The sequence below is a fragment of the Pleuronectes platessa genome, chromosome 1 (genome assembly GCF_947347685.1).
Source record: "Pleuronectes platessa chromosome 1, fPlePla1.1, whole genome shotgun sequence".
Classification (NCBI taxonomy): Eukaryota; Metazoa; Chordata; class Actinopteri; order Pleuronectiformes; family Pleuronectidae; genus Pleuronectes; species Pleuronectes platessa.
In genome coordinates, this window is record NC_070626.1 from 20,472,302 (window position 1) to 20,534,949 (window position 62,648).

Consider the following 62,648-nt stretch of genomic DNA (forward strand, 5'->3'; position numbering starts at 1 on the left):
TATCAGAATATTTGAGACAAGTTTTAAGTGAAGGACTGTTAACGTTAATCGCGCGTAGGTTGTAATTGACTTAAAATGTTTTTGAAGCATGATGAAGTCCTTAAAATCCATAAAGGTTACCAATTTGACGAAGCTGTGTGCCTCCACCATCTCGACACTGCAACTTGTGTTTCAGGAAGTGTTTTTTTTTTTTTTAAACAGAACATTCAAAAGGGAGAAATTATGAAAATAGAGCTTGTATAATATAAAGCTGCTCTCCTAATATTATCTGGAGGTGCATGGTATGGGAACGCAAATGTCAGAGTCAGTTGCTCTGAGTTTTTCTTGCCGGCCCCCCACGTAAAATCAAATGTCCGAGTGAACCCATGCAGCAGGATATCGTTAAGAAGTATATGATCTCTCCGGATGAACAAGAGGAGGCTTGCACGTAGAAGACACAGACCAAGACATCAACTTGGAAAGATGTGGTGATTTGAGAGGATTTGGAGATAAGGCCCAGCTGTGGTGTAGATGTGGTGTAAACAAAAACATGTGATTTTTCGTGCGTGGTCCAATCAGACGCCACCATCCCCTGAACACGCCAGAGAGTTTCCTGTTGTTGTCAACATGTCACACCCAGATAATCTCCTGCTGCGTTCTTCATATATAGAAGGCCAACTCTATATGTCCAGCTTAACACTCATTATGAGAAGTTTCTAATCATGCATTATCAACACGACTACTGTACATTACATTTTACACTCAACTGAGCATCCTATCACAAGTACCTGGGCGAATGATGGCAAAATAACCTGCTTCACAGCGTCTATAGGACACATGTCAAACAAATTGGTGAAAGCACAAAGATCTGGAGGAATCTCCTGACCTTGCCTTGCAGAGTGTGCATTGCTGTTGGGACACAAGACCCTGACGCCTGCCCAGAGACTGAGATACCGTCCACCTCTGACTCTTCAATGTGCTCCCACTGGCAGATATGCTCTTATCAGGACAGGCTGTAGCATACGTCTTCCCACTGCCACATAACACAGATATAAAACAGTGTGTGATAGGTGAAATTCTTAGCCTCAGCGATTGTCGTATATGAGCCACTATGAGGTACATTCAAGATCAGATGTATTGTTTGGCCAAATAAAAATTGCCCACTATGAAAATTGCCCACTATGACTCTATCACTTACATATCAGTTAATTTACAGAATAAACAATTTTGGTTAACATTTTATTTGAAAGAAATCTTTATTTTCTTGATTAAAAAAACTTTGGTTGTATTAGTGTTTTCTTTTCATTTACAGTTGTTCATAATAAAGTATATGGTCAAACTGTAAAATATCAAGCTTCAGTAACATTTCTCTGTCATAGGAGTTTGAAAACAACAGTTTAAGAATAAATATCAACTTTTAAGAAAAACATAATTATACATATGTATATACTGTATCGGAAAACAGCCCCCAAATGGATTTATCACTGAGTCAGTATCCATGATCATTTACAAATTTGACTGAGGTAGGATTTTAGCAGTAGTTTGAGATTTGAGGTCCGATTGGCTGATGTTGAAACGCAGCGTTTATTCATAAATCATGTTTGAGAACTCGACCAAATACTGTGGTTGTGCACCCTCATCATTTAATAGCATATGTTGGACCACCTGTTTGTTCATTTAGAAGCCGCGGGCGGAGGCGTCCTTCATCCGACGCCATCAGACTCTTCCTCAAAGAGTGTCGGCCAGCTGTTGTGACTGTCTTTACACCTCATCGCTTGTTAAAGAGCTTGAGGTGGTTTCTTCTGTTTAATCGAAGAAGAGTTGTCTATAGCCTATAGCACTTTAAGTGTCATTTGATATTTACATAATAGACTGTGGAAGACTGAGGAGAAGGTGAGGGCAAACTTATTCGAAACGCACACAAACCTGCACAAATGTGTCAGCAGTCCCCGGGTGTTGAACCGACAGTGACCAATGATAGACATTGCTCAAGTACGGTGGCAACGAGAGCTCAACACGCTAAAGTTTGTGTTGGTTGAGTGGATTTTGAGTATTTAGTTGTGTTATATTTTGTTAAGTTGTGGGGATTTGGTTGTGTTGTAAGTATTTGGTTGAGTTGTGGAGATTTTTTTGTGTTGTGGATATTTGGTTGTGTTATATTAGGATGTGTTGTGGGGATTTTGTTGTGTTGTAAGTATTTGGTTGCGTGTTTTCTATTTGCCTCGCATCTGTTGTCAAATTGATGACCATGTTTTCTTCATTTACGTGTGTAGTGATCATCTACGTGTGTTGTCTTAAATTGCGTTAAGCTCTCTGCAGGGCCACCGTACTCTATATTCATTTTACAAGCAAGAGACGTGTTGAGTTTGTCACCTGCGATTCCTTGACACTGGAATAGAACTTTGATTTTTTTATAGATTTCAGTCTATTAACATTCATTATGGTGAGTGAAGAATTACTTTGTGCATAATGTTAAAAAGTGAATTACATGTGGAAAGTACATAAATTATACTTGATTTGCATTTTGCTGGTTGCATTTGAGCTTGTTTAGTTGCTCCATTGGTGTTAGCTTAGTGTGGGTAAACATGGGAATGATTTGGAGCGTGTGCATGTGTGTGAGTGAGAGGGTAGAGTGTGAAAGAACAGGAAGTGGACTGATGTCGACTTAAAGACACGGCAATATACAGGAACACACACACACACTCGGACACTCAACACCCCCCTTCCCTGAGGGCCTAGAAGCTAATTAGCTCCTAAAGCATTTATTTATCACAGATAAACTGTCAAACAATCTCCCTGGCACATCCCCAATGGAAATAAGAACTACTCATTAGTTTGTTCAATTAAGCTTTCTTTTCCCACATCCCTCCGCACATCACCACCGCAACAAGAACACACTTTTTGGCACTGAAAAGTTGCTCTGCTTTTAACACATTTCTCTTGTATACACTAAAGTGAATGTGCCTGTGGCCTTTTAATATGTAACAACACAATTAGATTTACCTCCCTAACAAATCTGTATTTGTGCAGAGCGCTTAAAAAGAGAAGAATGATTTGTTATCCTCAAACAACCCAGGGAGATTAGTTCACAGTTTCCATTTGACTGTGACAACGCTCCGAGAAGCAGCATCTCCTGGTGCTGTTGAATAAACTCATGAGGTGAACTCCCTTCACATTGAGAAGTTTTCCACACGGAGGCCTGTTTGGGAATTTTCTGGGCTGAATGAAATTATATTGCTGATTCTGCTGCATTTCATTTACACAGCACGACAAGAAGCTGAGACCAAGTGGGTAAAACGTAGTGTCAACGGTTTGTCTGACAGGTTAAACATTGTGTGTATTATTTGCAAAAGAATATGTTTTTTATTTCAGGTTGGATCCATTGTGTTTAATATCTTTAAATGGAGCTGAGATAGACACCAATTGTATTTAATGTTTCATATATTCAATAGTGCTGCACAGTAGTTTTAGTAGTTGTTGCTACAGATTGACATCTTCCTCTTCCTCAACCTTCTTCTTGTTCTGACTCATTTCACTGAGTCATTCAGCATCGAGCACATTCAACCTTAAGAATCGCTGGCATTCGAGTGTCAGGGAGTTTGTTGAGGTAACACTAAACTTGTTAGGCTCCTATTGTTGAGGTCAAACCCTCATCACAACTAAAGGTTACAGATATTCCCATCTTTTCCATTTTTTTGTCATACTCCAAAATACTCAGTAGCACAGCAGTCATCAACATTGCATGGAGGCAAACTTCTCTGGCCTGCTGATGAGTGCGCTGAACTTGGAGAGGGGTTTTACTTTGCTCTGGCCTGAGTATCTATCCCCTCAAGACTGAATTTCCGAGACACCACGAAGGCAATATTTGGCCCATTCCATCACTCTAATTCACTCCCTGCACATCCATATTTCATTCGGCCTCGGCTTTAATGAAAGTCATGGCAACTTCACCACCACTGGAGTCTCTAAGCGCACACACTGAAAAGAAGAAAAAACATAAATAAGGACATTGGCCTTCATACAAAACAATATGAGAGGGAATGAGGCCCCTAAGTTGGTTGGAGAGAAGGGGGGGAGGGGGGGGAGGATTCAGCTGTGTTGCGGTTGGGGAGGACGTCTGGCTGGAAGAGCCTGGCTATCTCTGATCCCCAGTCCCCATTTTTCCTCCATCCAACATCCCCCTCCCTCCACTGCACAGCCAAGTGCCTGTTTATCCAATGCCCTTCAGAAGACATTAGCACAGGTCTCATGTGCAATCCTGTTATCTTCCACTGGCCTGAATATGCTCAGATTTTAAGTAGGGTTTGCTGTGTTGAGTTGGGCGTCTATATCCCCAGGAAGCAAACATGACATCCCCACTAAAAGGCTGCAGGGACCCGGGGCCGGGCGTTGCAGCTGCTACCTGCACATGTATCGCGTTTACACAGCATCTATGCGCATTAAATGGAAGAACACTGTGTCTTTTCTAAATTGTTTGGATATTGTTTACCTGAGAGTAATTCAGCCAAGCGTTTGAGCACTCCAATGTCAACCGGCAGCTTGACCAATTAATAACATTACAAAATGTGCTTTTTAACAAGCGATAATTAAAAACGATATTTGCAATAGTGTAGGGGTTAGCAACCTCTGGCATGCAAGATAATTTAATCTGGCCCACAAGAAAATTGAAAATTCAAAAAAGGGTGAACACAACTCTCATATTTCATCTCTGACAAGCGTCATGGCAACTCAAGGCAAGTGCATGCAGATTTTCACAGAGAAAGGGAAAAACAATTAGACAAGACAAGCCAGTGTGTGTAGTTTGTGGACTCAGTTCTGGGAATGAAGACAAAGTTGGGCAACATTGCAGCTGCAAATAGGCAGTAACACTCCATGAATTACAAATGATCCCGGATAAGCAGAGTTTTGGTGCCGAGCTTTCACAAGAACACCTTCTGCAAGAGATGATGTTACGCAGGCAGGTTTTGTGGTGGCGAGCTCATAGCTAAGAAGCTGAAACCTCCTTCACAAGGGGATTATTGAAAGTGCGCTTTGTTGCCGCTGCAGAGCTGCTGCAACCAGAGAAAGTACAATGTTTCCAAATTGTCGGTTTGTTTTGGAGAACAGAGCAGATTACAAATATGCCACAAGAAATGGAAAAATAACAGCGAGAAATTTCTATTTTCTCCCTCTGGCCAAATATAGCAAATACCACTAAACTAGCCATTTTTGTGTGAGCGACTCGAGTTGAGTTTGATAAGAGGGAAGAATTGGTGTCTTCGCAAGCCAGGCAGCGTTAGCAAAGGTGATCATCATCATCACTACCATCTGACATCAGCTCTTACCATAGAGAAGTAGTTGGCGCCAATGCTTGTGTCACTTTAATTGGTTCTTGAAAATATGAAGTTAGCAGTGAGTTAGCCTAACTTAGCTGAAGGGCTGTACACAATGGAAAACAGTTTACCTGACAAGGTTGTCTTCTCTCATCAAAAGAAAATAATGGCACTCAAAAAAAAAATTGTCAGTTCTCTATATTGCCCGTTTTATTATTTCATAAAGATTATTTCTAAAAATATCACAAAAACTGCAGAAAATTTGCTCTATCTTGCAATGTCAAGGAAACTGAAAAGTAAATCCTTGATCCGCCCCCTGATCCGGATTGCCACAGAAATTGAACAGGTTCTTTCCTGACCCATACCACATCCTTCCAGCAAGTTTCATGAAAACATGACCTCCTTGGCAGAGGTAACAAATGAAATACTAAGTGTAAATTGGAGAGTTTTAGAGGTGTTGGTAGGCAGAACAGATAAGTGGTAGCTGGCTCACAGAGATGTGAGTGGTATCGATCTTCTCATTTAACCCAAATGTATTACTATTCTATCACGATGGGCAAGCACAGACTTTACAAGCAACATGGATATGAATGTTGTACAGTAGATTCACCCTGAGACTGGATTTACTGCAGTAACTTTCTGCAGGAAGTTGCAAGTTCCTGCCCTGCCACTTCCTGCTGTCTAACCTCTGCTCTCCTGCACGATACAGCAGGTAGCAGCGCTCGCTCATTGGACATGCACCGTCCCAACTGTGGAGCTTAACTGATTAACACAGCCAGTCACCAGATTAATGAAAGCTGCAAATTATGCCATCATTACTCAATTCATTATTTCTAAATAATTGAACCAAACGCACAGGATGAGACGAATGCAGCTGCTGTATTTTGGGCACCGTCTCTTTTCCCCTTGCTTTTATGGAAAACAACAGATGGACAGACAGACAGAGAGTCACAATTATTAAACTCTTTTCACTATTTTCCCACAAATTCTAAGTCGATGTCGTGTTTCAGTACTGCTGGAGAACTGGGACATAAGGGCTTTTGAAAAACATTTTTTCAAATAGAAAAGCTTGTCACCCCCACCAATCATCACGTCTGTACATGAGCCTGTATATGGTTTAAATAAAGAACTGTTAGGTGGTAGACTTGGTCTTCTTGTCCAGGGAAAAACTGGATGCCATCTGAAACTAATCCAAACCACAGAGAGATGGAGGAACAGACTTTGAACACATGGTTTTTGTGCATGACTGGTTGTATTAATATTAATATTTACTCAGATTGTGGCGTTTGCATTTGAACATTTGTTTAACATGTGTTGAAATTGCTTCTTATACGTTTGTGGATTGGAACACGCATGTGTGAGCACTCACAATTATACACCCACAATTATTTGGTATTAAATAAAAGATAATATGTTTATCTCTTTGAATAAAATGTGATCTCGGGTATTCCATGTCTTAAAATAAAAGGTCAGCGTAAAACACCCTTCACCTGCATTTGCTGGAATACAGTAAATGTATCAACAAGGTTTCAAGTCAATGGACTAAAAACAAATACAGATGAGCCTATTATCCTATTACAGCCACTCAGAGAGGTATGATGCCGAGAGAGATAAAGAACAGGCCGAGCCCATCAGAGGACATTAAATGGGGCCAGCTCTCACTCTGTCCTCTCTGCTTTCACAGGGAGCCGGCAGAGCACAGGAGGGAGGGGGGGGGTTGCTTCAGTAGACGCAGGGCCGGGATCACGCAAGGCCTCCAGAATTATACAAATATGCTTCTGTGTGTATAATGTAACTGTGCTCAAATCAAACATAAACCAAGTCTGAGCAGGGATTAATAACTTTCTGGAAATAAAACAAAAACAGTTGATACGTGAACAAAACTTGACATTTCTATTTCCATACACCTCAACCCGTGTGAAGGGGCCTTTGTCATTCAAACCCGTGGGTTACAACCAGTCCTGTAAACATAAGTGCAGACAGCTGTTTCCTGCAGGTAAAGACTGGCATGTAATGTAAAGTGTTTTCATGTGAAGTGTGGCTGTTAAGTCACAAATGAAAATGAGTGTGGGGGTGGTCACATTGCAAAATATCCCCTGAAGCTGCCTCTGTAAAGAAGCAGGCTCAGCATAAGGTATTCACTTTGCAGATAAAGGCGTTCTTTTCCCACTCATAATCAACATATACAGTACAGTAATGCGTCGCTTTTTTTTCTTCTGCCAGATAGCAAAAGAAGAATTAGCTCAAATTATTTTAAGTTTTTGTTAATTACTTTCTGAGCCTGAAGCTGTTCAATGCGGCAGCTCGAGCCTCAGCACTGCTGCAAAGTTTACAGTCACTCGGTCACATTAGCTGACTGCAAGCACTTATCATCCAACTCTACAGCAGTGCTTTATGAAGCATCCCGGTCTTTATCTGTATGTACACCTCCAATGTGATCACATTGCTAAATGATATTTCTGCTAACACTCATCCCTTAAATTAAAAAAATCAGTGGGCGTGCATTTCTGTGGGAATAATCTAAGGCTCTTGATCTCAATGGGGCATTTATGGAGGGTTTTATAACTCTAATTATCTAAGCCCATTACAGTATATCAACTTTCAGTGGTTCATTGTATTCCCCAATATGCATCAGCTGGACAGATGCCTCTCTGCCAAATAATATTTATGTCAAATTAGAGGTTATGGAGTCAGAACTGTAGCTGGATGCAGAGCTTTATGCCTCCGCACTTACGAACATGGCACAAAGCTTTTTAGATGGAATGGCACAGATATTGTTATTGTGGCCCAATCTCTTTATTTTAAATCAATTACAGTGACACCGAGTAACATGTAAAAAATGTTTTCATTACATCATCAAGATCACCTAATAAATGATACTAATGATATTAACATGGTTATTGAAGAATATAAAAGACTACAAGGTTTGAGCAGAGTGTATAATGTTATCACTTTCTTTGTCCCCTGCATTATTCAAAATATGTAATCAGTGTACAAACACTTACAATGCAATAAATGGTTTACAAGACACTATAAAGTGGCTCTAGGCAGATAGAAAGACAACACTATGTCGTAATCATATTTAATGACACAGTGTCTTTTGAATCTGCCAATTATTGTATCTTACCATATTTGATTTCACACTGAGAATATCATTTAGTTAGCATGAAATGATACGTTATTACTGCTACCTTATAAAGTGTTATCAAAGTATGAATCATAATCATTCAAGCTTAGACATAATAGTTTCTCTGCAAGAAGACCAGTAATTGTGTTCAGATACATTACATTTACAGTTAAAATATATGCGTAAATCTGCATAATTGTGTGTTAAAAGTACTTCTCATAAACACTAAATAACAAGGGTAAAACATATAGCATTGCCTGGTATAATTAGGATGGAAAATTATCTGAAATGTTGTTTATGTTTGGGACTATTTTACATCAAGTTTCCCCTGAAACATTGTCCCCTCCACACCACAGCAGCCAGTAGCTCAGCCCCTGACAAAGCTGTTAATGTTTTGCAAAGAATGTGCAAATTGCAGAAACAAGTCCAAGTGTGGGCAGAAAACACTTCTGGTACTTAGAACCAGTGATGGAACAAATTTGGTCAAATTGGTAAAGTGCCCAAAGGGAGGAGGGAGATGTTCCACGGAAAACCAATTCCAAGCTTGGGTGAGCTCAGGATTGTTTGGAAACTCTCCAATCTGGGAGCCTGCATTGAATTGCATGTCAGGCAGAGACTGTTAAATAAGATTAGAATAAGGACCAAGAGAGCAGCACAGGTACCTCACAGGATGGCTGTGTAATGTCGAGCCACAGTTACTCTTTAACAGCCCTAAATCAGCTGAAGCACAATTGGAAAAAACGTTACATGAGATGACACGTACGCTCACTGGACAGACACTGGAAACACGAGACGTTTTTAGTGCATCATGAGCTCTTTTTGGAACAAGTCCTGTTTCCTGCTTTGATTTATTCCTCGTAGCACCAATTAGGCCTGGCCCACTCCTGGAGGAGTTGAAAAGCTGACGATGGATATGTCATGGGGATGGGGTATGATCAAAGCAGAAAGAGAAACTGAGAGAGAAAAGGCATCTCATTCAGTTTCATATTTATCAGGCCTTCAAGAAACGTGTATTACAGCTTGTAATTGCAGCCACTTCCAAGGAAAATGCAGCTGAAATCATAAAAAAGCAAAATGGAGACCTCAGATAGAAATGAACAGACACATTAACATCTTTTGATGAGCACTCCAGCGAGCTAATGTGACAGACAGATCTTGAAGCCTCCAAACACTGACTGATCTCTGGCTCCCTTCCTTTTAGTTCAGTTCATCAAGGGCAGGGAATCATTATGTGAGAAACATTTTAAAGAGGTTATATTTAATGTTAGCCTGTTTTACACTGGATGGCTTTTAAAATCAGCACAATGGCAGAAGGGGGGACAATTTGCTCTATTCACATCCTGTGATTCGGACTAAAATACTTACCAGATGCTGAGCTGAAATACATTTAATCAAACCGTACTGGACATGCATTTACAGTTATAATTGAAGTAGGAATAGTTCCGTCACAGTCTCAATATCATAAATTAGAAATGAAGAAAATGAATGCCTGGGGAATAAGACCCTGGTAAACAAGTTCTCCCCAGCCTATGTATGTGCAGGTGCGTATAGAGCATGTAAATACAAATACTATAATATTAAAATAAATAGAATTAACTGTGTGTCTGGTCATTTCCTGAAAGTTTAATATTTAACCTCCTTTTAGCTCTATATTTGGTCTCAACCAACACCTAGGGGAAATGTTGCTGAATATGAACGTTTGTCAATTGAAGCTACATAACCTCTGTTTATAATCAAAGCTGCTGCATTGGAGTGTTCTGAAATTATGTGAAGTCGTCATAGTTTCCTACATATTAAACAGTAGCAGGTCTAAGCTTGACCTTACACTGGACTGTTTTACAGGAAATTGTAGTAACTGCAACAAGCGCCCATAAAGGAAATGTGGTTTTGGCTCATATGAGGTGAGATTATTGTTAAATACCAGGATGTGGAATCAACAGGACGCCGTTCGTCCTTTCATCCCCATCTTAGTGCTATTTGACTGAGACAGATGGGGAAGGTAAATCAAGGCAGCTCAAAGGAGAGCACTGCTGTCAGCACATTAGAGCCTCTCTCAATGAACTGTCACAAGTGCACAGTGAAAGTAAAGTTTGATCATACGTGGCTGCTGTCCTGTCAGACATCCTTAAGAGCAAATGGGGCTTAAGTGCTGCGGAGCTCTGAATGAGGCAGAGATGACAGTCTTAGCTGGAGCAAAGAGAGGGCATCAGCACTCCATCCTCCATCCTGCAAGAGGACAATGAGGTGAGGAGGACCCTGGCAGCATTTCGCGCCCTGCACCCTCACCCTCCTGGTTAAAAGCATCTGACAAATTGTCAGTCTTCCACATCATCATTCGCATCATTATGGGCTGCAGCTAAACTTTTATGCTGCATGTGCAAAAAGGTCATAAATCTGTGGAAAGCTCTACAACTCCACTAAGTGGGCACATTTCCTTATTTAAATATAAGGCAGTTTTAGCATCAGTATTGGAGATGACAACCTTTAAAGGTTATTTTTATGTAAATCATTTGTTAACCAAACCTTCACTCTCTTCGTTTTGTCAACAAGGTTTAGAAAACAAACGTGTCTCCGAAACACACAAGATCACAACATTAACAAACAAATTAAGGATATTTAGCTAATATTATCAAGCCAAACTAATTTAGAATACTAAGCTAACAAGGCTACAAGGTGTGAGTATTTACCATTTTCCCAAAGCTCCTGTTATATATCCTTTGTGTTTAAGAAGAAGATGATTTCTTTCAAAATGCATCTTCCGATATTTTGAACATTCTTTCCTTTGTGTATTTATATGTTTGTGAGTCTCTGGTCTATACTGGGAGCAGTTGCTGTTAGGAATCCTTTAAAGTTCATAACGTAGAATAATGCACTAGGTAATAATATTCTGTAATTACTGGGTACAGGTCTGGAATTATTTTTGTCTTTTTTAATGTTAATAGAATAGAATAGAATTATATTTTGCAGGCCCTGAATCAAAACCTTGACTTTGTTTTTTGGGGCATCTGACATATTGTAAGCAAGATAAAAAAGATCAGGTTGAACCAATGGAGATGAATAGTTATTAAAAAATATGATTCATTGGTGAATAATGAGTAACACTCAGTAATTATTCATCATATTCATCTTTTTCTGAATAATTTCTCAATGCATGAGTTTGCCTAAAGGTTCTGATCAAATTTAAAAGAACAACATTACAAAACCACAAACTTGCCTCACTTAAATACCTGTGGTCCCTTAAAGTAAATTGGATTAGTTTCCTCCAGTGTAGGGCTCAAGAGACTGTCCATGCTGTTCGACTTAAATGGGCCTGGAAGACTGGGATACTTAAAAAATGCAGAAATGCAAAAAAATGTTGATGATTATGTCAGACATCATCATCCGACCTAGGATGTCAAATTATTGAATTTTAGAATAGAAAAAATCAGATACAAATAGAAGGCTTGATTATCATCTGTCTATACCTCTCATTGAATCAACATGCATTGTACCACTTTTGCCAAAATGCATAAACATAATGTACGAAACAACTTTTTCCCAAAACATGTTTTATATTAATGTTGTTTTTCACTTATCATTCCACAAAGCATTTTCAAAGTGCAGATGATTTGCAGATTAAGCTGATTAGATAAAGCTTGATTGTGGCTTTTGAAAAACCTAATCTATAATAACCAGAGCTTAATTTGTCTGATTGGAACGCAGACCAACTTAAATTAAAGAAAACACAATGGGACTGTTACTGTGGGAATAGGCAGAGGCCTGTGCTGATATATCTTTAATGAATAACTTACAGGCCCGTGGACCAGCAGTGAGTGGAGCCTTGTTTACCTCAGCCCAAACCTGCACTCCAACACCGTATGTTACTTCACTCTTCCATTAGTGTGTGTGTTGAGGCCTGTGCCTACTGTTTAGCCTGGCACAGAGGCACTTCTAGCTGTAGGAATTTGGTCTCCCACATATTCTAAAACTCACTCTCACTTGCCTCCCAGTTGGCCATCATACCCCTTATCCCTGATGCAAGAGAACACTTTCATAAGTGCCCTGCTGGCGAGGGAAAACATACAAACAAAGAAATATTCAGACACAGATTGAACTTTGTTGTTCTCGACCAATTTGTTTGGTAGGTGGTAGTCGGCAAATGGGTTGTTTTTCCATGCTCATAAAAAATTGAAGAGATGGGTGAGTAAAACATGTACATTGAACGTGGGATCATCATTATGACATTAAAAATGTAAACATTTCTCCAGGCCTTTCAGAGTCCCAGTGTGAGCGCAATCCTTCTACGCTGGTGCTTTCAAGTTGACCGTTTAACGGTGAAGTCATAACCGTCCTCCAGGGAGTTTTTCTTTAACAAAGAGGATAACCTACCTCAAAAACATTGAAGGAAGGACACAGGCAGAGCAGAAATGGTCCGTACGTCCGTGTCACTGTTGCTCAGTGCTTTTAACGTCAATGTTCCTGAGACAGACAGCACCTTGCGTCTTAAAGTGGGTCTGAACCAGGAGAAACAGCCATTAAGAGCAATTCAGCTGCATGAAAGTCATGTCTGACAGGTCCGCTCTCAGTGACAGATGCCATTATAACCTGTAAAATGTGATACTGGCACTTAAAGGTTGTGTCATTTTACCCTTCAACTCAGGCAACCCATCTGCTCAATTGTAAGGGCGCTCTTTTTTGTTTTAGGTCACATAGGCAATGTGTTCGACATCCGTTACTTCACCATGTCAAGGCAGGGCAGCTTTATTAATGTGTCGCCGACTCGTAACACAAGTTCTATTAAGCCTTTTCACATTGACCAGGTCCAAACTGCAGCCCACTATTTACAGTATTATTCAGAGACTCAACATTCCCCATTGAACCAGCACTGGGCAACAGTGTTGAAAAAAAACTCTCTTTTAGCAGGAAGAAACCTCAAGCAGAACCAAGTTGTGGGTGGGTGACCATCTGCCTCGGCCGGTTGAGATGAGAGAGAAAGATTAGGGCGAGAGACGTGCATGAGGTGCCTGAGGAACACTAATGTTTCTTAACACAGATTTGTAATATTTGTAATATAACTTCAACTTTGAGGAGAGATTTTAAGGAACATGTTTATGCTGTGACTCTGTTAACCAGCTCAAAGAGACTTTCTCTGTGTTACATGATATTTTTCAGACACGGTTAAAGGTCTTCTCACTACAAAGCCAAACATATATGACCCTGTCTCTGAGAGCAGCTTCTCCATCCTTGACTCCATTTCATGAACTGCAGCTCTCCGTCAAACAAGAAGCTATGGAAGAGATACTCAAATCTTCATCGTCACCACAGTTCAGATGACAATTACGACAGCCCAGGTTTAATCATAGAATCTGGTAGTTCATTTTCTCAATGTCAACATGAAACCTTGTCAAAAAATGAATTCTGTCTTTCTCTCGGGAGATAAGCAGGCTCTAGTGCACCAGGCTCATTCAGAGGAAAAAAAACTTGCAGGTCACAAGGCAGCGACTTGCATGTTTTCTTATTTTTTTTCACCCTCTCGCTCTATCCTCCCCCTCTCTTTTTTTTCTGAAAACCACCCAAGAAGAGATTAATCATGAAGGGAAAACTCAACTTCACCCTCTAGCTGCAGGTCACAGTTCTTATTTCGTGTGGAATTGGCTTTCGGAAAGCAGAAGGCCTGCCCGGGGGGCAGGGACCTGATATGAGAGGAATTTGAGAATGAAGCAGAGGGGATTGATTAGCCCACTTCATATCCCACACTCCGTAAGCACAGTCCAGCTGCAATCTAACACACCGCTGAGCTGAATAGACAAGAGAAATTGGATTCCTTCCTAATATTTAACCTTCAAGTCAGCTCTAACAGCTGTTGATGGGTTGCTCTCCCAGGTAGTTACAAGAGGACTTTTTACATGTTACACAGAGAGGGAATAGCAAAGTGGGAATGTGATGACTTTTCTGTAGGTTATTCAATTACAATGGTGCAAAGAGCAGCTAGGCCATTGAAGCACATCATCTGCATGCAACTGCACTGAGGGATTTAATTTTACACCTCTACAGGCTGTGTAAGTGAGTGTGGGCACACACCACTCGAATACACGGTGGAAAACGTGCACATGTGTACGTGTAGAGACAAGCGTACATGGGTATATACACATCAGGAGCAATTAATGTCACGAGCGTTGAGTGTGCGGCTAATGGAAGGATCATATACTGCCATAATGACACACTTTGATGTTGGATGTCAAAGGAGACCTATTTAGACCCTGAGCGAAAGCCGCTTGAACATATCCTGTAATGCTTCCATTCGTTTCATCTCTTTTCATGGGCAGATGTTAGAACAAAGAGCAATGCCATCACTTCCTTACCCTTAGATCTCAAGAGTGACTTCCATTTAGATTCTAGTCTCCTTGGTCTGCACTTCAATCCAGATCAACGTATAAGAATATGAAGGGTTGGCTGTCAAATGGTGCATCTCAGTGCATCCGTGACCACATTAGACACCAATGAATATTTAGCGGCTTCATTTATGGGCCAGTTTGATCATATCCAACCACAATCTCTGGTGCCAGTCTTTGGGAAGTGTTGATAAGCGAGCAGGATGTCATCAGGCTCTTTTCTCAAGTCATTAAGCCATACAGTTTATTCCAAGCAAAGTGTTGGACCATTTGAATGAGCACATTAACGTCTTATGATAATTAAGTGCTTGAGTTGCAGAATTGCAGAATCGGATTCATTAGTACAGTCACACGTTTTTTATTAGCACCTTATTCTGTTCCAGGGCTGTGGCAGTGTCTGACAACGCGCAGCTTCTCCCCTTCGCCACAATGAAGACTACAACTCCAGGCCCTGTACTTCCACGATTAGTGAGGACATGCTGCAAAACTTCACAGATTTGAAGTAAGTAAATTTAAAATGAGTTTAGCTGATTTTAATGTCCCCCCCATTAGAATTTAGGTCAGTTTGCTAAAGCATATTTCAGGCGCTGGAAAGCAATCCAATAAAGTAGTCTGGTACAAATCTATAGATAAATGGGGCTTCACATTCAATTACAATGAGGATTTTATCTTTACTTTTCAATGATTTTGTCAATTTCTCAACACAGTGTTTCTTAATTCATCAAGGACTCTGGGCCCAGTATTAGTCAGTGTGTTCGAATTTATTTGATTAGCAAAGGCAGGGGAAGAGAAGGAGAAACACATTAGATGACATGAATGTTTTCCCTTTTAAACAAATCCATTAGTAAGTGAACGATCCGCGTTCTACTGAGGACGTTTTTCTGTTATTGGCGAACGATCTCTGCTGCTTGAATTGGGTTTGATATCTAACAACAAGAAACGCTGGTAAACAGTCCCTTACTGCTTGAGTTTTGACATATTGACTAGCGAGCAAACACGCAGCACACCAAACCGATCCCCCGGGGGAGCCCATGCAGAGACCATGAAACTACACTCACAACACAAATTAATTGAAGAAAAAAACTAATTCTGACATTCCCCGAAGAGGGTCTTTTATCTTATAAATAGTGGCTGCAAACTTGAGTATTTTGCTTAAGCAACACAACACTGCAGATGATAGGATTCGTTTGGCTCAACCCCAGAGGGCCCAGCATGACAAAGAACACTTGTTTAGCAACTGCATAACCGGGTCCCAACATGGGCCTGTGACTGTGCCCGGCCTCGTCTGGAAACCTGCTCCATTTGCATTCTGCCTCTCCAGACACCAGGCAACACAGTCTAAGGGGATACAGTGTCCCGGGGATGGCATTTGGAAACTCACACATAAATTAGTCTTCATTCCTCCACCTCTCCTCCCTCTCTTCTCCCATCGCTGCGCCTCTTCTCTCCCTCGCATTTGTCCCATGGCTTCATCACATCACGGTTCACGCAAAGGAGAGAGTGGAATCCAACGATTAAACTTTCTCCATCTAATTACAATCTGTGTTTACTTTCCTGTGGCTGCTGTGTGGGCCAGCGTATCGGCTTTTCAAGTCTCCCAACCAATGTTTAATTCAACATTGAACATGACCTTTGGAATGACAAAACAAAAGTGTACTGTAAAACAAAGTTCATGCCAAATCCAAACCCACAAACGTGAATCCCATACTTGAAATGTATCAGGTTTGCAGCTTTAAAAAACGTATCACAATTGAAACTCTTGCATCACATGGTGGTGAAGATGTGAGGCATATACTTAACACAAACACACATATCCTGTTAATATCCATTTATCTCTTTTATCATAGAGTTTCAAAAGTGAAAATGGCATGATGTGAATTATCCTTCAAATGTTTTCTCATTGCACTTTCAATATAACCAATATCACTTCTTTAAAGTTAGTCTCCCAGAGGAGAAGTGATTATCTATCTGTCTGTCTGTCTGTCTGTCTGTCTGTCTGTCTGTCTGTCTGTCTGTCTATCTATCTATCTATCTATCTAACTAGTGAGAGTCAGAGCTAATTAAAATGCCTACCATTTGGCAAACAAAACAGGGACATGTACCATAAAGAGGACTTAAGTTTTGAGTGATGGTACTAGTGTTGCCAATTACAACACTAGCAATCCCAAACAGCGTTTCAAAAACCATCACAAGAAACAGCACAAGGATTTCAACAAGGCGAAGGGAGAAAATAATGTACTGCAGCAGCAAACTTGGGATTCCACATTCGAACGACGCAATCAATTCAATATAGACGGCTCCTTCAGCAGGAAAGATAACCCAAAAAATTGTTGAATTGTAGTTTTCCTGCTATGTGAATGTGTCTGATCCGAACAATCTGCTTCAGACTCTGAAAAATGTACGATCCCAATTTTCAGGAGTTCATGTCCGTCAATGGATTATGTTGGTTTTTCCTTTATTTGTCACCAATCTGTGGGTTTGTGCTATGCTAAGCTAGCCACCTTTACAGTGGTTGCACTGATGCATTAGCAGCTATAGTGAGGTGCTAACAGTGGCGGGCACACAGAGAAGAGAAACATGCCCTCCAATCTGTCTATCTAATAGGAAAACGGAAAGACAGAAGACCGCTGTGGTGTTGACTCCTTCAAACACAACCCCCACCCAATCCTTGCCTTTCCAGACAGTCTCACTCTTGGTTGGCACATCATTTGCAATTGCAGCAAATGTGATAATTAATTCAGCCTCCCCAGTAAAACTTCATATACCCATGACACATTTCTTTTTTGTCTAATTAAATATAATTTTGAAGCTCTTTAAACCCAACTTCATCCAAATGCACAATCTAATTTTTCATTTGCTTTTGTACATGATATAAGACATCAAGTCAATAATTTATTAAATTACTTTTCCCATTCATTTTCTTCTATCTATAATTGATCTCTCCAGTAGAAATTCTGTTGTTCCTCTTACTCAGCCAGTCTGCGGAGAGGCTGCGTGACATCACTGTGAACAGGGTTTGTAACTCCCCATGCCCTCACTGGAAAAAACACACACACACACACACACTGCTTGCAACATCCCATAATGCATGTATAGCTTATTACTACTGCTTTCTTCTAATGGCACATTTTCATTTATAAATATAATTATTATTTGATTTATTAAAGGATGGTTTCTGGATATGCGCTCATTAAAACCCAATGGTTAATAGATATGATGGAGTATTGTAAGACATTAGCCATGATTGGAGAAGCTCTCCATACTTCTGTTGAGAGGCAATCGGCCAATTCTTGGTTTAAGGTGTCAATAACATTAGTAGAATGCAGAGTTGGAGAACTGGAAGATTTAATTTTCTTTTCACGCATCAAAATAAACATCAAGTCCATTAGTATCATACTAACAGAGGTAGTTTTTCTACCATATTTTCTGTAGACATCACTGCACAGGGCAGAAAACATCAATGAAATGAGGAAATAGACCTTTAGGTGAAGGTCAACGTTTTGTTGTTTCCCAGCAATTACTGGTATTACTGATCATTTTTAGCGACCAATAGTAACAATACCTCAGATTTTGCCGTGGCAACAATTGGATACCTTTTTACATGACTAAATTGATGACAAATTAAAAATCTCAATGGTTATTATTTTATTATTTTTTAATGATCATCCCTTTGTTCCACAACGTCTTTGTCAGGGGTAAGCCACACGCCAACATGATAGATGAACGGAGCTGTCATGGCTAATCACTTCTGTTTCAGGGAGTTCCACATCATTTCAGTGTTAAAGGGAGTTCCTCGTGAAGTTAATGCTCCTCTCGCTGAAATTTACAATAGGTGCTGCTGCTCAAGAAAGTTATTTCAGCAGTTCCAGTGAAAAACGAGGAGAGCGGTGTGAAGTCTGGTTTTTATGAACAAAGGGCCAATCCAATCTGAATTTGCATCCAATTAATGTTTGCTAAGCATGTAGGCCTTTCTGCTCAGTGACATTAGGATGGCTTCAGTTGGTGGGCAGCGTGACGAGTGGTGGACTGACGTGGAGTTGATAGACAGTTGCATGAGATCAATGTCAACAGTGTGACCCCTCATTAGACACGTCCCTTTAACTTGCTAAGCTTTACACTCTGGAAGACGAGCGTTAGCAGGGTTAGCCTGTCCCTACGTGATTTTTGTTCCCTCTGTTGACACGTTTAGATTCAATTAAGCTAAGAGCATAGTAATACTAATACTTTGCTTTCGTGTACAACAACATGGGCCTACCAAAGCCCCTGCTTCTCTGTAACCAGCATCTTGATTTTATGTCACGCTGGTGTCACAGCAGTTCAAGAAGGTCATGTTTTACCCTATTAAGCCCACAGAGAGCCTGCTCATTGCAACTGTAGTTCAATGATGACAGGCAGGATGTTTGACTTGTCAGCACAAATCGTTGATTTGAAGCATTTCAAGTGGGATCCCTCCACCCCTTATACACGGTCAATAACAGGTTGCCTAAGAAAAAGCTATGCTCGTCTCGATTTGGCTAGCACTGTGTATACATACAATAGGCAAGGTTCCACAAAGAAAAGGTCCTGTTTAGGGTTCAGCATGGTCCCCTCTTCTGTGTCTCTGTGCACTGAGTCCACGATGGTTAAAGCTAGGATTAGTAATCCTGGGAAAGCTAGCAAGAGCAGGTCACAATTTGAAAATGCAACCATTACATCCCACTCCTCTCCCTTTGGCCCTCTTTTCAAAGCTATGCCCCCAAATCATACGGCCATGCACTGCTAGCAGCCAACATTTCCGTGACTCATTGGCTAACTTCTAGCTATCGTCTCTGCTTCAGCCCTGTATGTCTCTCCGCCTCTGTGGTCTGTGAAGACACCGGTAATGCACAGTGAGAGTTTTCTTTTTTTCTTTATTTATTGATGGCTTTTGGATGTGGAGAGGATTTTCAACAAATAAGCAGCATTTCTAAAATACATTTGCACTCTGTGAGTTCTTGACATGTGGAAGAGAAAGTGACCAACGAACCAATCATCAACAGAACATAACCTTGAATGGTGATAGCTAATCAGCTGTGTGCTGGTGCATTAACTTCAAAATGTATTCATGGATGGCTTCATAAAAATAAAAGCATAATAGCGTGAATAAATGCTTTTCAGTGATAAGTCAAGTGCACATCAAGTCAACGGTGGAGTGAGATGCTTTAGATAATTATCCCGGTCGTGACCAAAATAATTGTTGCATGTTTTCTACCTGAACCATTCAACAGCTCCGGTGCCGAGACGGACAAGGGTCAGCAAAGGAGACGGATGAGGAAAACGGGTCTATAATTAAATGTTTACATAATATCATGGTTCATTTTGAATCGTATTAAAATTCAAGTGCTTCACTGAAATAATTTCCTCTCCCTAATTACAATTTCCTTCTCGGCTGACATTTACAATGCAATCTTCAGATCTTTGGAAATGTGCTTCTTGATTTATTATTTCTGCCTTCATCACAGCAGTTAGTGACGAGAAATTAGCTTTTAAAATAAGAGCTCAAATTATCGGGCCCTTTGACCTGGACAGATGAGTCATAATTGTGTGTCAAAAGAAGCTGAATGTTTCTGACAACCATGTACAGTAGAAGGAGATCAGAGGGGGAAATGTGCATTTTGAAATGAACTGCAGGGACATCAAACATTCGTGGATGCAAAGCTTTCAGACGGAAGACAGACAAAATTATTTGATGTCATCTGAGGCCTACCAGTGCTGAGGATCACAATACAGCTGGTTGACACACTTGTGATTATTCATGACATTCATGCTTATTATCCTAGAGAGAAACAGCAATGGATTTCTGTTGCAGGAAGTGAACAGTTAGAACTTCCAACCTGTGCCAAAACAATCGTCCTGCGCATTTCTCTGAGCAGTGAGACAACGGCGGCCCAAGGGGATGCAGACATCTCCGTCTCCCTTCGGTGTAATCTGACTTAGATAAATATTTGCTGTGCAGTCTGAACATCACACAGGACCATTGTGGTGCTCCTGCGAAGCTCGCTGTGATTGCTTTACTCCACCGCCAAGATGGATCTTAGCCTTCAAGTGACTTTCACTTAAAATGGCCCTCCTTTGCTAAAATATCTACAACCAGGCATGATATGCGGCCGAAAGTGGAATGAAAATCAATTTAAAAATCAATGAAAAATAAAGGCAAGCCATCTTGAATAATTCCTCATACTCAGGATAGATGAACAAATGTAGATACTTTTTCCTGACATTAAAATATTCAAAAAACTTGGAGAGGATTTTTTTTTCTACTTTGTATGTTGGAGCTTAATTTCCTTTCAAAAACAAGGCAACAAACAGGTGGGCTGAGTATTGGCAGCGACACAAATGATATTGCTTTGTCTTTGAAGAGCACCGGTAAAGCTGTTCTCTGAATTTTCTGCTTACCCTAAAGCACACTGGCGCATGTAGCTCGTGTTTTACCATCACACACATCCATCACTGAGTCAAGAATCATATCAATACTTGCCCATTTCCCCATTTGGGGGATAGCTGAGTAGATCAATTCATTTAAAAGGAACCACAGCCAGACATGCGTTTTAGAGATTAGAGCATATATTGGCTGGTCATCTGATGGAGGGTTGAAGGTTCATTAAGTCAATGGAATCCTTAATCAATAAGCAAACTTTAAGTCCAGGCTTTTATGGCAGAATATCTACCGCATCTCCGGTTGCACGGTGAGACAAAAACCACTAAACAGCTTTAGGCTTATTTTCATGATGTTTATATTGTATTTTCAACCTTTTGTGTATTTAGAAAATAGCAAGTATGACTAAATGATATTTGTCACGAGATACTTGGAATGTATTTAGAAATGTGTGAGAAGGATAATTTGTTGTTTCATTGTGACAAAGTCACACAATGTGTAATCTTTCTTTGATGTCAAGCATCAAACGCCTGTTGTCATATCCTTACAGTAGTGTCCAGATGACAAAGGGCACAAACTCACCAGTCTTCAATCACCGGTTTTATGTAAATCCTACATCTCAAGTTTCTGTCTACAGTCCACCGGATCCCTCTCCAGCTAAATCATGGGGCATACTCTGGCTGTGATTCTTAAGTGTCACTTGTGTCCACCTGAATTATTGTTTGTGTGTAATGCAGGGGAAGAACCAGGACGCAATGAGAAGCGGTTGTGCCCTCTGATTGATTGTTAAGTGTTGTCCAGGAGCCCATTGCCAGCCTCCACTTAACGGCCTGCACAGCAGAAAGCAATCAGTGGCTGTTACTAAGGGTCTCGTGGGGACGTGGCCGGTCATGATTGATCTTCAGCGGATCTCTGAAGATGTCTCAGAGAAGTGGGTTTTACCAGAGCTGTGTTCAGGTCAGAGAGAGTGCCCTTAAACTTGAATGTGTGGTATCGCATCAACTGAAAACTTTAGATGAGCTCAACACAAAAAAAAGCTGAGACCTTAAAAAAAAACTTCATTCACCTCAGACTGAGAACAAAGACTGCAAATAAAGATGGACGACGAGTTTAAACTTCCTCCCACTGTATTAATAAACCTAAAAATATTCGAAATACATGTGTTTGCATTTTACCCTAATGTTGTCATTTGGAGTGAGAGCAGTTGATCAGGAAATGTGCATGAGGTATCTGTCGAGGACCAGTCGACGTAATTGCCCGTTAAAATTCCATTCAGTCTCAATCATGACGTTTCACCCTGTTTTTATTCTATTAAATAACTACAGCACATCCCATTTATCAGTCGAGCGATAATATTGTCTGATAAGAGTTTTTCATAGACATCACTAAATTTGTTTTTGTTTGCACATACCAAAGCTTTTATTCGACAAAATATCCAATGGAGACATTTTTGTTTTCTTTTTACTAATTTATTTTAAACTTTAAATCAGGTTTCTTCATTATTTTTATATTTCCTTTATTACAAAAAAAAGGAATTTTCTTTGTCACAAGATTTTGATAACTACATCCTACGATTTATTGCCAATCTTTGTGAGCCGTTATAAATATATATTTTTTAGCTCTGCAAAAAAAAAAGTATCTTTGGGTAAAATGCATTTGTTGTACTACTATTAAATAGTTTAGCCCAAATACTAACATGGAGGGGGCAGATTCAATAATATATACAGCAGCCAGCCACCAGAGGGTGATCAAGATGTTTTGGCTTCATTTTAAGGGAGCTGACATGTTGTACACCTATTTTATACAGTCATTGTGGGAGAATATTGAATGTCTCTATGTGTATGATCATTGTGGTATTGCCCTGTGAGGCATTTTAATTGGCATGACAAATTGTGGGTATTAGCATATATCATTCATAGAGTAGGTTAACTGCAAAATGCCTTATGAGGCGGCGTATTACAGCCAAATAGCAAATCCCAGCATGTCCCCAGGCACTATTGTACCTGAGGACCCACAAAGGCACACACACAACCACCTCTAGTAGCAGAGTGAGGAGCTGTCGGCTCTCCAGCAGTGTGTCAATGTGTTCAGTGACCACAACGCCTGGTGTTAGTCTCATTACAGAGGGATCAAAGGGGACATGAGCTTCATAGCAGCGGGAACTCTCTTCAGCCCCCTGAGAAGCCAACTCCTCCTCTTATCTCAAAGGTCACATTTAGTCATTCAAATATAAAACAGCATCCCTCACCCACGCACCCATGTGACCTGCGGGAGTCGTCTGCAGAGCAGAGGTTCAGAGGACACAGACAAAAAGAATGTGAAACTTAGTGTATATGTAGAATAAAAATTGATATTAATTGGCCTCAAATGTGCCCAAAACGATGGTGAGGATCATGTTGATATTGAATCGACATTAACAACCTGAGGCCTCAAACCACACGAATAATAACCCACATCAACACACCCGTATGACGCTTTGTCCTTGGGTAGTTTCATAATTACAGCAAACATGGCCCTGAATTGTGCAAACACTTGGTGGTAAGAACATTTTTGAGAAAACGCTGATTCTACAGTGCTCCAATGTCAGGGGTCAACAGAGGTGGATTAAGGGGCAGGGCCAGGGGGTCACTGACCCAAGCTGAACACTGATTGGTCCCTAGATTGCCCTGTCCTCTCAGTAGTATTTTTAACCATATATATGACCTAGTCACTTACTAACAATAGTAACAATACATATGAGCATTTATTAAGAATGTTTATTTTCTAAGGTTTTTCTTAACAAGGACCCATTTTTTAAATACATTTGATGATATCTGGCTTTGCTCAAAGCTATAAAGCTAATAGTCATCAAGGAATTACTTAGAGCTTCCTGGTCGGTTTATTGGATGACATGTGTGGATATATAATTGGCCCCTGTGAGTAAATTGTGTTCCCTTTATGGCCCCTGATTTATAAAAATCCTATTTCCACCACTGGGGGAGAACAGAGGTAAGGAGATGATATCTTGCAATCACACATGTATAAATATCTTTTTATTTATTTATTTTTCCCCCTATGCATTCTATACTTTGCACAATATATTGTTTCATAAGGTCTATTCTTCATAACACGTTATACGTATGCACATATTAAGGTAAGTGTACATTCTGAAGAGTACTGCAGCAGTGAAAAACACAAACACCACTGTATAAAAACACAATTAAAACCAAACCAGTGATCTTTGTCATGGAATTTAGTTTCCATTCTATAAATGACACAGTGAGTGGACAATGATGGTGGCAGCTAATAACATTGCAGTGCCAACAGCAGTTCCTCGGGATCTGAGCAGCTGTTCTGCAGTCTATATTGGCCTGTTCTTCAAGTGCAGAAAAAAAAGAGCAACCTAGATGAGAATTTTGTGCTTCAGTGGCTATTGAAAGATGAGGCAATAAACTGCTAAACTTGAGTAATCACACACTCCCTGAGGAATTTCTCAAATGGGGATGGTCAAAAACCTTGAAATTTGAGCCCCTCGCACACGGCCCCGGCTTTACCATTTGATGAGATTCATTATTGTAGGCGGCTGAATACAAGTGTCTCCTGATTACAGGGCCCACCATTAAAAGTTCCCACCAGTGTGCATTTCCACGGCGGAACGTCAATGGGATTAAAATCTCAATTCACTCCAGTCAATTCTCCGGTAACAAGGTTTCATTAAAAGCGGGCAGGGAGGAAAATGGACTAGAAAGCACTGAAACAGCTGGACTATAAATTATAAAAATGTGCTTTCTGCTAACTGAACACACCTTCAGCTTGCAGATGCATTATTATTTAATGTTCAGAGGAGCTGGTTTTATGTAAATTGGAGTCGTCTATTCTCTTCAGTCCCCATCTCAATGCCAGGTACTTCCAAACCAAGCAAAGGGAGAGATTATGCAAACCAATTAACATATGAAAATAACGTATTAATATACTGTCTCTGAACTGTATCCAATCAGTTCCTTTTCACTGGCGTGTGTACAAAACAATTAAAATTAAATTTATACTGCTCTTCCTTAACATATTCTGCAGCAAATGGAATCAGTGAGCAAATGCTGACAAAAGTTTTACAGGCCTCTGTTCTACCTTAAAGGCACACTGACTTTAAGCATATTTATAAGAAGCCACGCTAATAAATTCCAGTCTTTGTTTCTCCCTAATGATATGTGCATCTGAGACACAGCAGTGAAATCCATAGTAGTAGCCAGGTGCTAATGAATGGCTTACATTATGCTGTCCACTAATTACGGCCGCACCGTAAATAAAACACAAGACAATCAATTAGCCTGAGACGTGTGTTTTGGTCATGGGCGGCAGGTTCCTCCGGGCTCTTCAGGGTGCTCTTTGAAACAGGATGGGGTGAGTTTAGATAGATCCCGTTTTGAATGTTACAGAATGCTCTTCGGGCAGTCTATTTCTGCTCATACAGATTATAAGTAAATTAATATCGGGCACAGTTTCCGCCGAAATGAGTGAAATGTGAAAATGCACATGGAGCAGAAAGTCCTTTCCACTGAATTAGACAAAAGAAATCCAACAGGCGGCTATCACCCCACTGCCTTTTAATGGAGCTTTACAAAAAGGCTTTCTCCTCCACTTCATACACAGCTCCTCCAGTTTCCCAGACACCAACTGGCTGACGTATCACACTTGATTCGAACCAGAGCTGGGGAAATCAGAGTGCATTAACACTGCATGTAGAAGGCACTAACTGAATGATCCAAGCATTATGCGGCCTCTGGCCTGGCCTATCTGCGTAGTTTGATGCATAATTTGAGCATTAATGCAATTTACATTTTAACACAGTCCCAAAAGTAAACTGATTAGTTGATAGTTATCTTCTAATGTGCCAAGAGGACCCACATGTCACTTGCATGCAGGCAGGGGGACAGGATTACACATAACAAGGTTGGCCTTGCAGGAACACAGACAAAGAGACAATGTCTGCCAGAAGGATCGACACCAGAGAGGTTCCAAACACACACACACACACACACACACACGCCCAACAATTGTGAGGTAAATGGTTGTCGTTCAGGTTTGCTTGTGTGGCACTTCTGTCTAAGAGGATCCATCTTTCTTCTTTATTTTCAAGGACCTTTAAACACATCATACCAATAAGGACAAAGACCTGTTACAATAAATCTGGAGGATGTAACAAAAGGTCCTCAGTTGTGTTTGCAGTCTTTACACCACTTAGAAACATCAACACTTGTGTGGGTCTCTGCAAAGTTTTCGGAGCAGTTGACTCGCCAGGCATCGTATTAATCAATCTAAAATGCAAATTAAGAAACCCATTAAAAGTATTTCTAGGACATCAAATGTCTTTTATCTCTGCCCCGGCAGAGTTGCTTCTTATTCATGGGACAAATTAGTGGCCCCATAGATGACAGAAGTGCTATAAAAAAAAGTGCAACAGAGTGGCAGTCCCATGATGCAACGCTCCCAGTGGTTACATCTGCTCCATTCTTTCATCTTTCTCCATTGTTAGGTGGGAGCTGTCACATTAGGAGGAGAATCGTGGCTCCTTCCCACCCCCAAGTACCCTTTTCCCCCCATTCCAGCAGTTGGCAGTGTGGCAGGCCCACACAAAGGAGCGTGCACCCGGAGCGCAGAGGGGAGCACCGTTAGAGGAAAAACAGTTTGGGAATTAAGGTCATTAATTTTCCACTTTCAAGGGCTGCCACACAGACGGAGATAAAGTCAGCATAAATATTCCGCCGAAGTTTCTCCTGTTTTTCTCCTCTCCCCATTTTCATCGGCAGCCCATTTATCTCCATGCTGTCAATTAGAGGCGAAAGCAAAGAACTAATTAGGAACTGTGCAATTTTAATTAGCTGTTTTGATAATTAAACTAATTGGTTCCCTTGTGTTTCTGCAATGTGTGCTGAGAACTTTTTTGATATCTGGGCAGCAGATTTCCCATCCCCTGGTTAATTAGTCACTTTTGCATTAAAAAGGAGCCTTCCTTAATAGCCTTAATTTGCAGTTGAAAAGAGAATCTACCATCAATAATTTGTGTAATTGGTAACCGTTTGATTGTAATTTAGAGGCACGGCCGGACAGCTCGGCATGTCTAATTCCTAATGACTAGGATTAAAGTTGGATTATCTGTTTGGGAAAGGGATTCACTCTCCCCTCTTCCCTACCCACCAAATGACACCTTGTCTGCATTTGATTGGTCATGAACTTCAAATTGACTATGTGAACAGCAGGGCCTCAACCCGTCGTATTACTTTCTATATGACGAGTCTGTCAGGTCACAACAAAGAGATAACAATAATTCCTAGCTTCCCCCCCCACCCCGACCCCCCTCTGACCCAGAAGCTCCACGAAGATGAGAAGAAAAAACAGGATGCAATTTATTCTGTGATGTGTTTAATCCACTGCTATCAAACCCATTTGTGTACAAGCCCTAATGGAAAAAAAACATGGCCGAGACCTGCCACTAGGAGGAGCAGAGCGTTGAATCTCAGAGTAACAAAGTAAAGGAGGTCTCACTGGTGATCAAACTTCACTCATGTAGACAACGCTTCTCTCTCACAACATTGAATGAAACATTAAACACATTCATTGAAATGGCTGCCTGTGAGTTACAGGCCTATAAGCTCAATGCAAAGATGGTGATAGCACTATGAATTACCTTGTACAATTACTTACCGATACCCAGTGTTTGCTGCAGTGGCACAAACAGCAGGGGAAATCACACTGGTGTTCACAGGTTGTCAGCTTGATGCTAGAATGAATCTAAATATCGCTAGAAGCGGGGAAACTCGGACTAAAAGCATATCATTCAGCTTTTTATCTATCAGGCACCATCTCTTTACATTTACAACACTGAGCTCTGTCAGTGGTCTGATTAAAAAGCACCATTCATCCCACTTAGCCAGAATACAATTAAGGGACATGGCTTTAAAAGCCCGGCCCTGAAGCCTCTCCCCATCCCACATAAAAGGAGCACTCTCCACTGAGCCTCGCCTGTAAATATCATGTTCGATATGAGGTTTTAATCTGCTTAGCCATTCTGAACTATAGAATGGGCTCATCCTCTCTCTGAAACCCCCGTCCAATGGCTGTGTGCCTGAGGACGAATAGGAACACAACACTAGTGAGCTATCTGATTAGGTGGGGTTAATTACAGAGCACTGTTTTGTAGTGGCTGCATTTGAGAGCTGCCCATAAATAGATGGGCATGGGTAATGCATGCTCAGAAATGAATTTTAATTAACTGTGTATCAGAGAGGCCCACTCAGGGGCTTGTTTCTAGTGTGTGCTGACCCCGCTGTGGATGTGGAGTGGGGAAGGGTCCGCACCCAAGACACCGGGGCCGGGGGCTGAAGAGCACGCCACGGGAGCCGCGCGCCGCAGAAACTTGTGTCTTTACACAGAGGTAACGTGGGTAATTTATATTGATGAGAACCGCCTTGATTGAGAGGCGCCGTGCAGCCGGCCCATGTATTAACATCGTGATCACTGTTACATCAGGAGACTCGGGGTCTCGACTTCATCTGCTCTGACATCATTAGATCCTAAACTTTAATATACATGCAACTTCTTGAACATGTAGACCTAGAATGGTCATGAGGTAATTGCTCTACATTCATTCCATTATTACCCACCAGTCACACACACACACACATGCACACACACCATTTTTTATTCCCTCACTGAATGGTCTTTATATTGCTTTTTTCCCCCTTTCTTTCTACATTCAAATGTCAAATGGCTGTTTGAAGGCGAGCCCTGATGATACTGAACCATTCTGTCCCCCTTTTCTGTTCCAGTTTTCTGTGTGATTGGATTAATTATGTGTCACTCACTTTGCTAGAGGTCAGCAAACATACATTCTCGGTCATAAGTCATCAATCTATGTGACCGTGGAGATGAAAAGTCAAGCATGTCAGCCAGGAAGCTGGACAGAGAGGGATCAGCCCATTGATTTCAGGGCCAACCCAATCTCACCACAGCCCGCTGCCCTGAGAACTGAAATTACCCCTATGGGCTATGTACAGTGAGTTTTACACCTTACATTGCTGCTGCGTGATCACATTAGCAGCAGCCTGTATAAAAAATAGGGTTCAACTAAAAATAAATGCACTTTTGTGTGGGTTTTGTCATTTTTACTTAATTGAACTTGCATATTTTAATTGCGTTCACACAATTTCAAAGATGAGCTCCCTAGTAGAACATGGTCCAATGCAGATCACACAGAGGCCCTTGATCTGAAGAAGTTTGAGTATCAGTGCAATTATTAATTACTATTACTTAATTATAGGCTGATGATTAAGGGCTTATAGAGTAGGTTTGTAATCTCGGGTGCAAAATGTTAAACAGAAGGCAAGGACAGACTGAGCAGGCTCCCACCACAGACAGCAGCCTGCCGGCCTGCACACGGAGCCAGCGTCAGTGCAGCTCTACCCCAACACTCTGTCCTAAATGGCTAATCTTTGTTGGATCTCACCCTTAATTGGTTAACAGTCTCCGCAGGGCAAGTGAAAGTGGTGCTATTTAAGGCTCCACCATGAAACAGCAACACTTTCATCTTGGCAATAACAGGCAACAATTATATTAATTCAAAACTGAACCCTCTATCTCGCCCACTAATCAGAAAACGCGGCCCATCTGTTGTGCAGTCTCTCTTTTGAAAGTGCAGCCTGTATGATAACCGTGTCTGGACACTAATTAACTGCTGCACGGGGACAAGTGCATGTTATTCCTACATTCAAGAAACACAATAGAATACGTTTTTATGTTTACTCCAACTGTACCAGGCACAAATGGAGCTGCATCACTCTCACTCTATCTCTCCCTCCCTCCCTCCCTCCCTCTCATACTCTCTCCTGCATGCGTGCGCACGTGCATCAATACAACCCGTACGTGCATGCGCGCTCTCTCTCTCTCTCTCTCCCTCACTATCGCGCACCTTCAGACTGGCAGGCGGACCAGTCGCACGCACGCACGCGGGCACGCACGCACACACTTTCCCTTAGCTGTGCTTTTGTGTTTTGTCAGAATTAATGAGAAAAGTTCCCTTGCCCTAGGGGTAATTAGTGTCCTTGGAGTTAAATAAGCTAATACTTAGACACCTCTGGCACAAGCAATTATGTTTGTGTATTGAATAATTGATTCAAAGAGGGGGGAAGGGCTGCTAATCAGATCTGAGCATAATGAATTGATTTAATTAACAGGGGAATCCGAGGGTCTCTGGAAACTGCGCGCATTTATTCAGTAGCAGCGGCGGCAGCAGCAGCAGCAGCAGCATCAGGGGCAGAGACGGAGCGCGGGCGCATACACTGGGAGCGAGGCGGCGTGTGAGTTTGCTCTTAGCAGTTGTCAGATTTGCATTTGGATTTGTTTGAGTATAGTTGCTGCTCGGGAGCAAATGAGAGCGAGGACAGAGAGGATATCAACAGCGAGGGGAGCTGAGCCGTTCAGTCCGCGCGTCTCATCCGTCCGTGTGCGCACTCTCACCCACACGCAGGCGCCACTAGATTTATCAAGGCTTTTCATTGTTTTGCCCGCCGCTGTTTTTACGCATGGAATCGCCGCTGTTTGACGCGATTTGTTTGCATTACAGTTCGCTCCGGAGAGGGGGGGATCTCGCCGCGTACATCACCGAATCCGCGCGTGTGAATTATTAGCCTATTGATAGAAGCAGTGGGGCAACCGTGCACACGGCAATTCATCTTTCCAGGGTTTTTATTTTTTATTTTTTGAGGGGGGCTAGCGTAGACTCCGGTCAGCCGCGCGTTTGAGCAGAGCCACCTCCAGAAGAAGCAGACCGAGCGGTGCAGCCTGCTGCCGGAGCCGAGGACGGATCGCCCGGGGAAGGACTCCCCGTTCCTCAGGACGATGGTGTTGGACAAGGAAGAGGGTGAGTAATATCCCCCCGGCACATGGATGCTAGAATAACAACCTGCGGAGGAACAAGGAGGAAGTATTGACTTCATTTTACGCGTTAAGTGTTTCCAGGAACCCTGCATGCGCACCCGCAGCCTCCGCTCTGTATTGGCTTTTTTTTGTTTTTAACCCCAATCTAGTCACAACAGACTCCAGGTCTCCTGCACTTTCCGTGCTGTGAAGTTGACATGCTCTTACACATATATGCAAAGAGGGATTGCAGTTCGTCTTTCTGGAGGAGTTGCATGTGTATTTTTGTATTTTTCTCACAGCGTTTTGGCTGTTCATCCCGGAGTTGGAGGAGACTCCTCCACGCACTGACGCTGCAGTGCATGTGGCTCCTCTCTCTCTCTCCTCGTTCCTCCAGCTCTTAAGTGCTTTTTGCGCCTGTGAAGTTAGCGAGGCAGCCTTTGACATCACCACGGGATGGGAGATGACAGCAGAGTGCTTTTAAGTTGATTGCAAATTATGGATAGCAGCAGCAGCAGCAGCAGCCGCGCAACGCTCACTCACCCACTCCTCCATCCAAACAGGCCTACTTGCATTACTTATCTATTTCAATGTATTTGGGTTAATGGGTGAGGCAGTCTAATTAATTTTAATTTGAATCAAACCTCGCCTCTAATGAAGTCCCCTTTTGGATTAAACTGATGTGGAGATGTGCCGTGCATTCGTCACACTCGGCTCTCAGACTAAATGCATTTAAATACATTTTATACAACAGGATCATAATAATCAAATGGAGACTGTAAAGGCTTTATCCGAAAACAAATCACTCTCTGACGTGTCTTCTACATTGTTCAGACCACCTGCTGACAACCATAAAGCACTTTTTTTTTGGAGTTACTTATCATTTTTTTGCACCTTTGAGTTCATCGAGGGCTCCTCCTCCTCCTCTAAAAGTGATGGATGCATTCGTAACCCATTATTTATGCTCGAAAATGGATATTTCATATCTCTTAGCGGAGCCTCCTTTCACTTACACGTCTGAAAACCAATAAAAGGATTGCGGACGGAGACATAAATTGGTCTGTCTGGCTGAATCCATGTTGTGCTGCTAATGTACCCAAATTAACTCAACTGTAAATTGTCTCCTTTGGATGTCTGTCTATTGCTAAAAGTTCCCCTCCCATATGATTCATGATTCAGATTGCTTTTAACAGTTATTGGCTTAGCAATATGGTAAATGTACAAGGTGATGCAAATGGCATTAGTGGGAGAGGATGCACAGGAGCATGTAATGCAGTCAATACTACATTAACTACTGATGCCCAATTACAGAACCAGGGAGAGTGGCTTTTAGGAACATTAGGACTTGCAGAAAAGCTGAGATCACCTGCTGCTCATTGCCTAAAAGCTTCACCCTTTATTTGCTGGACCCGACCAGCAGCTCCAGCAGTTTTGGCCACGTTGTCAACAGAGATGCTTTGAATGTGGTGTTTCTCGCTGTGGTGCATTCTTCGTGTTTTTTGGCTCTAAAGTTATAGGCTTGTCCTTTCTATACCTCCTTGTCTAATTTGGCTACTAAGTGCCTGCACGGATATGCGTGTGCCCATGAGGAGAGGGAGGTGTGAGTTGGTGTTTTGGGGTGGCCACACGTATTTGTCGGTTTCTCTCGACTAACTCTCTGCCTGTGTGTGCTTGTGCGTGCTGCTTAAGTGTCCATATTTCTGTGTTTCTGTGGCCCATGAAGCAGATCATCAATGTGAGTCGTCTCATGTTCAAAGGCTGCGATCCTGGCTGGCAACAAAGTGAGGCTGCTGCTTGTTTGAGTGGTTTTGAACTCTGACTTCCTTTTAGAAAACCCTGAAACCGTTTGTGCTGCATAAGCAATAACCAGAAATGAGACTATGTGCCTTGTTATCTTGACTCCATTGAGAAAAATCTGCCTGTTATCAATCTCTTCTCACCACATCAGTCAATCAAGAGACAGAAAGTTTACATTTTATCTTAGCATACGAAGATAAACCTTAAGTTTTATCTTCTTATCTTAAGTTTTTTAGCCACCTTGTCCGTCAGATGTCACATACACATCGTAGACTAATCACCAGATGATGCAGCACTTGTATTTACTGGTGATGTGCTGTTAAGGCACCGAGTCTGAGAGCACGGAGGAGGACTGTAATAAGGATACAGGCACTGCTCTGCGGAATGACCTAATACGCAGGTCATAGTCAGTAATGAACAGCAACACATGTACCAAAATATTCCGTGTCAACATTTTATTTCATCCGCGATATGTAGGTTCCAATTTGCGTCTAATTTGAGAGGAAAGAGCAACTCAGCCATTTTTTCTCTGCTTCTTCGCAGCAAGTGCAGCAGAAGAAAGTGGGTCCACACTGAAGGAATATTTCTGCTGCACATTAACAGTGTGTATTCTTTACAGACCTGAGCAGAGGAGAAAATCCCCCGGCTCCTGATAAATTCCTGGTTACCTTTGCTTGTTAATTTACGACCCTGTTATCGTCCTGTCCAGTGAAATTTGTACATTCATAAAGCATGTGATTGAAAAGCGAGGCTCCAGATGAAAACAGACTGGTGATCTGTCGGCTGCTGTAATAAAACTTGGGCTTCAGGCTCTGATTTTTATTTTGAAATAATAAGAATTGCTTCATTCTCTACCGGTGTTACCATGGTAATACTGTCTTGTAGCAATGCTATATTGATTTAGAAAGTGGACAGTCATATTTCTTTTCTGTTATTTGGTTTCTGAGGGTTGATTTCTAATTTCCAGCTGGAGATTACTTTTATATGTTCCTTAAGTCTTTTCACTTTCACAAAGGAATGCAATTTGCGCCCCCGTATTTGCTATTTTCTCAGCTTATTGGTTTGCTCTTACTTCAAAATTAAACTTGCCTATTTCAAATATTGAAATTACGTCTGCTTCTTGTGCTCTGGGCCCTGCACAATATTACAAACACATTGCTTCGTTTGATATTTCTTAAGTCAGTAATCTTTTTTTTTTTTAATAAAGCTTTATTTCAGGCACCTGCATTACCTGGGCTGCACATTTCCAATTTTGTCTCCAACCAATATTAGAAGACACTCGTAACCTGAGGACAATTACTGCATAAAGCAGGTGATTTTTCATAGAATCCAAACAGGGAGCTCACATCTGCCTGGTATACGTGTGATATCCACATCTCTTCCACTGACACATAACCACACAGTGTTTTGTCCATCCATATTATCCCAAAGCTGATTTTTTCATTTTAGCTTAGCTGAGGAAGATGAAAAAAAATCACATTCATGTCATTTTCAGCTGAGTGATTAATTCCATCTAATCTCCTCCTGATCTTACAAATGCAGAATTCTCATTGGAGGCAATTTTCATCTGTCACCAGTAAACCTGGAGATCAGTATCAGTCCCGATCGTTTCAGATCCATGAGTGCGGGAGATGTGTATCGTTTTCCATAATCTTAGCGGAATTCAAAGGAACTGAGACTTGGGAGATACGTGTTAGCAAGCGCACCCACCTGCCTTCAATGTCGATGGCTTCACTCATCAGTGTGACACACAAACTCAATTATGCACTCTTGAGCTGCGCCAGCGTCCCTTTTTATTATTGCCAGAGGCCACATGCTAGCAATGTTATCATAGAAATATTTCACAACAAGATCTGGCTCCCACCTGCATCACACCGAACGCACGACCCCCTCCTCTGTTATCTACACTATTCACTCCGAATAATTTTTCCATCATCAAGAAGAATTTATGGTTTGTTGCAGAGATGCATGCAGGAGGAGTGACGGTTGCTGCAGGTGCCGCACGAACAAAACAGAAATTCTACAAACAAACAAGAAAAACTCAAAGCTACCAGGGTAAAAAACACACCCGATCAAACTTTACAATAAAAAAATCCTTTTGACAAAAACCCACAAAAATACGCTCACAAGTTGAGATGAATTGTTACCTCGAAGCACCTTGGAGAAACCGAACGTCTTATCGCGATCGCTGAGACAAATGTAGACATGTACACAACAAATGTTGATGTTGCACACAAACACAAAACAGCAAAAAAAACACGGTAACCTCATCCAGAGCTGTGCTGGTGTAAAAATGCGACTGAATTCTTCAACAGTGTAATTAAACTTCAGTCATATACAGCATGGAATACACAGAGTATTAGTTATATGTGTGAACCTGTTGGAAGCAGCTCTCACTGTCATTTGTCACTGCAACTAGTCACCGTCTCTGGGAAGCTGCTGTTGACTACGCTCATGGGAAAATATCTTCTCTTATTCCCCCCCCCCCGTTTACCTACTGTGAACCCGGTTCTGACTTGCGAGACATGTTTGTTAACTCTCTTTAAAGTCGATTCTTTCGCTGCTTCCTGTAATCTGTAATCATCACAGGCTGAGCGAGGAAAGACAGGAGAGAAAAGAGAGAGGGATGACATGTGGTAAAGTTCTTGAGATGAGCCGATGTCCAAACTACAATGTCACCAATTATGGCTCATTAGCAGCTGAGTAGTCTTACACAGTCAGACCTCCGCAGCGCTGGAAAATGGCCTGGCTGCACTCATCATCATTCTTCCATGAGGGAGTGGGGGGGGGGACTTCTCTGGCTTTTTTGTATTTCTTTAAACCAATCACAATGAGAGGTGCCAAACCTGGAATGCAGCAGCGGTGCTCTCAAATATTTTTGTTTTGTAACGTTTACACGTGGGGCGGCGATCGCTGTCATTCAAATTGTTAATTCCCCAGCAAAGGAAACTCCAAAACCAACAGTAAGAAAAGGAACGTTGACGATCCGAGTCTTTGTCAAAACCTGCCGTTTTCAGCGTGCAGCTTGCTAGCTCTCGTTGTTGTCGTTTCCCATAGTTCAGGGGATTTAAAAGATGGTAACAGACCCGAGAACAGAAGGGGAGGATATTGCTACTTGAGCACGCAGCCAATGGCAGGCTAACACCCAGTCTACATCCAGTGAGTCAGACCAGCAGCTGAGAGGAAATGCCAAGATGCACAAACGCCCATTTGACCGAAAACCCTTAGTATGGAGCCTGCAGCAATAAAACAACATGCCACCTGTTAAACTGTAAAGACAACGTGAGCCATTACATTCTCAGTGGAAAATCCAAACTTAACATCGGCACAGCTCATGTCATGCTTCAGGTGTTCAAAAATCTAATGACTTTAGGAGGAAACTGTGTCACAAATGCAGTCATATGCTATGCTACACAAAACCCCTTGTGTTTCTTCATCGCAATATAAAAGTGGCAAAAAGATTTTAAAAGTATTTCAGACCCAGAATAAACATTAGTTCCTATCTGATTACTAGAGTTCACTGTTATGGAAGCTAAACATAACAAATCAAAACAAACACATACACTATTTTGCTTTCAGTATTAAACAGTTCTTCTTTAGTCTCTTGATGCATATTTGTTTAGATACAATGCAAAGCTCTACATACAGTATGTTTGCATGGTGATTTAGCTAGATCTGCAAAAGCCAGAACCAATATTGATATTTAAGGTATTAAAATAAAATTCAATGCAGTATAATTTATAAGTGTAGCTCCAGAGTGTATGTCTGTATGATGTAGGGTGTGTGTGTGTGTGTGTGTGTGTGTGTGTGTGTGTGTGTGTGTGTGTGTGTGTGTTAAATAACAGCTATATCATTTGATCATCTCCTGGTGGAAACATGTGGACTGATGTTACAGCTCCAAGTGGAAACACACATCTGGGAAAAGCAGGTGACAATTTTCACATGTGCCGTTAAGTTATACAGCAGGTTGTATCGGTTTGAGTAACACCTGCAGAAATACAACAGTGTTATTATTGTACTAATATAGTTTCAGGAGCTCATGAACTGGCCTGGTGTGTTTTCTGTGTAGTGTACACATCACAGTACAAACAGGGATTCTTGCTGACGCCACATTTTCCTATTGACCAAATTCCTTCTTGGTGTATTTTCACTTGTTTTTCTGGTTGGACAGTGAGAAGCACTTAGTTCTTGTGAAGTGTAGGGAGGAGGACAGCCTGTAGGGGATGCTAGAGAGGCTTCTCTAGTGTTTCCATTGTTGTGCTCAGTTTTCTGCAGATTTAATCCAAAAATTACTTTAACGAAACTTACTTATTGTTGTTGAATCCCACACAAAGTCTTCTTTCGGACATGTTGTGTTTTTTTTCTCCTGATTGACCAATTTACCTTCTCTGCCATCACAGTACTAACACATCTACACTTAACAGCAGCTTCTAATCCAACTTAATGTGACCTTTACCTGGTTATTTTTGGCAAAAACGAAATGTCACGTGAACAAAAAGAAAAGCCCCTTTATGGCTGAATTCTAGTTCAAGGATGGAGGCTTCACACTTTCCTAAGATATTACAGCTATCTTGTTGGTAAATAGAAAAGCCTGGGGTGCCCTCTCTTAAATAAGATCCAACTGGCTGAGAACTAATCTCTTATTGGATGACCTTCACCAAATCAAATCTTAAATAGCTATTTAAAGTCTGTGATTTAGAGGGTGGTGGGTTTTTTGGGGGGGTTTCTTTGCCTCTTAAAGCTCGTAAATTGAGTTTTGGATATTGAAGTTATTGATTAAATCAGTGCTTAACTACGACGTTTGCAATTCGACTTCAGAGGGAAACGATCGCCTTCGACCACGCGCGCGCTCCCGCTAAACGCAGCATTGACTCAACCTTGTTTCTCAGACAACCCCCCCCCCCCCCCCCCCCCCCCCCCCCGCAATCCAATCACATCTCTTTACATTTCATTTCATTTGACCCATCGTCTCCAGCTGAATTGCCATTTGATTTTAGCCAGGCAAGAATTACTCCTTGAGGAAATAGGGTCGCTGTTAATATTACGAGGTAATAAAAAGTGTTAAAAGGATTTCATTAAAAGAAAGCCATCCTTCTAATCAAACATCAGCCGGCGTTATCTCCACGGCTCCTCTCCTGCGCGCTTTGAGATATACGCTGCACTCAATGAGTGCGTAGTTCACCGTCCCACGTGGCGTCACACCCAAATCTTCATGAAGACCTCTTCCCTGAGTGTGCACCCGACCGGCCTCCCTCATTATTTACCCCATCAGGTGCGGGAGTAGGTGCTCGAATGACATTAGAGGCCCGGGCTGCCTAATAACTGCACCCTGTGGGGAATTTGCATTATTCAAGATTAAAGAGCCTCACACAGTGCACCGCAGTATGGTGTTCCTTCTTCCCCTCCATTTTTCGACACACTGAGGACCCTGAATGGCACACCTGTCTCCTGGCATATCCTGAAATAATAAGTGCACGGTAATTGCTGGGGAGTGGGGAGGATTTTGTACATCACGTCCTGACCTCGTGAGTGACACAAACTTTAGAAGGCTACAGTTATTCCTCTCCAAATGCATTTTTAATGTGGAATAAAAAGTGTTTGTGCATTATTATGTTCCGGATGGCGGAAAGTGTCCGCGACAGGTCTAATTGTTTGATCTTTATTTTTTCCTTCCTGCCAGGAATCCTGAAGTGGCAGATAAGATTTTCTCTTTTATCAAAGTCTAAAAGTACAGAGCACGAGAATAGACGGATATTTCCTTTATTCGATCTCAATTGCAGATGTCGATCCCACAAATACTGTATGAAGATGTATGATGTTGACTCTATGTCATTGCAAGCAAAGTGAAATAAAACATATAATGACGTGTTTCAGGAACTGAAATCCTCAGACGAACAGCAAACAAAGCCCAACACTGATTGGCTAGTTGCAACACCACATCCTCTCCATGCTCTGTGGACACTCTGGCAGCGAGTCCTCGCTCTCAAAGAGCTCTCAGGGTTTATTTGGGGTTACCCTGCATGATAAAACCATGAGTCTTTTCTCCTCATTCTAACTCCTACTCCCATCTCTCACTCGGTTTCTGCTGTTGACAGTTTACCTTACAGGGCTCTAATCTCACCCTTCTACTGAGCAACCAAGTGTTGGAACAAGTCGCCTTCTGTAATAATTTGAAAACTCTGCCAGTTTCATGTCTTGAAAAAAAAAGAAGCTGCAATGAATTTAATTAGAAAGCTGTTGCATATCGCTGTGATACATTTCTTTTAATTAACCCCATGTGAATAAATTAAAAATAATAGGGGGCTGAAAAGTGTGGAAAAAACACCCTAATGAAGTTTTCCGTTAATTGGGATGGAGTCTGCAGCCAAACCACAGTGAGCAGCAAGCACCACGAGTTAACAATGCCTTCTGTAAGCCTCAGAAAAGGGCCCAGGGCCTTCGTGCTGACTTCAAGTGTAAGAAATGCACCTCTGACGTGATGGAAATGACCGTGGGCTGAGAGAAAAGGCAGTCCTGTTCCAGGCTGCTCTGCTGAGACTCCCCATGCCGCGCTTGAAGCCGGGCCAGTGTTAGTGCAGCCCTAATGCGGCTGACTCATTTGGAGCGGATCAGGAGTAATTATGGTAGGGAAAGTGGCTGCCGACCGTGGGGGTCAGGACACTTGTAACATGTGAAAAGAGCAATTATTCCAGGAGACAAAACCCTCCCTTATCCCGGGCAGTGCCAGGGTCAATGCAAGGGACGGCTGAGCTCCGTTTCACCGGGGCTTATTAGCCGCAGCAAGCTGCAAAGTTTGAGAGAGTGCATCTCGTTAATGAACAGTCCCGCCCTCGTACGCACCAGCCATGTCTGCTTTCTCTCCCAAATACTGTGGGTGTTAATTATGTCATAATCATAGCATGCATGCAGTTCCAGAAATCACTTCACAGACCCCGGCATTCATACACAACCATCTGGAAATGTAGCATGCCATACAGTAACAGTAGAAGCCTCTTACAGAGAATTAAAAGGGGGAAAAAAACAGCCAGTATGAAATGTAATATTGACTTGGGCCTTGTTTAGAACATAATTTGCGAGCGAGTCTGTGTTTTTCTTGCCTTTACTCCCTCTACATGCTCCAGCTAAGGACAGGAACATGACCGAGACTGCGGTCTGTATTTTGCTTATCGTTCAGAATACGCTCATCAGCCGGCTTTCAACCGGCATGTGTATTCCAGCAGATATTATTACCAGATGTCTTGTATTTTGTCTTGGCAAAAGCAAAATGTGTCTATGGGCTCAATTACAGCAGTGACGGAAGCTGAATGAAAGGGACTGATTCATGCACACAATGGCAAGACATCTGCATGAGATCCCCATTAACCCTGGTGGCAGACGCCCTGGACCTGGGACAAACTTTATTCGGGATCGACCATGGCCTTAGCATTTACAGTGGTGGCTGAAACATGAAAGAAACATGACGTCAAAATCAGCTCCTGCTTAAACTTGAGACTGACTGAGAGTTTGTATCACGACCAACACGGTAATTTTCTATCATTTTACACTAGATTTCCTGTTTATTTTCCAGAATATATAATATAATATAACATAATATAATACATGGTTTGTAGATTCAGTTTGCAGATTGTTCATAGGTCATTAATGTCATGTGTAAGGGTGCTTTGACTAGAGATAATAATGGTGATGATGGTCATGATGATATGCACTTGTTCCAGCTAAACACAATCATTTGGTGATGCAGTATCTCTGTGTGTGCCGACACTCTCTTATTCGTAGCAGCTGGGAGCTGGAATTATAGGGGGCCCCCGAGAGGAGGCCCACCCATGGCCAGCTTCCACCTCCCAGTGAAGCCCACCCCCCTCCCCCCCATATGTCAGGAAGACACAAGTGACTCTCATCCAGATCCTTTCCCTCCCCATGAACCAGCAAAGTCTGCCTCACACCCCATGGCACCAGTGCTTTTAATTGATCAAAAGACATTTAGCAGAACACAGAATCAGATGTAACTGTCACTTCTGCAATTAAGGCTGAGTGCCTGTGAGAGCAGCTGCTCCATTGAGACCATGTGTGTCGTCGGGAGGCGAAGGGCAGAAATCTTTAATGTACATTTGCTTCATTCTGTTGTTGGAACATGAAGCTAGAACTGGACTGATGAGTCGATTATTCAACATTATCGATCAACATTAAACTTTGCACTTTTAAAAATAACTCTGTTTCAAAAACAGTAAACGATTAATTTGTCAATCAATAGAAAAGAATTGGAAACTGTCACTTTCACCAAAATATCAAAGATTTGTTGGTTCCAGCTTCTCATAAATTACAATTTGAAGCTTTTCTTTGATGATATAACACTAAACCGAATAAATTTGCATTTTGCAATGTTAGTTGGATAAAAAAATAAACTTAATAGATGAACTAACCCTGCGGGGAATACACAGGAGGCATTTAGAGAAAAAATAATAATAGAGAGATGAAAAAAACTAATTATAAGATTAGTCGATAATGAAAATAAGTCCCTAAATAAAACTATGTACGAGACAAGAGAGCAGAAATAGAAATGTAAATAGTGTCGAGTTGAGAAAGTCATCTGATTATTAATGTTGCCGTGTTTTGCACTTGCAGTAGTTGATTGCAACAACACATTTATTTTTAGTCTGCACGAAATGACTCAACATGGTTTATGATGGCGTCAGGATTCATATGAAACCTGTAAACTTCGCTGTAATGCTGTATTATACTCAAGCACCTTTTTGTTAATCAAAGATTCCAGTGATAACGATTGAAAATGGGGTTTGGGGCAAATCTTTCTCTTCACACACTCATGCCTGGTCTGAGCAAATGTGATGATTGTATTTTCCTACTTCCAAACATCGCCTTGACTTCTACCAGCAGCGTATTTTCTTTTAAAACCTCAAATATATCAAAAAAGGTTAGCAGACTGGTGTGATTCTTTTGATAGCTGTAAAACGGAACTCTAAATGGAGTAACATGGAACTCGGATGCTATCTCTATAATGGAAAATACATGCTCTGACAGACTGCTTGGGCTGAGAAAAACTAACTGTACATATTCTTGAAAGATACAATCTTAAGGAAAGTAGATGGACGGGAGAAGAGAGAGATGACAGGCCTTTACACACAGTGCTAATGGCAAATTAAATTCCCTCTCAGGAAGGATATTTGGCAGGGCAAGTGCTGTCTCTCCACTTTGAGGGGTAAAATGCATCCCTTGTTGGAGAATGAATCGTGATGTGGAGAGGCATACTTTTGATGACATCAAATGACACTGGAAGGTCACTGGCACTTGTATCTGTTAAATGGATTGGATTAAGTGGAGGCTGCGGCTTCCTTTCATAATGCAGCCCCTCTTTTTGGGGAGGCAGCGGGCACGGGAGGTTCTGTTCTACACCGCGGTTTCCCAGAGCGCCGGGAGAGTGGTGACAGGTGCAAGAAAATGTCTCGTGGCATTAAGGGAATTGAAAAGACATTTAGTTTACACACTCATTTCTTTCTGTCACTGCTCTTTGTTTAGTAGAACTTGAGCTGCTGCTTGCTACACTACTATTAAAGCTGTTCTCCACAGGCTGCTTTGGTTGAAGACATCAAACCCATGTTTGTTCCCTGCGATGGCTTCAAGAGAGAGGCAGCATTTGAATGTGAGCACTGGTTCCCAGGCAGACATTCATCATTCCTTCATCAAGGCATCTCTCTCACAGACTGGCCTGAAGGACCAGGACCTATGTGCATGAAGACTAATATATACTGAGAGACGCAGGAGTCACTTTGATGATGCTCAACATGGCTTTTAACCAAAGTGTGCATCCAACAGAGGGGGTGGGCAGCGGAGAGTAATCCCAGGATATAGGGTTAGGCTTTGGCCTTCTCAAACGTGATGTGAAACACACACGTGATATGTTTAAGGAGTGTGAGGCATGTGGTGGTCTCAACCAATTAGGAGTAGTTCTCAGGAGGTGGGGGAACGACCTTTTTGTATAATTAGTTCTCTTATTTAAAGCAAAGATTTTGAGTAGAATAACTAATTAGGTGTCATAAAAGGCAAATTAAAGATTTTTGTGATCCCCAAGGGAATCTGCAGCAACGCCTTTCTTCTTCTTTGCGCAAGTACAGAGGCGCGCACACACGTGTACACACACACGCAGGCATTTTCCCTCTCCTCATTAAGACTGTTTTCAGTTCTGTGGAAACCTGTCAGGCGAGCACTGTTGGCATACCTGCAGAGAGCTCCCCTAACAAGCCATGAAATGCAGGTAGAGGAGTCCGCCCTTATCCAGTGTGGCTTGAATTTGAAGCTTTTTAGCTTCATTTACACTGAACATTGGTATTTATAGCAGGTTTTGTGATCCTAATGCGCCAGCTTCAAGGGGCCTGTTTTGAAGGGGGAGGGAGGTGAGGGAGCTGGAGGGCAGGCAGAACACTAATTGATGGCTCCCATCACCAGCACCGGACCAATTAGCCTCTCCTTTCCACTTCTGATAAAGAAATAAGACGGCTCAACACCACCGGAGCACTTACTGACATATAAACCAAAGCCATAAATTTGACTAACAAGCTCTCCTATTTCTTTCACCTCTTTTTTCTGTTAAAGGGGAAATGCTAATTATATTACATTCGTAGCATTATTGATGTGCGGATGGCCAAAAATTGCAGAGCAAATCTGGATCCAATAAGGTACTTTGTGAGTCCATTTGCGTGTGTGTGTGTGTGTGTGAGTGTGTGCTCATGCGAGAGAGAGAGGGACAGAACATATGCGAGTCTATTCCAAGGAAGTCTTTTGAAAAGTGGTGTAAGGTTTTTGTGAAAGAGAACAAACTTGACAGGCTGAGCCGAGAAAAACAGTGCACAGAGTGAAGCGGTCCCTTGTTATCAGCTGAGGTTGTGTTTATCATCGAGCGAACCACAGAAGTTACAGTCAAGCAGCAGATCTAACTGCAGAATGAGCCCATTCACACTCATCGTCACGCTGTCGCAAATGTCGCTGAAGAAATGAAAGTAAAGACTCGCTCTGGTTCTGGACAAAATGTTCCCGTGCACATCTCTGAAGTGCAACAGTTCAACAGTGACATTTCGTGTTTAACTCAGTGTAAGGCATGTTTCAAATGGGCCTTTATTTCTCCACCGCACATACAAACCCATGGCCTAACCCCCTATGATGCAGCGTCCAGTCTCTTTTTTTTTTTTAGAGACAGAGAAATGTGTTTGAAAGTAGAGTGGCAAGTGGCGTCCACTGTGTGTTCTTTTAGACGGATCAATAGCTCAGTGTGTGAGAGAGTGTCTTAAGAGCTGTTGTCTTGTGCTTTCAGCTGTGGCAGACCTGTTAGTGCTACAGAGGGGAGCTGCGCACCCCTGCCTCTGTACCAGCAGTGGCCTGAGGGGGGCTTTTAGTCCAAACACAAATGTCAACCACACATAGACTATTAGTGTTTAGTGCAGTTATTAAATGGACTTTATTTGTCCTTTAGGAGGCTAAAAGGCACACTTAAAGGGGACCTGCGTGACAGCAGGGCAATTTGCGAGTTTGGTAACTTAGGCTCGCTCGTTGCAGACACATGAGTACAGATAAGTGTAAAAGGAGGAAAGGCTGTAATGCTCTGAGCAGGGAACACTTTGTGTGTGCGTTTGTGGTTTGCGTCCGCACGTGTGTGTGTGTGTGTGTGTGTGTGAGCGAGTCTGTGTGTGTCCCCCTGTGTGTGTGTGTGTGTGTATGAAACACAGCGAGCGAGTGTATGCTAAAAGGCACTTAGGCCATAACATATCTCACTGGGGTCTGGTAGCAACGTTTTTGTGGTCAGAGGCTTTTTAAAAGGTTAATGTTAATCTATACCAAACAAAGCCCATGAGGAGCTTTTACAGCTGTGGACAGTTGAGTGAAATGGGCTCTGATGAAATGGTAGGTAACTAACGCACAACACAGCTCGCTGTAAATACCACAGGAAGCAAAATGCACATTGTGTCTTTCATGCCCCGTCCTCCGCCGCCTGCTGTAAGCGATCATGTAACTTTTGTACAACACCATGTTCTAAGTGGAACAAGGAAGTCAGGGCTCTGTAGACCAATGTGACCTGTGTGCCTATCTACATGGAAGAATGTTTTTCTTTAATGCATATGAAGCAGGTCGGCAGTGTGCTGTGGCCACGCGCAAGGCCAGGCTTAGACGCCTCGAGAAGCAGCCGGCTTATCAAAAAGAGAACATGAAAAGTCACTCGTGTTCCCGGGCCGTAAATCACGCATGGCTGTTTGTCTCCTTATCACTACAGGTGTGCCGATGCTCTCCGTCCAGCCCAAAGGGAAACAGAAGGGGTGTGCTGGCTGCAATCGCAAGATTAAAGACCGCTACCTGCTCAAGGCCCTGGACAAATACTGGCACGAGGACTGTCTCAAATGTGCCTGCTGCGACTGCCGCCTGGGGGAGGTGGGCTCCACCCTCTATACGAAAGCCAACCTCATCCTCTGTCGCAGGGACTACCTGAGGCAAGAAAGACACACACACACACACACACACATAATCACCTTTCTCCACTCACAACAAACATAAGAGCCATGCCAATCCAAGAGCTGTGGCATCAAAGTATTTGTTGTTTGTTTTATCTTCCTAGTGGTGTTTGCTGTGGGTTTTTTTCTGTGTTTGTTTCCTGTGACTCTCAAAGACAGAAATCTACGTCAGTTCGAATTATGCAAATAACCCTCTGTGTTGTCAATGTAGAACCTACCGTGTATCGCTGTAATGTTCTTTTGTGGCGTGCATACAGCAGAAGGTAATGTTGTTTTAGGAGGATTTGACTCATTTTGCACAGACGGAAAAAAAACATTTTTTTTTATTACAAATACTACTACTGCAGCTATCAAATCATCAGTTACGCTGCCATGATATTTATTGATCACTGCATCCACAGTACAAACATGTTGCTGTCCCTTATTATCCTTTATTTTAATAATATACATAATCTGGGTTTTAATGTCCAGATGCAAAAAACTGCTGCTAATGATTGTTTTCTACCAATCGTCCGTATAAGTCTTACCGTATTAATTGATGCACGTTGCCAACAGTGAGATTTAATAATTTTTTTATTTAAAAAAAATTCCCAGTGTCACTATGTTAAAGAAAATGATAAAAACTAAATCCTGTATCCGCCCCCTGATCCGTACCTGCACCAGAATGTTATGGGCTCTTCTCTGACCCGTACAACTTCCTTAAGTTTCATGGAAATCAGTTCTGTATTCTTTTCACAATCCAACTAGCAGACAAATCAACACTGATAAAAACATGACTTCCTCGGTGGAGGTAATTATCAATTTACCTCCTCCACAGCATTTACAAAAAATAGGCATAAAATGAAATAGTATTCAAATGTAATAAGTGTTGTGCAATGTATTAGAAACACCGTCTCACTGCTCCCACCACCATAATTGATTCATCTTATTAAAAGCTCTCTGGATGTTACATGCACCACTATGTCAGTGGAGTATTTCTACACTGTTATATCTTTTTCTTTTTAGTGGTTGGTGCAGTTGTTTTACTTTATAGGGATATATTACAGGGATATATATATATATATATATATATATATATATATATATATACTGGCAGCATGTGTGACCGTTCAAACCTCATGTTTGTTTACAGTCTTTGTTCATATTTTTGTCTCTGTTTGTGTTTACATGAGGACTGGGGGCTTGAGTCACGGAGGAGCCAGGCTCTCCGTTGCTCCAGAGCTGTTTGCTGTGAGACACCTCCAGGCAGGCTTGTTGCTTCACCAGTGTCTCTGCCCCCCACCCTGTCAGATGCCCCTGCCATCTGCTTGCTAAATTAAACATGACCATTTCCTGGGCTTTAAGTCACATTCCCATTGAGGTCTTACCATTTATCTGAGAGGGAATCCCCCAGGGGTCGACTTAGGGATGCCGGTGCCCTATAAGCCCCTCCCTGCCAACACTCCCTGTCCTGCTCTGTCCTCCCCCCTTTCCCTTTCTCCATTCCCCTCCTGCCTTCTAGTCTCTCAGCTCCCTCACTGATATCCACCTATGTTTGGATCAAAGTATTCTAATTTGAGAGAAGAAATTGAGGAGAAGCATACTTTCAAACCACAATGAAAATCCCTTTATGCTATATTTCAGAACTACTATACAGATACATACACCTGTCATTTGGAAATGCTGCTGGTCCCATTTAAGTTTAAAAACTCCGGGCCAGTGTTTTAGTCTGAACAACCCCAAAAAGTATTTTCAGTCACGACGAAGCCTTGGCTGATAGGTCAGGTTCTTATCACATGACCCCTTCCCGAAGAACACAACCAGCATAAGCATTGGTGGCCAGTGTAGAAAGCAACACGGATATTGATTAACAAGCCTTGTAGACACTGTTGTCTCCGCTAACAGCTGTTGTGCAGTAACATTCTACATTGTGCAACACTACAACTGCTTACATACATAGGAGACGAAACATGGTTCAAGCAATCTGAGTACACGTGCACGCCCAGCGAACGCGAGGAGTCACGCGATATGCCTTTCCAGTAGTGTTAGAATAGATATGGGATTAAAACTGATATGGATACGCTCTTTGTGCACTGAGATCACTCCGGTTGAAAACGTAGAAGTACAGTCGGAGCCATGATCTACTACATTTGATTCTTCCTCGCTCGTGGATCTCCATGACATTTCACTCTCACAGCCGCTCTTCCTGTGACCTGGAAGAAGCCCACAGCCCACTTGAGAGGTGCTTAGGGATGTTACCTCGAGATAGGCCATTACCATTCATCAGCTCCCATCCACCGTTAATGCTTTTAAGATGCAGTGAGAGGTCCACTCAGACATGATGTTGCCCTCAGAAGGGGCAGATGGTGCGGATGAGGTAATAATAAACGGGCAATTGACCGGGAGGCAAAAATGATGAAGCTCAGACTTTCACTTGGTAAAATAAATTTGCTGAAAGGACAGCAACCCCCCCGAACCCCGATTCATAGCAGAGCCGAGGGAGAAGGAAAAACTTTCTCGCACATTATTAGATCAGGAAGATATAGAGGTCAGACAAGGGATGACAAAGGTAGAATGACATAAGAAATCATAAAGTTAAGAAAACTAAAATAAGAATAAAAAGGGTGGAGGTGGCAGAGAGCTTTCTGTGCTCCTACGTCGCCCTGGATCTCCTAATGAAATCCATCCCCCCCGCCTGCTCTTCAGTCTGCGACAAATGCAGAACACTTAATGGCGAAAGATGCTTGAGATGAATTCTATTATGGAACAAATTAAAAAAGCTCGCCGTGCGTAATAGAGAAGAGGCAGTTTGAAAGAGAGAGAGTGTCTGGAAGTACAGGGCGATGCGGTTTCCGTCCGGTGCCACTTCCCTTTTCATTCCTTCCTTTATTTTCCGTGGAGCAAGAAGAAGGCTCCACTCACCTGCAGTAATGAAGTTAAATCTGTGCACTGAATTAGCCTCGTGCACTTCATTAAAGAAAAGCGGGTGGATCAAACACACTTTGTTTTTTTCCCAGGGTTTGGAACCCTGCCATGCTCATATTAATTATGATAGCAGCTCCATCTGTGATTGTCCTTCAGTGGCATTAGCAACTTATTGAATGCACTCACGCTTTCCTGAATCCTACATTTCAACACACACAAGCACTCAAATGCACACACACCTCAGCCAGTGTCCTCCCCTGCCCTTTAAAGCATTGCACCGACAAAGAGTTCAGTGTCTGATTTCTCCGACGTTCAGTTCACTGTATCAAGAGACCTTTTTTTCTTTTTTTTTGTAACTTGGCCACACTCTTTCATTACAAAGTAGAATAATAGATTAATTACGAATTTCCTTTATGTCAAAGGCCCTGGATCAAAGGACACCAGAGGGCTCACAATCTAGTCATGGTGTGATCATCAGGACTTGAAGGCTGAAATAATTTAATCTTCTATTTCATAGAGCGGACATAATAGTCGTCTACTTATCAAAATGGGGTATAATTAACTGTAAGAGGAAACTGTCTTAAAAGATAATGAAGATTATAAGTTATCCACAAATGAGTGGAATAACAGGGGGAGGATGATAGCTCCATCTGGATGTGACCGTTTTTCAAATCTGTCCTCCCGTAATAGTTCGCTGGGCAAGATAGATCTAAACAGAGAGGTTTACACTTTCAAAATGACACAACTGTTGGAGAAGGTCATAACACGCGATGCATGCATTAACAGTTTTCCATTTTATGAAATCTGACAAACCCAGTGCACGCGGGGACGTCTCAAAGAGCTCAGAGAACAGGTAGAGAACTTCAAGAGCGCAACGGCGCAATCTGAGGGAAGCAACACAGAGCGGCAGAGGATGCACTGAAGGAGATTTAAGGGTTTGAAGTTAGCAAAGCAGCCAGTTGAAAGAACTAAAGAAGGCCCTCTTTTCTCTAAAGACCCATTGTAATAACTCACAGACGGAGGAAGGAGAGCTGAGCTTCTCTCAGAAACCCACATCAGCACACAAAGTTCACTGGTGTGCTACAAAGTTAAATAGCATCTAAATAAGAGCTCTTTTAAGAAGCACTGGGTAATGTGTGGCAGACTGCAGGAAGCAGGGATTAGACGGGGACACATGATGGCATGAATATTATTTATAGAATTTGTAATGAGCTACTTAAGAGATTTTTGGTTTTGCCTATTTGGTCCAGTGTGGGAGCCCAAACTGGTTCTTTTGTGAACTGGCTGAACTGACATTTTACTTTATGAGGTTCTGGGAAATCAAAAATAGCCAATCAGCAACCAGCAGCCATAACGTCAACGGGCTAAATCTAACTTGCACTGCATCAGTAATAAAGAACATATGGCAATGTGGTTAATGCAATAATATCTTTGTTTATAAATTGAGTCACTAAGCCATTAGTTCCTAATCGACGAGCCGGGCACAGTTTACTGTCAAGCCGAGGCCGGCAACATCATGACAGATCAAATTTCAGTTGAGGAAGGGAAGGATGATGCACACGATGCACATTGAGTCTATAAAATACAATCTTACGTGTTTTTCTAAACTGACGACAAGAGGAGACATGGCTGACTCACTGGGAAAACGCCTGATGGCAACATTTTGGATTTGAAACCAGACAAAGTCGGTTTTTCTTGTGAGATCCAACTCACTGTGTTGCCCTGGCGGTTGTGGCGCTGCATCGCCTTTCTTCTTCTTTGGTGATTATTGGTGGTTGGTAAACCAGCTTAGAGGTAAATGACAGCCCCTCATGAGCTCTCAGTGTCATCATGTTCCACTCAGGAGCATCTGTTGAGTCAAACCAGACAACAACTGTAATCTGTAGTTCCAGTCCGGTGTTTTGCCTCATATCAGACCAGTTTGACCATTTTCACATTGGCCCTGACCCAGTGAAAAAAACTCATGATTATACATCATGAGTTTTTTTTCTTGGAGTGGAAATAAACGGACCTGACAGCAAAAATAATATGCAGTTAATTAGATAAACTAAAATACAATTACGACAAATATTGATTAATTTGCTTGAGCCAATAATTTGAGACACAGGTATGAAAGATTGATCACTAGAGGTCAGCAAGTTCATGAATTTAAATTAAAAATACAATCCATAAACATTTAAAGCAGCAGACCATTGGTAGCCGAGGGTGAACCCCAGCTCTCGCCCAATGTCCCCCCACCCGCTCAGGGTAAAGCAGAACAGACCATTAAGGGAGGGGGGCTTTTGCCAACTCTTAATGCTGAAAAGGTTCATCTCAATTCATCAGTAATTCTATCAACACCAAATTCAACTTTTTTTATAGGCAAAATCTCTCTTCTCTCTTCAAACCCTCTAATCTTTTTCTAGAATAAGACTTTCTGTGATTCAAATGACTGATTGACAAAAACCTGATGGGCTGCAGCCATGAAGAATACCCTCACATTTCCCACAGACTCGCCGTTCACACTCCACTTAAATAGAAATGCTGAAGAGAAAAAAAACTGTTAGTGCTGAGTTTTTTCTCCCTCCACTTTCCTCTTGAGAATATTGATTTATTTAATCCAAATGACCAGGGAAATTGAAGTGCATGAGCCACCGCACATCCACAATGCTGGACATGTGTCAGAACAATACGTGGGAATTCTGCAGGAACGAGTCTGTTCACTCTGAAGAAAATCCATTGTAAGTGAAATGAATGAATGTGCTCAAAGGTAATCCACGACTTATGTCCGTCGCAGGCACTGTTTCAGAGCCGTGAAGCCTGTCGAGTTTAAAGGCAAGAAAAACGAACTCAAGAAACTCCATTAACGTCTGGTTCTCTTGTGCGTATAATAATGTATATAGAGCATTACTGTAGACACGGTGCATAGTTTCTTATAGAATCATTGTGATTATGCAGTAGCAGTTCAGGTTTATGTAGTAATAAATAAAGTTTTATATTGTTATTGTTATTATTATTATAGAGTAGCAGTTGCTCTATTTATTGTCATCAAATGTGCTGACTCCTGTTCCACTTTCAAAACCTTAAACAATCATAAATTAATTATTCCCTTTGTGTTGCTCACTTTGTGTTAACATGTCTCTCAGCCGACGTCTAATCCCTCTGACGCTCGATCATGTTTCCCATGTGAAACCGTCCTTGTTTACTAAATGTGACGCCCGCTCAGCTGTTGCTCGTGAGGCGGCTGCAGTACAGCGGCTCAACTCTGGTTGCTTTATAGCTTCACAGGAGCGGGAAGAGAAGATGCTAATGTGTTTTAACAGTTCTCTCAAAGTCTAATCTCCTTTTAGCACACGGAGCTCAATTAAGCTGTGTGTTGATGCCACGTTACAGCCCAGACCCGTCAAGGGATGGCTGCAGAACTGTGTGACTGTAACGGAGCCACATTCCAATGTGCTTACTTATATTTCAATTATTTATGTTGTGATGTATATAGAATCCTTTTTTTGTTCTAAATTACATCCACCGAGGAGGTTATATTTGTATCTGTGTTTCTGTGTTTGTTAGTAAGCAGGATCACACAAAAACTACTCAACCATTTTCCAGGATATTTGTCTTTGGTGTGGATCCAGATCAGGAGACGGGTCCAGGAATTTCATTCACTTTCTTTAACGTAGGGACACAGGGTGTTTTTCAACATTTCCTTTGATTTTCAGAAGATAATTTATGGAGATTGATGCTATAAAAAAATCTGGCATGTTCACAGGACTGATATTTATCAGTGTGAGCAATTTGGTGCAGATCCAAATGAAAAATCTGAATTTTTTAAATATGGTTTCATAAACAGACTGTTTACCTTTGCAGAGGTAATTCATTTTGTATGGCCGCAATTTCTAGTTTCACTTAATAGTACATTTTGTATCGCGCGCCTTCAACATATCTATTTGTTTCAAAAGGTAATGAAATTGAATGTAGGAATTTGTATTGCTTTATTTGAAGGTTTAAAAAAAAAAAATCTATGAATCATAACAAAGCACGTGGAGCTTAAAACCAACATTATTTGGATTAATGGCTTGTAGAGAACCTGGACATAACTGAGAGAGAAAAAAATAAATAAAGATGTCACACCTCCTTGAACAAACGAACAACTTAGTGTCGGTAGCAAGCTGGGCTCCCTCACCAGGCGTTTTCACAACCTGTATCAAGTCAAGCACCATGTCCGCAGCCCGGCGGGGTGTAATGGAGACGGGTTAGAATACTCCGACAAGCTGTTATAGGTTTGTGCATGTCAGTCTCTGCTGTGAGTGACCAGGGCTCTACGGGCTGATTTAAAGCCTCGGCTCCCGGAGGAAGAGACACAGTCATCTCTGTGTGACCCTTAGAACACTGGAGCTCAGGTGTGTTGAAACCTGGAGGCGTCACTGCCACTCCACTGTCATGATGACACATGAGGTGTGAGGCTGATATATCTAACAGGAGGCAACAGGAAATGACAGGAACAAATTAACCTTTATTTCATATGTTGTATTTTTTTGAAGAAATTAGGACATGCTTCCTGCAAAAAACATGTTCTGTGCACAAACAGGAAAATGTAATGAAACCAACAAGCTATTTATCCAACCAACCTAAAATGTATCATGTCGGTTAATTCTGTTATACTTTCCCCAATGAGTGCGTTCACCAACTGTTCGGGTTCCACGTGTCCCCCCTCCCCCACCGATCTGCACTCACTTTATACTTGAACAATAAACAACTTAAGAACACATACACAACTTGACGTTTACTTGAGCCTGTTAAAACACATAGGAAAAGAAATTCCAACATTTTGTGCACACGTAGTTCACCTGCTACAAACAACATGTGACTTAACATGACGTGCACAGACATAGTTTTGTATAAAGTTCAGCTCTATGTGTGAGTGATTAGAAAAGAGCATAAAGGCAGAAATACTTTTTGACTGGCACTGAGTAATGTGCCTCATGCATCTGTGTGTGTGTGTGTGTGTGTGTGTGTGTGTGTGTGTGTGTGTGTGTGTGTGTGTTTGTGTGTTTGTCATATCAAGATCGGGTGGGGAAGCATAAAATGTTCATTCATTAATCGTACAAGTTTGAAATAATCATGATATTGATTTGAAGTCATATTGTCCGGCCCTAATATGATATAAATCTAGGATTTCAATAAGAAGGTCAGTTTCTGTAGCGCTGATATTTGCTCCATTTTTGGATCAATACTGACTCCGTGAGAATTTTTCAATGAGGAAAGCTTTCTTTTTAAGTGTCTCTCTATGGAGAAAAAACATCTTCCTCGTGTTACAGTGTACTCTGTGGGTGGCAGATGTCGACTGTGTGAGAAAATCCAGTTGTTTTTTCTTCCTGAAACAGTAACCAGTTATAACAATGTCTGTGTTTAACACCCTGTGAATCCCTCTCATGGAACATAACAGCCTATCTCCCCCTGTTTCTGTCTCTGCCTCTCCTCTGGGGCAGTGGCCTCTAATTAGAAGCGGGGCTGCTGGATAGACGTTTGCTTTAACAAGGTGAAAGCAACTGAATGGGACCAGCTTAGACGAGGCAGAATACCAACACGGTGACTCCCCTGTCTGAGCCCTACAAGTTTGGGGAAGGATGTCTAACACACTGTTGGAATGGGAGCCTCTGCTGTTGCCTTATCGCCTCTCACGAAGATGTGAAACGCTCCTTCTCCTGCCGCGGAATATATCAATCTATCTGTGCCCGGGAATCTTCAAATTAAACATAGGCGCAGGCGCTCGGAAAATGAAAATGTAAATCTGAGCGGGAAAAAAGGAATTTGAGTTTCCTTTGCTCTGAGGAGATCTACACCAGCGCCTCTTTGCTCTGTGTGTGACCTTTATCATTCGGCTCTCATCTAATAAGCCTAAACAAGCAGCGCTGGGGTTGGAGCGTCGGATTCTGCTCAGCGTCAAACATTTAGTTAACTCTTCAAGGTTACATCTCATGCCATAGTCTCCTTTCTGACTGGAGGACGGAGAAAGAGGCATTGAGGCGGAATCCGCGTGACTGAAATCTTTTTGAACTTGTGACGACGTCGCAGAACACGACATCTTGTGTCCAAATCCAGCCGACTTCAGTTGGAGATAAACTCATTAGGTGTTTATTCTTTTTCTTTTTTTTTTCTGAAAACTCTCAGCAGCTGAAATGCTTCGCCTCAGACCTGTTTTCACTGCTTTCGCAATGTGCAGGGGGGGAATTCTTTGAAGAAGGAGATTAAAAACCATGTGATCATTTTAATTAGATCATTAGTCGAGAATTAAGATCTATGTTTGTAACTCTCATTAACAAAAATACCAAGTGGGTGCCAGAGAAAGATTTGTGCATTGCGTTTGCCGTTGTTTCTGCTTCCCCCCTTTCCGCTGCGGCATTTCTTCTCCTCCTCATTGTTCCTGCTGTCAGTACGTTTTTGTTTGCTCTTTTATTGCATCAAGGTAAAGGGAAGGTGGGTTAATCTCTGCCTGTGCTCTCTGTCTTTCAGGCTCTTTGGTACGACGGGGAACTGTGCAGCCTGCAGTAAACTGATCCCAGCCTTTGAAATGGTGATGAGAGCCAGAGATAATGTTTACCATTTGGACTGTTTTGCCTGTCAGCTTTGTAACCAGAGGTAAGGATGGGGATCATAGCTACACAACAAAATTGCATTTTGTCAATAAAATGAAAAGAAAAATGTACAGATAGTTTTAAATATTAGATACATTTTTTTAAATAATATTTTCTCACTCTACGTATTGTGCAAGTCTTCCTGTCTATTTAAAATAAAGGATAATGCCCTGTTAATCACATCCTATTGTTACATACTCTCGGCAGTTTGTCCTTGTGCGTGCAAATTTCAAATCTCAACGTCCATATGTAAATTTGAAGTAGGAGGGATGTAGAATCCGCTCTTGTGAGGTCTGAAGTCCTCCAGAGGTCTGTTGCTGCGCAGAGGAGAACGGACCTAGACAGGCGTTGCCGCAGTGATAGAAACTTTTATGAAATGGAGGCGAGCACAAAGCCTATGGTATGATGTACATATAATGTGACGTGCCCAAATATTGCTTTTTCCACATTATTATACTGTCAGTAATGGCGGCACTCCGGGAGCAGAACGTCCTTTGCATGCTTGTCAGAGGTGCTGTGACCCTGTTCCTCCACACACCACAAGCCCATTAACCTTCTGCGGGCCAGATTCAGTTACCATAGTGAACACCTGCTGTAAGGGAATTATGACTGCAGTCGCTCCCCTCAGCTGGCTGACACGACGCCAGGCCTCATCTGGCACAGCTCTGCCACGGCTCTGACTGTTTTACCACCCTGGCACATTAATGAAGCCTGGGCTCGGCTCCACTCTATTCTTATCTCCCCTTCCCTTCAGTCACATTAGCAAACAGCGGCGTGTAGACGAAGAACATCAGCAGGGCAGGCTGCCGCGTGTCATTTCCCCTCTTCAACCGGCTCCCCGCGATTTTAGAGGGAAAATACTCTCCAGCACTGACTGGTGTGTGAAAGCTGACCCCCGTGGCACGGAGGGTCCACTGGCAACTCTTGCGGTGCCAGTGCCTGTTTGCCAGGACGAGGAGAGTTGACCCGTCTCTCACTGAGTGCCAGAGCTGGAGTCTGATCACTTTGAGCAAACACGTTTATGTTGAGCATTAAAACGAGCTTTGAATCTGACGAGGCCCATTGACGGCGTGCGTTAGGTGAAACGTCCTGAGCCAAATGTGTGCAAAGGATTAATCCTCGTTAGCTGCAGAGCAAAAACACACAAACACACGTGGACAGTCGTGGAGACTTGTTCTAGCATTATCCATAGCTACTACTTGCCTAACCCTAAACCCTAACCTAACCTTAAACTGACTGTAACCCTCCTCTGAACCTATACTTTAGCTTAAATCGTCTTCACCATCAAATGTAATGATTTACCTGATGGGGGCTTTCTTTTTGTCCCCATGAGGACGACAACTCTGCATAAAATGACCATGTAAACAAAAGTAGTCCCCACAACATGAGTGATGAATGATGCAAAACAGCGCTTGTGTGTTTCTAACCACAGCTTTGCCTGTGTGCGTTTCTCTCTGCCCACAGGTTTTGCGTGGGGGACAAGTTTTTCCTAAAGAACAACATGATTTTGTGTCAAATGGACTATGAGGAGGGCCAGCTGAACGGCAGCTTCGACACACAGGTCCAATAGTTGGAACCTGTTGGCAGCAACGACCGGCTCCACACTTTACACACGAGATGGATGTTCTGCTGCACTTGGAAAAAGACAAGCGTCTGTCTGCTTGCCTGCAATACTTTTTAAGACCCCTTTATCAGTCCCTAAGGACTCTATTGTAAATGTTCAACTTTTTGCCCCTCCCACACCCCAAACACTGAGCAGTTACAAATGTTGATGTACAGTTGTGCCTGCTTAGCTGAGCACTGTATTGCTTGTATGTTTTGTGAAATTTATTTCAGGTTTGTTTTCTTCTCCTTTTAGAAATGGTTCATTGGAGGGTATGTACAGTCTGTTTTCTCTGTATATATAAACTGGAACATTTATTTTATGAAATGTAATGCAATTTTATTACTAGTGTGAATTAAAGATTCTTAAATGTCCATAGTGGGTTTTTTCTCTTGTACCAAAACCAAAGTTGTTGGAGGAGGTTGGTCCATGTATTGATATGTAATTATGTCTCCAAAACTTGCAGCGGTACAAGACGCCTTGCCGGAGAAAAAAAATATATTTGACGTCCTTCTTTAAAACATGATGCAACAAAAGCAGTTTTGTGACATTTTGCAGAGTTCTGATGGTATTAGAAATGCTGTTTAAAATGGACTAAATAAGATTTTATTTGGAATAAAAGAATGCTTCTCCAAACTGTGTTGTTGTGAGCGTACAGGTGTCGTGGAGGGGAGTCGAGCCGACCTGCCCTCGGTGATTCAGGCTTCACTAATTATCATCTGATTGTGAGGCACTGAGACAGAGCATTGGCCTCGAAATGAAGTTACAGACCAAATAAATGCTCTCTGAGTTTGAGGTCATTTAAATTCATCCTGAAGAGGAAGCTAACTGGTTATATAGCTGTGTCATACAGTCTGTTTTTCTGATGAGGTCATGTTTGATATACACACAGACAGACACACACACACACACACAAACAAACAATATACTAGGTCTGTTGGAGCTGTCAAATATTCCTCAAATTCCTTAAGATATAACGAGTGTTAATGACTTTATTACACAAACTGTAATGCTAATATGCTGGTAAGTAGTGAATCTATATACACACACATATCTAGTAATTCACACATATACAAATATATATATATATATCTGTGTTTGTATACAGATGGATACATACAAATACAGTACATACATATGTGCACGCAAACATGGAAGGAATGAACAGCTCCATATTGATTTCTGCCTGAAATATTAAACTATTGCTCAGTTTAGATTTTAACAGAATAGGAAATTAATTTTAATTACAGATTAATCTGCTGATAATATTCTCAATTAATCGATTGACCCTGTAGAATATGTCGAATTTTACAGCACCCAATATGACAATTTCATATTGATTTTCTTGTCCGACCAGCGCTCCAAAAATAGATCATATTCTCAATACAATTATGCAAAAATAAGGGCAGACTAATCAATTTATCATTTTAGCTCTAAATTAGCATTTTCAGGCCACTTTGGGTCGATTTAAATTAATTCTAAAATATTAAAACCTCAAAGCTGCTGCCATTTATATCAGCACAATTTTCACCAGCCACTTTTTTACATTGTGAAACAATGGCAGCTAATTAGAGAGTACAAACATCATCATCCCAAAATGTGTTTTCCTACAAGAACATCAGCAGAATACAAATGGCCACAGCTCATAAAATGTAAGTGCTCTTAGATCATATCATCCATTTAATTCAAGTCAAAGTTCAGGGTAATATCCCATATATCACTATAGCTAATTTCACTCTAGTACAATGACATCACATGTTCCCAGACCTCATACGTGACACGTTGGAACCTGAAAACCCAAAAGACATGTAGTCCCTCATATTACGTCACAAGCTTTGATTTAGTGGGATGTTTTAATGTCCCTGGAAAAGAACATGATGCCCTCTCACCCTCATGGTGCACGGTGCAGCATGTAATGCAAAGACAAATGTAGTGCTTTAAAAAAATTTGCAGCCATGTTTAATACACACACACACATCGATATATCGATCAGGGAAACCAAAAGGGCCAACAAGAATTGCAGAATCCTCATTAGCACTTGTTTGTCTAAGCTCCACTTCTGTATTACAACATTATTATTTCACACATTGCCCTCCTTCATTCTTGGAGGCAGCAGGCGAACTTCAGATTTCAACCCAGGTATGACATTCCGTAGACACTTTCCTACCAGCAGGACACGGAACAGCAATATAATTTGCTAACACATAAATCAAGTGTGCAAAGAGCATTAATTAGAAATTCATTAAAAATTCAGACTCACCGGCAGGTGTGCAAATAAAGGATTAGGTAGACATCAATTATACCACATAAGAGAACATTTTAATTGCAATTCCTGGATTGATTTACAGAGGGAAACAATCAGGCGCCGTGCAATATGGCTGATTGCTCATTTTCCGGAAAAATAATGAGGAAAACACCTCTCCAGGTAACACTGTCCCAAGCTGTAAATGTACACACACACACACACACACACACATTCAGACTTGTGTGCATAGAACATCCCGGCTTTTATATGTATACATATACAAGAGCACATGCCCACAAAGCACATCTTAATACTGATCATATAATAAAACATGTGCACATGAAACAGACAAGGCTCGCTCACACAGATACATACTCACTATGAATTATAGCACATGACACATACAGGCATACTCACACACTCACACACACACATGCATTCACTGCAGCTTGGCACTTCCATCTGCTTGTGTTGGTGGGGAAGTTCTTAAGCACCAAATGTTGCGCCGTTATGACTCAAGTTTGTGAAGTCTCCAGCCTCCTCTGTGTTCCTGATTACTGCATTATGGCATCTGCTTAATTAGCTTGGCTCCTGTCATATGTTGCACACGAGGGGGTGTTAAAAAGTGCCCTTCCCTATTGCTCATTATCTGCCTCGATTCATGTGATGTATAATCTCTCTTGACAGACATTCATATTGACATAGGGACAGCTGTCAGCAGAGCGTGGTCATAAAGGGCGCACGTGGAATAAAAACCACAAGGAGGGCAGATTTAAGGAGAGGCTGCCAAGTTCCTAGGTGAAACCGGTGATTCTGTGTTTCTCTCCGCATCCAGCCACACTGCAACAGCTCCAATTATAATTTAATTTTATGGATGAGAGTTTTTTGGGGAGAAGGGGCTGATAGTAGGTTCCGGCATTTTGATTACCACAGGTAAAGTTACCTCCTGCCAGCGTATTTTTCCGAATCAGTGTGGTGCCCAACTCTTGGCGAGGAATCAACCTCATTATTGCCATGTGGGAAATTGTAAATGTTATCTGCATAACAGTTCTGGACAATCATCCCCATCCCTCAATACGCTACTTCCTTGACAGGACTAGAATGGAGACGCCTCTTTATCCCGAAGGTTCATATTCTGTAGAGACAGGAAAAAGCGATCACACGGCAGTATTGCAATGATGAAGGCACCCCTGGTCTCTTTGGGACCTTTATTTAGAGTGGTACGTTTGTACTGCAATGACACAACCTGATCATCAGACAAGACTCCAGTCAAGGATTTTCGATGAAAAAAAAAAAATGTACAAAAAATCGACACTGAGCGATTTCCGCTATTTCTAGTAAGGAAACCTAAGTGGACCTCATGTGATACATATTTCAATTGGCAGTTTAATTTTTTTTCTTTTTATAACATTTTCGAACGGAGCCAATCAGTGTCAAGAGAGTTTCATTATGGGTATAATGGTGTCGTAGTGCTAGACTAACAAGCGTTTGAGTCCGTCTACAGTGAGTCATCTCAGTTATTCAGCCTTTGGTGAGACTCTGCTTTAACCCGAGTCTCTGAAGGCTGCTGCCACATGTTCTGCTGCCACCGAGGAAATAAACTCACGACGGGTGAAAACAAGACCTCAGCATCTCACGACGTCTTTACTGCAGAAATGAACCAGGGAGAAAATCTGTCAAAGGGCCAAGAATTACATCTGTCACAGATGATGAACTCAAAAAGACTCAAGTGTGAAAAATGTTAACTGTCAGAGAAAATAATTATGCGAGAGGCATGAGAGCCAGAGAGGAATCAACTTGCCACAGAAAAAAAGGCGACGGATGTCAAGTCATAGCTGTGTTGTGCCTTTATGAACGTGGCACTGGGAAAGGTCCAATGTTCCCAATTAAGTGACGTTGATGCCAATGAGATCTTTTTGTGTCTGCATTTGTAATATTTACTGTAAGACCATTTGACTGGATTATCTACATCCTCCACTTATTAACCATGGCCTTCAAACAGACAGCAACCTGCGACCCCACAGCCTCGGAGATGAAGCTGAAGCTCAAGTGTGAAAACGTGGTGAATACCTTCAACAAAGGGAAATAAGAGCAGGGACGCTGGCTGTGGCGAAGCGAACATTATTCCGCCTTAAAAATAAACAGATTTTCACACTCAATCAAAAGCTCCAACATATGTTCCATTGATGCCTAATAGGCCTGCTTGTGCTGTATGCAGGAGACTGGTGAGGGCAATTAGCCGCATGTGGCTTTGATTAGCACCGAAGCCACAACAGCGCTGGAAGGAGAAACTGTATAGAGAATATGACACTGAGTCACCGTTGAGGCTCTTTTTTGACAGAATGCAATAAAAATGGAAGAAACTATTAAACTTCATGGTAATAACAGGTAAATGTGAACGCGTTAACTATAGCATGGTGCCCATGGCTAAGATTATGCATATTCTACCTACAAACAGCCTGTGCCAAGCAATGCATATGAAACTGAAATAAATGGCTACAGATGCATGAACTTGCCCTGAAAGAGGTTTGCTTACTCTGTGATCTCATTCTTAAATGAAACCAATTTGCCTAGAAATTGGTTCTAAGGCCTAATGCTGAACTCTGAACATCAGCTCCACCACACAGACACACACATAGGCAAGCAATCGGACACACACACACCAACACACACACACACACACACACGCAATGGCTTTCACAAACGCACTTTCACAGTCACACTGCTTCCACCCCTTCCCTCGCCTCAAATCATGTTTGACTTTGAAGTGCTAATTTTGGAAGTTTAGCCAGTTTTTATTTGCTGCTTTGAAATGTATCCCCTAAGCTGCTGCACCAGCAATGAAATATACAGACCTTTACAATGAGGGATAAGTGACCAAAATGAGAAGCGCCTGGTTTTCTTCCTAACATTATATAACTGTGAATAATCCTCCCCCCCCCCCCCACACACACACATAACATTTTCTCCTGTGCCATCGCTGCTCAATTTATATTCAAAAACATCATGCAGACTTTTAACTTTTTGCCTCAATCCCCACCTAATTTCTGAGCTAATTTAAGATACCTACAACACAATGCTGTAAACAAAACTTCTATCATTGCTGTGTTTTATCAGTTTGCAAACAAAAACAACATAGTAACTGTAACCAAAGTACTTTTATTAAATAGTGTTAACGTATCTTGATTCCTGATGACAGGGATATTTTATCATTAGTCCATTTCTCTGCAGGTGCAGACCTTCATTTCTACATAGAGATCCACCTCAGCATGGCTTGATCACCCAAGATGATACAAGGAGGCATTTAAACCATAAGGATATTGGATTGGAACAGAAAAGACACTATGTTTAGAATTATTTCTGCTTCTGCCCTATTCTGATATCCATTACTTATGTTAGCATTATTTGGAGATTAATTAAATAGCCTGTGTACCTGACACACTGAAATACCACTGAGGTAGACGACTTAATCTCACACAACTCGTTTTCTGGTGAGCTCCTTGATCCAACTGCGAAAGGTCATGGTTCAAAAACATAAACTTGATAAACTGCCGATATGATATGAAAGAAAGTTCAGTTGGGAAGATCCACCTCTGACAGAGAGGAGACGCAATCCACTAGAAAACAGATGTCTTACTCTGGTGGATTTGTAGGAGGTGGCTGAACAATGGTGTAAAAGAGAGGCGGTGGTTCTTCTGACAAACTACTCTAACTATAATATCAAACCAACAGTGGTGTAGAGAAAGCACATTCAACCTTGGAACTTAGTGAATCTGTTTATCTTTGTGTCTGAACAGCAGTGGCAAAATAATATTTCACATTCACACTTTGTAATTTCCACTGGCTCAAGCAGCTGGAAGCTGCACAGGAGAGTATAAACAAGATGACCTTTCTAAAACACCTCTATG

The 62,648-nt window shown here is 41.8% G+C and overlaps 1 protein-coding gene across 1 annotated transcript; it reads left to right on the forward strand.

Moving 5' to 3' along the window:
• Positions 1 to 30,947: 30,947 nt before the first annotated feature.
• On the forward strand, positions 30,948 to 57,131 carry lmo1 (LIM domain only 1). Its single transcript, XM_053421725.1, has 4 exons — positions 30,948 to 31,075; positions 45,143 to 45,356; positions 54,771 to 54,896; positions 56,357 to 57,131. The coding sequence occupies exons 1-4, from the start codon at positions 31,054 to 31,056 to the stop codon at positions 56,460 to 56,462; spliced, it is 468 nt and encodes a 155-aa protein (XP_053277700.1). The 5' UTR covers positions 30,948 to 31,053; the 3' UTR covers positions 56,463 to 57,131.
• The last annotated feature ends 5,517 nt before the right edge of the window (positions 57,132 to 62,648 follow it).

Bases quoted from the DNA above. Each gene is read 5' to 3' on its own strand.
- lmo1 (XM_053421725.1), top strand. From the start codon at position 31,054: ATGGTGTTGGACAAGGAAGAGG. The intron at 31,076-45,142 runs GTGAGTAATATC...TTATCACTACAG, and splicing joins GGTGTTGGACAAGGAAGAGG to GTGTGCCGATGCTCTCCGTC. The intron at 45,357-54,770 runs GCAAGAAAGACA...TCTGTCTTTCAG, and splicing joins TGTCGCAGGGACTACCTGAG to GCTCTTTGGTACGACGGGGA.